This window comes from Lathyrus oleraceus, chromosome 5 (genome assembly GCF_024323335.1).
Source record: "Lathyrus oleraceus cultivar Zhongwan6 chromosome 5, CAAS_Psat_ZW6_1.0, whole genome shotgun sequence".
NCBI lineage: Eukaryota > Viridiplantae > Streptophyta > Magnoliopsida > Fabales > Fabaceae > Lathyrus > Lathyrus oleraceus.
The window spans coordinates 523,758,035-523,830,123 of NC_066583.1; the positions used below are offsets into that span (position 1 = coordinate 523,758,035).

General features: G+C 36.0%; 1 protein-coding gene, 1 non-coding gene and 1 pseudogene across 2 annotated transcripts; 1 reads left to right on the plus strand and 2 right to left on the minus strand.

Annotated features, from left to right (window-relative positions):
• Positions 1-8,909: 8,909 nt before the first annotated feature.
• LOC127089625 (small nucleolar RNA R71) lies at positions 8,910-9,016 on the minus strand. Its single transcript, XR_007791196.1, has one exon. It is a non-coding gene; the product is annotated as a small nucleolar RNA R71 (small nucleolar RNA).
• A 43,521-nt stretch (positions 9,017-52,537) lies between these two features.
• LOC127082987 (eugenol synthase 1-like) lies at positions 52,538-59,507 on the minus strand (annotated as a pseudogene).
• Positions 59,508-60,190: 683 nt separating this feature from the next.
• LOC127082988 (eugenol synthase 1) lies at positions 60,191-64,166 on the plus strand. The gene is made up of 5 exons (XM_051023220.1): positions 60,191-60,379; positions 60,471-60,602; positions 63,330-63,558; positions 63,657-63,860; positions 63,967-64,166. The coding sequence occupies exons 1-5, from the start codon at positions 60,191-60,193 to the stop codon at positions 64,164-64,166; spliced, it is 954 nt and encodes a 317-aa protein (XP_050879177.1).
• Positions 64,167-72,089: the final 7,923 nt, after the last annotated feature.

The following is a 72,089-nucleotide window of genomic DNA, read 5'->3' on the forward strand; positions in this document are numbered from 1 at the left end:
TTGCTTAAAAATACTTTTAAGGCTCTACAAATTCTGAAACTTTTTCTCCAAGGTCCTTTGACCTTGTTTGGCCTATGATAAATCTCATGGCTATTTCTTTGGTGTTTTGATGAGGTTTTAGGAATTTTACAAACCATATATAATTTAATGCATTATTTTTAGTATTTTTAAATTCATACCATTCTAATTGTTTATGTTAATGTCCTTTCACTTTGTCCATTTATACCATATTTTATGATATATTTTGCTTGTGTATATTGTGTTTGTTTATGTGGTCTTTGACCATTAATGTACATAATAAAAACCAAAACCATAAAAAACATCTTGTGTGGACTGTTGGTTTGATATGAGACAATTGGACTTAGAATTTAGGCAACACTCCCTATGCAAAGGATTTGGCCAATGCCAACTTTCATGTAACCAAGTGCTTGTAATCTGAAACTTCATATGATACATCATTGAAGATCCATTTGAGTTCATTTGCAACATGATCATTGTGAAGCTGTTATTTTGGACCTGTGACTTATGGCATTGTGGAATTCATCTGCTACATGGGCAAATTTGAAGAAGATCATAGAGTTGCTAAGCTTGTATGTGGCTATCTTTATTTGATGCCTTTCTCTTCAAGTTAATATTGTGTGCATTGTTTGTTGCTTGATTCTAATGTCCAAGGGAATTTGGGTTTCTATATGACATTCTTGTCTTTTGGATTGCAGCCAATTTGTCAGATCTTTTCAACTCTTAAATTTTAAATTTATGCTTAGGATTAGTCTCTTCATCTCCTCTCCACTTCTTTAATTTCAAAATCTCTCCCTCCTTTTAAAAAAAATTCTTTGTTTGTACTTTTTTTTTCTTCTAAACTTAGACCATTTTTGCAAACTAGAAACTTTGGCCTTATGCCATTGCATTTTAAACTTATTTTCTTAAATAAACATGTAAATAAACTTAACTATACTTGACTTAAAGACTTCAAAATCCAAAAAGAACTAACTCATTCAAACCTTTTTTTAGGCCTTTGTGCCTTTCAAACCTAATTTTTGTTAAAAGCAAAGCAACCACTTTGAAATTTGTATCACGAACTACGAGGTTTTGATCCCTCATTTTTATGTTGGTACGTAGGCACAAGTCCGAAGGTCTTGTCAAACACAAAAATATAATTAATGAATTCTTTTATCATCCCCCATTCTACTTACTTGCAAACATCATTTGTACAAAATACATATGCACACAAGAAAGGACTCCCTAGGAGTACCTAGGACACTTTGGATGCTAACACCTTCCCTCTGTGTAACCAACCCCCTTACCTGTAATCTCTGGCATTTTTTTAGTTTTTATTTGAAAACTTCTTATTTTTGGGTTTTGTTCGTACTTTTCCCTTTTCCCTTGGAAACAATAAAAGCACGGTGACGACTCTTGTTATTTGATGTCTTGCTTATCCATAGCTTGATGATCATGAATTTATCGCTATACTTCTCCCTTAGGAATATGAGAATGATTTTTATTTAACAATAAGACATACTACTTTGAATGGAGGACTACAATAGGAACATCAACAACAACCCAATTGTTGCAAGTCTGTCCATGTGTTACAAAGTTGGCGTTGTGTTCGTCTTCATCGTCATCTTCAATGATTGCAGCTAAGTGTTGTTCGTCTTTATGAATGAATCCTCCACTATGAAAAACTTGTTACATTGTCTTAACATCGCCTTGGACGACCCTTTCTGAAATCCTAGACCATCTATGTTCTTGTTCTCGACTACCTCTACAACACGATCCCACTTGTCGGTGCCACCAGCCTGAACAACTTCTCTTGCATCTTTCAGAGAAGACAAGAATGCCCCAGTCTTCTGAACCTCATTAGCAACAAGTAAAGCTTGGAACAGAGTTCCCACAACTTCTCCAGCTTCTACATAGGTGAAGGACGACAAATGGCTTACCAACAACGCTTTGTCTCCTCCCACAATCACCATCTTGCAATTCTTAACAAATTTGAGTTTCTGATGTAGAGTAGACGTGACAACACCAGCCTCGTGAACCGACAGCCTTCCAAACAAACAACTATAGGCCGGGTGAATATCCATTATTTGAAAAGTAATTTGAAAATAACTTGGACTTATCTTAACTGGGAGGTCCACTTCTCCAATGACAGTTTTACGAGAACCGTCGAACGCTTTCACAACCACACCGCTGTAGTTTTGGGTAGCACATTTAATGACGAACCAATATCTACTAAAACATTTGATAAAGCATCTTCTTTGCAATTCATGGATATACGGAGTGCCAAATTGTGATTTCTGCCTTCCTTGGGAAGCTCTTCATCACAAAAACTTAAATTGTTGCATGAAGTGATATTGGTGACGATGTGATCAAACTGATCATATGTAATATCATGTCCCACACATGCTTGCTCAAGAACTCTCTACAAAGCCTCTCTATGCGCCTCAGAGTTCATCAATAAGGATAATACAAAGATCTGGAAGGCTTTTGGAGTAGTTGCTCCACAATATTGAACTCATTCTTCTTGATTAACTGCAGAACCTCATCATCGTCATCCTTGACCTTCAACCCGCTGGATTCACCAGACTAACAAGTTGGAACGTTAACAGGATCAACTGAAGGAATATCCGCCTTCTTACCGACCATAACATCCTCAATAACCTTCGGAGATACTGGGCCAAATACATGACCGCTACGGGTCACTTTGATGACATCTGTAATTCTCACTAATGAATTTGTTGCAGGACGAAAAACCTATTTCCCATTCTCAATCATAGTAGCATTATATTTTTAAGGTACAACTTTATCGGATGCATATGAGACTAGGCCCGCTAATCATATTACCAACGTTGATACCGATCTATTATCAGTTTTGCTGTTGCCAAACTGGATTACCACTCACTAAGGAGTCTTAAACACTGGCACACTTACATTCACATCATTACCCATATCTCTGGACTATTGATTCTGGATTACGCCCTTCATCCATCAACTTTTGAATGTCCCTCTTGACACTCACACATCCTCGAGGATTAACACTGCAGAAAACACAACCATCATGGTCATGCTAATAATCACTGATCAGTAAAAAAGTTCTATGTATCTCTACCAAAGACTAACGAATACGACGAACATCAAAACCCCTATAATTAGCCGGATAACCATCTACCATGTTCACAGAAGCATTGCCTTGAGCGGGCAACCGATTAGCTTTGACAGTTGGTGCACGGTCCTCAAAGGACGCCATACCACTCTTGATCAAATTATGAACGTCATACTTCAATGGATAATAAACTTCTATATCATGGCCGGGAGCCCCCTGATGAAAATCATAGTGCAGATCGGGCTTGTACCACCATGGCAGAGGTTCAGGTGTATGTGGAGCATTCTTCAGCTGAATCAAATTCTTCATAACCAGAGAAGGATATAATTATACATAAGTCATTGGAATAGGATCAAAATTGACTTTCTTCCTCTCAAAAAATTGATGTTGATTGTTTTTGTAATTGTGATTGTTGTGGGTACGTTACTATTGCTGATGATGTTGAACTGATACTTATTGAAAAGCATAATTGTTGGCAAATACTGGAATGACAGAGGATACTTGATGATGCTGGAGAGATTTGGAATTCTTCCTCACATGAGGTCTCATTTTCCTCCCCACAGATACTGAATTAGTCTCAGTCTCCTTCTTGTTTGAGAAACTACCTCCATACTTCTTCCTCGTAGACGTCTCTTCTTTAGACAAACGACCCTCTCGGGCACCTTTTTCTAAACGCATCCCCATGTTCACCATTTCAGTGAAGTCATTGGGAGCACTGACAATTATACATTAAAATGAACTCAGATTTTTGAGGAAGATCTTAGTCATCTCCTTTTCCTCTAATGGTGGGCTAATCTGAGCAGCAAACTCCCTCCACCTCTGTGCGTACTCCTTAAACGTCTCCTTATCCTTATGAGACATTGACTATAACTGATCATGATTGGGAGCCATATAGACATTGTACTTGTATTTCTTGACGAAGGCCTCTGACAAGTCGTTGAAAGTACGGATACTAGCACTGTCTAAACCCATATACCATCCTAGCGCGGAGCCGGTTTGACTGTCTTGAAAGTAATCGATGAGCAGTTGATCATTATCTGTCTGAGTATACATCTTGCGGGATTACTTCACAAGATGGCTCAAAGGAAAAGTATTTCCCTTATACTTCTAAAAGTTGGGGACCTTGAATTTGACAGGGATTTTGACGTTGGGCACCAAGCACAACTCAACAACACTCTTACCAAACAAATATTTACCCCTCAGGGTCTTCAATTCCTTTATCAACTCTAGAAATTGATCCTTCATTTTGTCCATTTTCTCATATACATCAGGGCCCTCAGACGGCTCAGAATGATAAACGGTTTCCTCAACACGAGGAAAAATATTAACAATAAAAGGAGGCGTTGACATGACCATGCGAGATGCCGACATATGAGCAACAGTTGGAGCATAACCTTCATCGTAAAGTTCTGAGGCATACCCCATGGGAACCCGGAAGGCATAACTGGTGCAGACTGGCTAGAAGGTATACACTGACGTTGAAACAATCTCAGAGATGACAGTCATTTGCTGAGGAGTTGGCGTTGGTTGATTCTGAGCAGCGACGACAAACTCTATTAAAGCGGTGAGTCTAATAATTTCTTCCTTGATCTCTCGGTTCTCTTGTTCCAAATGATCCATTCTTCGTTGATGATTAGTGCATGTATCATACTGATGAGCCAACTTGTCTGACACAAAGAGGAAGAACAATAAGACATCTAGTCGAAGGCTGGAATGCAAGAAACCTGTTATGCAAATGATGCATGAAATGCAATGTTTTTTATTTTATTTTAATTTTCAAGGAACATTTAAAGCCCTATTTGCAAATATTTCAATAATAATAATAACAATTTTGATTTGACCCTAAAAATCTCTTTTTCATTCATAAAATTTGGAAGGATTACACTGAGTACAATTTAAGAAACCCAAATACAAATACAAGAGAAAAGGAAAATATCATCCTAAGGATCCCTAGCAACTGCATCAGATGAGGTAGCCAAGAGCATGTATTTCCTTCGAATGCGTATGATCTCTGACTCATAAGCGGTCTTCATCCGAGCTTTCTTGAGGACGAGTTGATCGACGATCTTCTTTTAAGCACTAGAAGGCTGAGGAATACTAGAGGAAAATAAATCCTCTGGCTCTCTCTCTCTCTCTCTCTCTCTCTCTCTCTCTCTCTTCACTGCATGCTCTTTAAGAGTCTCGATGAGTGCATCCTTGTCCTTCAACTCAAGTTGCAACTCCACCTGCTTGCAATTCAAAGCATGAAACCATTCTTCCCAAAGTTCCCTCTCTTGCTTCATCTTGGCGAGTGCTTCTTCTAACTCCTCTACATCTTGGTTAGGGAGAGTTGATTGATCAACCACAACCATAGACATATGCCTTTCACATGCGTACGACATCTTAAGCTCTAAAGCTCTCTTCTTCACCCAACTAGTGAAGCTTCCAAAGCTACACAATTGCACGGACCAAGCTCGCTCTTCCCTTCCTATGAATATTATTCCAAGCATGCACCATTCTACTCTTCACATTTTGGGGATCTTTACCCTCTTGATATAACAAACCCTCTAACTTAACATTATTAAGTTTATCTTTCAAGGGGAACCCAAGCTGATGACGAGCCAAAGCAGGGTTGTAGTTGATTCCTCCTTGTGTACCAATGAGAGGCACATTAGAGAATTCACCATAACTGTCAATAATCTCCAAGCCATCTAATGTAGAATCATGCCAAATAATATCATCATTAGTGAGATACATAAGCCTCTGATACCACCGTAGACATTGCTTGTTCTCCAAGAAGACTGGTGTCTGAGACAAGTGCGAAATAAACCACTTGTACAAAAGAGGGATGCAACACATAACGGTTCCACCACCCTTAGAATTCCTCAAATGTAGTGAGAAATATGTGTCACCCAACAAAGTCGGAACAAGATTCCTAATCAAGAATATTCTAATGGCGTTAACATCAACAAAATTGTCAATGTTAGGGAACATGCTAAACCATAGATGAGCAAGACAAAGATGGCTTCAAAAGCGTCCATGCTACCAACTTGAGCAAAAATAGTAGCTCTACCAACGAGAAACTCAGAAGTTAGCCCTTGAACCCCTCATTTCTTCATCATATTAGCACTGATCTCAGACTTCTTCAAATGAAGAGCATCAATTATGAATTGAGACCTCAGAATCTCCTATAACCCACTGAAGGGAACCTTGTTAGATACATGTATACCCAAGAGATAGGTATGCTCTTCCAACATAGGCATGAGCTAATAATTGGGAAAAATGAAGCACCCATAAAGAGGATTATAAAACTGGACCAAGACACTCAAGAGTCCTTCCACAACCTCGGTAGCAACACAAATAAAAGTTTCCCATGACATTACTTTAAATCCAAGGGATCAACTACAAAGGATGCTAGCTTCCTTAGCTCTTTCAACTCGGTACATATGAAATTGTACTTCTTACTATTCCTTCGTCCATAATCCATGGTCTAAAAAATATTTGCAAATATGTCCTTAGTTCCTTGAAATTTATTGTTGAGATGAATGATATGATGTGTATTGATAGCACTCAAATTTACCGTATTTTCGACTCCGATTTCACATGCATTCTAGTCGTTTTATTATCATTTTGTTGTGTTATTGGTATGTTTTCCTTTGTTTTCAGGTTTTTACTTTAATCGGAGCCTCGATCGAGAAAAGGAGTGAAAAAGAGCCAAAAACCCTAAAATTCAGCATATTGTGCTTATGGCCTACCCAATGGCGGGCGCCACAGACCAAGCCATGACGTGTCCAAGCTCAACTTTCCTCAACTCCCACGTTCTCCACTACATCCACTAAGGCGCCTCACTTTGGCCTTGTGGCGGGCGCCATGGCCTTGTGGCGGGCGCCACAAGAGGAAAACAGTTTCCCTCCATTTTCAAGTTGAAGGGCATCCGAGTCATTTCCATCTTTTTACTTGCTTATAAATAGAAACTTAAACTCACTTTTACAATCATCCAAACATAGAGCAGAGGAAAACTCAGAGCAACTTTGTTTCACTTAGGCATATATTCAGTTTTATAAAGTGGTAATCGCTTCGCATTGGAGTGTTACCACAATTGTGTAATCAAGTCTGTGATAGAGTCTATAATCGAGTTTGGAGCACTTTGGAAGGAAGTTAATCCTGCCGCCATTTTCACTTCCGCATTGCAATTTATTCAACCCTCCGATTGGAGCAGGTTTTTATTACTTGTCTTTATCTTATTTATTTTCTCGCACTCGCTTTACTTTATTTATTTCTTGAACTCGCTTTACTTTATTTATTTCTTGCACTCGCTTTACTTTATTTATTTCTCGCACTCGCTTTACTTTATTTATTTCTCGCACTCGCTTTACTTTATTTATTTCTCGCACTCGCTTTTACTTTTATTTGTTTTCTCGTACTCGCCTTTACTTTATTTATTTCTCGCACTCGCACTACTTTTATTTACTTTAATGCACGTTTACTTTACCATGTCTAGCTAAATTTATAAGGTTAGAATGTAAGGATCGTAATTGAACCAGTAATCTGTACAATTGTTCGTAGAAACACTTAAGGGCTATTTTAACCTTCAACTTAAGTTTTCCCGCACTTCAATTCCGTTGGGTAAGATCAAAAGCCGTCCAACGTCTTTTTAAGGTTAATTGTTTTTAACTATTTCAAAAACAGCGAAAGCGCTTTGTCTAGTTCATTAGGAGTTTTTAACATAAAGAAGAAAAGAGATTTTAAAACTATTTTCGGACGCGTTTATAAGTTTAGAGTCTGGTTCGTGAGAACCTCTTTTGGTTAAGAAATCCAGGTTGTAATACTCTTCAACTTGGTCAAGATACTATATTTTTTAAAAATAGGTTTACTACTCTAACGCAATGCGCACCTTTTTATAAGTGACAATAAGAGGGTTTGATTAGGGAGTACAACTCGGTTCTGAATACGGGAAAGCGACAGTTCCTGTTAAATTAGTTCTTTTCAAAGTAGGAAATACTGCCCATAAGTAGCTCTATTAGCAAGTACTTGGATTATCCTTTGATTACGTGAATCACATTCGACCCCGTCTTTATCAATTATATCTTTATTTCAACACTTTACTTTTCATTGCACACTACAAAAACACTTATTTCGATTGCCTTTGATAAACACCATAACGACAGATAACGATAGATTGACACTTGGTCTCTGTGGATTCGATAATCTTTTATATTACTCTGACGCGTTCGTATACTTGCGAAAAGCACGCATCAAGTTTTTGGCGCCGTTGCCGGGGACCAATTTCGTCAAATTTCATTTTCCTGTTGTTATATCGTTTAGACTTAGGCTATTTCCCGCCGGTCAATGCGAAGAACTCGTAGCACCGGAAGTTTAAGCTTAGTATACCCTCTGGCGGAACCTGAACGTTACACTCGCGCACGTTTATTCTTTCATAGAATTAAGAGAGCTATGGCCGAAGATCAAAACCAAAGACCTCTTAAGGACTTCTCTCAACCATCAAACGAAGAACCTAGTTCTAGTATAGTAAACCCAACCATCCCGGCTAATAATTTTGAGCTTAAACCATCTCTGTTACAACTAGTGCAACAGAGACAATTCGCGGGTCTCGCTACTGAGAACCCAAACCAACATTTAAAAATATTTCTTCAATTAGCAGACACTTTTAAAACCAATGGAGCTTCTCCTGAGGCAATACGTTTAAGATTATTTCCTTTTTCCCTCAGAGATAAATCCCTATCATGGTTAGATTCCCTTCCACCCAATTCCATTACGACTTGGGATAACCTTAGAAGAGTTTTTCTTGTTGGACCCGAGTAAAACCGCCGTTCTTCGAAACCATATAACTAGATTTACCCAAAACCAAGGAGAATCGCTGTTCGAAGCTTGGGAGAGATATAAAGAGCTGTTACGAGCATGCCCATATCATGGCTTAGAAAATTGGTTAATCATCCAAACCTTCTATAATGGACTTCATTACAACACAAAGATGACCATCGACGCTGCCGCAGGCGGTGCTTTGATGAACAAACCTTATCCTGAAGCTAGTGCCCTCATCGAAGATATGGCTCAAAACCATCAATCATGGGGAGTCGAACGAGCGACAGTTGAGAAGAAGGAAGCCCAAGGAGGAGTGCATGAACTAAGCTCTATAGACATGATGCAAGCTAAAATGGACGCATTAGCTATTAAGGTCGAGCATATGTGTATAAACCCGAATACTGTAGCCGCAATTTCGTCGGATTGTGAGATATGTGGAACCAAAGGACACTAATCCGCAGAATGCAGTCTATTATACGAAACCCACTTTGAGCAAGTGAACTACACCCAAGGGAACCCATATTCGAATACCTATAACCCTGGATGGAGGAATCACCCGAACTTCTCCTATAAAAATAATAACCCTATTCAAAATAATGCACCTCCGAGACCTAGTTATCAAGCCCCAAGATCAAATCAACCTATGCAACCTGTACCACCAAAGCCGAGCCTTGAGAAAATTATGGAAAATTTTATCACCGCTCAAACCCAACAAAACAAGGAGTTCATGAACCAAAACATTCATGTTAACGAATTGATTACTCAGTTAGGAACCAAGGTTGACCAAATAGTTACTCATACCAAGATGCTTGAAACCCAGATCTCTCAGGTAGCTTTAAACCAAGCCCCTCAGACTACACCTGAAGGACAATTCCCTGGACAACCTCAACAAAATCCGAGAGGACAAGCCAATGCCATTACCCTACAAAGTGGGAACACTTATGATGAGCCACCAAACCCTAGATTGAGTGAACCCGAAACTTCAAAGGAATGTACCAAACCCCCGGACGAAGTAAAGGAACCAGAGGAATCTGAAAACCAGGAAGGTCGAGAGAAAGGAGAAGAACCTAAAGATAAAACTTACGTACCACCCCCGCCATTTAAACCACCTATACCATATCCGCAAAGACTCAAACAAACCCAGATCAATAAACAATATAAAAAATTTATTAAAGTTATAGAAAAAGTTCATGTAGAAATCCCTTTCACAGAAGCCATCACCCAAATACCTTCTTATGCAAAGTTTCTCAAAGACATCCTTACCAACAAACATAGACTTGACGATCCGAAGCCTTTGGAATGTAATGCTATTTCCGAGGACAAATTAGCAAAGAAAGATAAAGATCCTGGAAAATTTTCCATTCCCTGCCTTTTGGGTAATCATGTCATCGAAAAAGATTTTCTAGACTTAGGAGCTAGTGTGAGCCTAATGCCTTTAGCAGTTTGTGAGAGGTTAAACTTAGGAGAATTACAGCCGACTAAGATGTCACTTCAGTTAGCCGATAGATCTGTTAAATATCCGATAGGCATTTTAGAAGATGTTCCTGTTAGGATAGGTCAGTTATTTATCCCTACTGATTTTGTTGTCATGGACATCAAAGAGGACAATGATATACCAATCCTTCTAGGTAGACCATTCTTATCGACTGCAGGAGCCATAATAGATGTCAAGAAAGGAAAGTTGACGTTTGAGGTAGGTGACGATAAAATAAAATTTATACTTTCGAAATTTCTTATGGCACCTGTGATGGGAGACTCGTGTTATGCCTTAGATATCATTGATGAATGTGTTAGAGAATTAGAACAAAAAGAAATTATAAAAACAATTAAGTTACCATCAACTCTCATAAGGGAAGATGATGACTTTAAGAAACCCTACATCGATGATAACCTTTACGAATGTTTATCCCTTACCCCAGATCCTATGCCATGCCATAAGAAACCAACCTTAGAACTTAAGGAACTGCCTAAGAACCTGAGATATGAGTTCCTCGATGAAAAGATGAACCGTCCAGTTATAGTCAGTGCTACCTTGAGCCAAAAGGAAACGAACCAACTTTTAGACGTTTTACAAAGATATCCCTCAGCCTTAGGATATAATATCTCTGACCTGAAAGGTATAAGTCCATCCGTATGCATGCATTGGATTTCGCTCGAAGAAGATTCAAAACCCTCTAGGGAACATCAGAGAAGAATAAACCCTATAATGAGTGATGTTGTTAAAAAGGAAGTTCTTAAGTTACTTGAGGCAGGTATCATCTACCAGATCTCGGATAGTAAGTGGGTGAGCCCTGTGCATGTAGTACCTAAAAAGGGAGGCATCACAGTCGTGCAAAACGATAAAGGCGAACATGTAGCAAAACGTTTAAAAGGAGGATGGTGGATGTGTATAGATTATAGAAAATTAAATAAAGCAACTAGGAAGGATCATTTCCCTTTACCATTTATTGACCAGATGTTGGAGCGTCTAGCCAGACACTCTTACTTCTGCTATCTGGATGGATACTTTGGATTCTTCCAAATACCTATCCACCCCGAAGATCAAGAAAAAACTACCTTTACATGCCCTTATGGAACTTTTGCCTACAGACGAATGTCGTTCGGCCTCTGTAATGCCCCAGCTACTTTCCAACGCTGCATGATGTCAATCTTTGCAGATTACCTAGATGGTATCATGGAAGTGTTTATGGATGATTTCTCGGTTTGCGGATTTGATTTCCACAATTGTCTTGCTAACCTTGAGAAAATCCTGGAGAGATGCGTGGAGGTAAACCTCGTGCTAAACTGGGGAAAATGTCATTTCATGGTGACCGAAGGAATAGTTTTAGGACATATAGTTTCTGAAAAAGGTATAGAGGTATATAGAGCTAAAATAGAAGTTATAGAAAACCTAAAACCCCAAAAAACCATCAGAGAAGTCCGAAGCTTTCTTAGACACGCTAGATTCTACCGGCGTTTTATTAAGGACTTCTCCAAAATAACTAAACCTTTAACCGGACTTTTAATGAAAGATGCTGAATTCATTTTCGATGAAAAATGTAATGACGCATTTAATCTTTTAAAACAAGCGTTAGTATCTGCACCCATTATGAAACCACCTGATTGGTCGGAACCTTTCGAGATAATGTGCGATGCTAGTGATTATGCAGTTGGAGCCGTTCTAGGACAAAGGAAAGATAAAAAATTACATGCCATTTATTATGCCAGTAGAACCCTAGATGCTGCCCAACTTAATTATGCAACAACTGAAAAAGAATTACTCGTTGTAGTTTTCGCTATAGACAAATTTAGATCTTATCTAGTAGGAGCAAAAATTATAGTTTACACCGATCATGCTGCCATTCGTTACCTATTAAGTAAAAAAGATGCCAAGCCCAGATTACTCCGATGGATTCTATTACTACAAGAGTTTGATTTAGACATAAGAGACAAAAAAGGCACTGAAAATGTAGTAGCCGATCACCTTTCTAGGTTAGAACATCTAAAACTAGAACTAGTACCCATAAATGATGATTTTTCCTATGATAGACTGATCGCTAGAGTAGAAACCATTGAAGATAATAACCTAGATCCTTATGAGCACCCCCAAAATTCCTTAGCAATAAGTAATGTACCCTGGTATGCAGACTTCGTTAATTACCTAGCTGCTGATATAGTACCCCCTGATCTTGATTACCACCGCAAGAAGAAATTCTTCCACGATGTGAGAAACTTCTATTGGGACGAACCGCTCCTTTTCAAAAGGGGTAAAGATGGCATTTTTCGTCGTTGCGATCCAGAAGAAGAGGTAAATAATATTATCGAGCATTGTCATTCTGCACCTTATGGTGGACATGCAAGCACATCTAAGACATACGCCAAGATTCTTCAAGCTGGCCTATTCTAGCCTACCATGTGGCGTGATGTCTATGCTTGCATTGTCAAGTGTGATAGATGCCAACGCACTAGAAACATTTCAAGGCGTGATGAAATGCCTCTAAGAAACATTCAGGAAGTAGAACTCTTTGACGTATGGGGTATAGATTTCATGGGACCTTTTCCACCATCCTTAGGAAACAAGTATATCTTAGTAGTTGTAGACTATGTGTCTAAGTGGATTGAAGCTATAGCTGCACCCACAAACGACACTAGGGTAGTAATCAAACTATTTAAAAACTATATATTCCCTAGATTTGGAACACCACGTTTAGTCATAAGCGATGGAGGATCACACTTTATATCGAGAATATTTGACAAACTTTTAAGAAAATATGGAGTTAGGCATAGAGTAGCAACACCGTACCACCCACAAACTAGTGGCCAAGTAGAAGTATCTAATAGGGAGATAAAACAAATCCTAGAGAAAACTGTTTCTATTTCTAGGAGAGACTGGTCTCAGAAGCTTCAAGAAGCATTATGGGCCTATAGAACCGCTTTCAAAACCCCTATAGGAACTACTCCTTATCAACTAGTTTATAGAAAATCATGTCACTTACCATTCGAATTAGAGCATAAGGCATATTGGGCCATTAAAACTTTGAATTTAGATTACCAAGCCGCTGGAGAAAAGCGTACCCTAGACATTCATAAATTAGAAGAACTTAGGCAATCTGCCTACGAGAATGCAAAAATATATAAAGAGAGGACAAAAGCCTATCACGACAAAAGAATAGTAAAGAAATACTTCAATATAGGCGATCCTGTTCTCCTTTTCAACACTAGGTTACGACTCTTCCCTGGAAAGCTACGCTCAAGATGGACTGGTCCTTTCGAAGTATCCAAGATTCTGAGATCCGGAGCCGTAGAAATCAAGAACGATACCTGTAGTACATTCATTGTAAATGGACAAAGACTGAAGCTCTACGAAGGAGGAGATATTCCAGCATACTACTCAAGCCACACCCTGATTGATCCACCAATCCCTACTACTACAGGTGTATAAATTCTAATCGTCAAGCTAATGACGTTAAACAAGCGTTGTGTGGGAGGCAACCCATGGTTTTTCTTTCATTTTACTTTTGCGCATTTATTTTTTTTTATTTTTTTATTTTATTTTATTTTATCATATTTTGCATTAAGACTAAGATTTGAATGGTTTGTATTTTCAGGATCACTTTCTTAACCTTTACAGGATGCAGGATTTTGATGACATGCATGTGGCCTATAAAGATAATGCTCAGAGGGAGTGCTACATCGCTTTGTATCAGCGCCCTATGGCACCCACACGTTATCCTAATCAGCACTGTATGGAGGCACTGGGTATCGAGCCGAGTATCCGATTCCTTAGCCACCAGTTTCACTGGGACGAGTTTGTTGATGACTTGAGTAACATATATAGGAACCTGACTTTGGAGTTCCTGAGTTCATTCGACTATGACCCATATTCTGGACCAGATGGGTATGCTGCTTTCAGGCTTTTCAAAGTTGAGTACTCCTTCAGCCAGAAAGAGTTCGGAGACTTATTGGGTTTCCAGACTACTCCTGATGCTATCCCGGAGACACCTATGGGATATTTCCTGGGTAAGGAGGTTGAGAAGTTTTGGAGTGATATATCAGGTGGCGGAAGCCAGGATCCATCTATGCAGCTGTCTCATGTCATACATAACCCCGCCTTCAGATACTTTCAGATGATATTAGCACATTCCTTCCTGGGAAAGCCGGATGCAGAGACACTACTGAGTGAAGAGGAAATCTTCCTATTATTTTGTGCATCCCAGTCTCGCCCAGTGGCATGTGGGAACTTTTTATTATACAGTCTCAGCGGTATCTCCAGATCTACCGAAGGAGTCATCCATGTTGGCGGAATCATCACGCAAATTGTTGTCGCTTTAGGTCTGTCTCGCAAGCTGTTACATCTTCGGACCTACTGTGGGTACACGACCATGGACATCGACTTCTGTTTGACCAGAGGATTGATGAGGAGAGCCTCTTTCCACCCATGTCAGTTCCGATTGCTAGTCGACGGTGAGGCTATTCACTATTTCACACTGCCAGACCCTATGATGACCAGTGTGCATGATCCAGCGAATTGGAGTTATGCTCTAGAGGGCCAGGGAGAGACCGTTGAGGAACCGAGATCGCCACCCATTGCTGAATACACACCTACACCACCATCTCCCAGAATCACTATTTTCTCTAATAATCTTTCATTGCAGACACCCGACATCCGCACTCAGATTGCTGAGTGTCGTAGAGAGATCGCAGCGCTTAGACAGGAGGTGGTTGACCTTACTTTACAGATGGGAGTGTCTGATCTCACCCATGCTACTGAAGCCGACTGTCTATATCAGGAGATCGTAGAACTCAAGCAAGAAGTAGCCATGCTCCGTCGTTCCTCTCAGGAAGATGACATCCCCACTATATGATCTCACCATTTAATCTTATTTTATCTAATTTTTTTTATATTTCTCATATTTACATAACTCATCTTATATTATCGCATTTGGAATATTATATAAACTACATCTATATATTAGTATTTCTATATTTATCTACATATGTTTTATGTTTATTTTATTTGCATTTTAATTTTTCAGTTATATATTTATTTATATTTAATTTATGTTTTTGTTTTTGTTCCAGTTTCACTTTTTATTTTTGTTTTTTTTACTTTTATAAAATTATGCAAGTCAAAGATACTAGGAGAATCACAAGACAAATGTTATCCAGACCCCTCAAAGCCAAAAGACAAGAGAAGCCCAAACCAAAGGACCAAAATCTGGCCCAACCAAATTTTGCCTTGTGGCGCCCACTATAGGACCTGTGGCGCCCGCCACAGCGTCTGTAAATGGTCGGGGCAGAACCCCTTTCTTCACCATTTTTTCAACTCACAACCTCCCAAACCCATTTTTTCACCTTGGAAAAACATCCTTGAACCCACAAAAAGCTCATACTTTTCTAACCACCACACCACACAAATCATTATTCCACTTTCCATTTTCGATTTCATTCGTCGGATTTTGTAAAAATCCAACCTTTTCACAAACCACTTCATCTTCTTCATCACTTTTCAAGAGCATTCAAATGGAGTTTAACGGATTCATTCTTCAAGGAGGGAAACCGGGGGATCGACAAAGAAAAATTATTGAACGGTTGCAAAATCGGGAAATCCTCCCGACAAGGTATGTTGACGAAGACTGTCTCTACACTTTAGGTATCTATCATAACATATTTCATTTATTAGATCATTTAGGTTTGCATAATTTCTTTTCCAATAAAGAACCTACCTATGAGCGGTTGACAATTGAATTTTTTAGTTCCTTAATTTATATTGTCAACCCTAACACTGCTAGCACAGTTGGTACTGTCAAATTTAGAATGTTTATAAGTTTAGAGTCTGGTTCGTGAGAACCTCTTTTGGTTAAGAAATCCAGGTTGTAATACTCTTCAACTTGGTCAAGATACTATATTTCTTAAAAATAGGTTTACTACTCTAACGCAATGCGCGCCTTTTTATAAGTGACAATAAGAGGGTTTGATTAGGGAGTACAACTCGGTTCTGAATACGCGAAAGCGACAGTTCCTGTTAAATTAGTTCTTTTTAAAGTAGGAAACACTGCCCATAAGTAGCTCTATTAGCAAGTACTTGGATTATCCATTGATTACGTGAATTACATTCGACCCTGTCTTTATCAATTATATCTTTATTTCAACACTTTACTTTTTATTGCACACTACAAAAACACTTATTTTGATTGCCTTTGACAAATACCATAACGACAGATAACGATAGATTGACACTTGGTCTCTGTGGATTCGATAATCTTTTATATTACTCTGACGCGTTCGTATACTTGCGAAAAGCACGCATCATGTATGTATGCATGAATACAAAAATCACACACAAGAGATCACACACAAGGCAAACACAAACAAAGGCCACAAGATGGGTCAAGACAAACCATTATCAAGACCAATCATCCATTTTGCTGGATTATGGTTTTCACGTTATCAACACTCAAGACCCATTGATATTGATGAGACTTATTGGATCAACCGAGAATCAAAGGGTTTGTTGTGAGTCACGAGCATGAAGTTAGGTTAAGAACCACCACAAAGGAGTGTACTAAGGATAAAAACTTGTAGATCATGTTCTAAAAAGTTCCCATAGTCGTGATCCCATATGTCGGATATTATAGGTTAGGATGACTGACTCATCAACCCATAGTAATCTCAAGAGTTATCTAGTCTACACTCGAACAATCTCCACACTACATTATCTAGTCTACACTCGAACAATCTCCAGACTATGTCATAAATAGGCCAAGTTGGGTTAAATGTTCTACGGTCCTTAACTTCTCGGACTCCCAGGTCAGAAAAAGTAATGCCTATCCACGACTTACTCGTGTGACGTCAGTAATTCCAAAGGGGTCTCCACTGAGTAAATGGATCTCAAGACAACTCATTATGGACTACTCCACACAAGTCGAACATGACTATACCATCTTCCTATCTTAAATTGCACTAAAGTTCAGGTTAGAACTTATCTCACCACTCAGAGATCACTAAGCACAACAGATAGAGAGTATCACGCAAACAATATATATAAACATCAAACATCAACAAATAATACACACACAAAAGTAGGCTAAACCCACTGAGGACTACTCCCCAACAGAGTCGCCACTTTCTTTCTGTAGCGGTAAATTCATGACCACTGAGCTATTGGTTAGGTCAACGCCAAACAAACAAGAGTCGCCACCACGGTTTTATTGTTTCCAAAGGAAAAGGGAAAAAGTACGAACAAAACCCAAAGATAAGAAAGTTTCAAATCAAAACTAATAAAATGTCAAAGATTATAGGTAAGGGGGTTGGTAACACAGAGGGAAGGTATTAGCACCCAAAGTGTCCTAGGTATTCTTAGGGAGCCCTTTTTTGTGTGCAAGTGTTTTAGTTAAAAGTGATGTTTGCTAAAAAATAGAATGGGGGGATGAGAAAAGAATTCATTTATTATATTTTTGTGTTTGACAAGACCTTCGGTCTTATGCCTACGTACCAACATAAAAATGAGGGATCAAAACCTCGTAGTTCATGGTAAAAATTTCAAATATTGGTGGATTAATTTTAACAAAAGCTTAACGATATTTTGTTATCAATGGAAGAATACTCAACCAAACATCCACCAATAATGAGTGTTTCACAACATTTAAGAGGGAGGGATCCAACTTGGATCCAATCAACAAGTATGCCACTAACCTCTAATAAATGGAAAGACTTACAATCAATATATTATGGAATGGGAATTGCGTCAAGAATTGATCTCCAAAGCTGCTACCCGAAGGTGAATTTCTTCAATTTTCAACTCTTCAATTCTATCTTATTTCTTAAGATATTGGCTTAATTTGTGGATGACGGAAGTCCTACCAATGTAGGCAATGATTCTGAGTTGTTTTGAGGTTGAATCGAAGCAACTCAGTTTTGGTACCTCGAATTTCAACTCTGCTTTTCTGATTATAGAGTGAGGGTTGGAAGAACTGTAGGTCATATTTGGATTCCTTGCATTTTTCTATTCAATTTAGTATATGATCCATCCATTTTGGAACATTTTTTATTTGACCAGTCCGGTGAGCTTGCCGGAGATGATGGCCATCGGATCTGCCACTTCAATTTTTCCCCAGCGAATTCATTTTCATGTTTCCCCAGGTAGTCTATCCTTGATATGTTCATCCTAACCGGTGATAGATATTCTTCCTCTCTTTGGTTTTCTACCCAGTAAAAAGGTAGTTGTAATCCCTATTTTATTCCCCAGAGAGTTTATCCTTGATATGTTCACTTTAACTAGTGACAGATTTTCTCTCCCTCATCGGTATTCTACCCAATAACCGAGAGTTATAATTCCTACTTTCCCTTGCTGAGTTTACCCTTGATATGTTCATCCTAACCGGTGACGAATTTTCTCTCTTTGGTATTCTATCCAGTAACTGAAACATATAATTCCTATTCTTCCCCAGCAGTTTATCCTTGATATGGTTACCCTAACCGGTAACGAATATTCTTCCTCTTTCCCTAGGCGGTATATCCTTGATATGTTCATCCTAACCGATGATGGATATTCTTCCTTTGAGTTTATCCTTGGTATGCTCACTTTAAATAGGTGATGAATACTCTCTCTTTGGTCTTCTGCCCAGTAACCAGTAGTTGTAAATCCTATTTGAGTTCTCTCCCCAGTAGGTTATTCTTACCCAGTAACAGGTAAGAAATATACCTCTTTTTCTCAGTGAGTCATCCTTGATATGTTTACCCTAACCGGTAACGGATGTCCCTCTATCAGAGTATATTATCTATGTACTTAGTAATCCGTAATAGATAATATATCTCTTGTACTCCTGTGTTGAAGTCCATTCTTCCCCACTTGAGTTTGAGTGCATATTTCCTGAGTATTTCATCTTTGTCCTGATCTACCCGTTTCCCTTGCAGATTTTCCTGATCCCCCAACCGCGTATTTTCATTAATTTATTTTCATGGAAATCCCCTCGTGTCTCTAGCAGTTTCCAAGTCGTAGCCTGGCCTACGCATAACTTTTTATCCCCCCACCCCCAGAGTCTCCGTCTCCCCTGTGAGTTTTCCTTATGGAATGCATGGTGCTCCCGTGGACCTTCAGTCTCTTCCGGATTCTTTTCCTTTGTGGCAACATATTTTAACATTCATATCATATCATATGCATCATGAGATCTCTTAGGGACCAAAATTTGTTTCCTTATTTTGTTATTTAAGTCCATTCTACTGAGTTGATACGAAGATTTTAACCTTCACATCCTCAGTTAGAATGTCCTTAAATAGGGGAAGCTGTAAGACCCCAATTTTGACCCTAAGATCCCTCATGTTATCTCATCATTTGCATTGGCTTTGGGATCACACCTTAGCATCCTTCCTACCACTCATTCATTGGGTTTGCATTAAGAGAGATCACCAAACATATTTTATTGTATCATACTTTGCTTTTCATTATTTACTAACCAAAAAAACAAAAAATATGTCTATGTATAACTTTGTTTCTTTTGTAGGTAGTGTGTGCATCCACCAAGGCCTCATCAAGCTCACAATTAGGGTTTGATACTCTAGGTGAAAGGAGATCAATCAAGGAATAGTTCACATTGGTTCTATACATCATATATGGATCCCCATGATCTTCATTTATCATTTTGATCAAGAAATCATCAAGAGTTTGAAGCTTGTTTGCCTTGGAAGCCCTAGTTCATATGGGTATCTTGTGTGACTTCCTCAGTAAGTTTATTCAATATTTGATCAAATATTTCAAGGGATACTTCATATTACATCATCTTGTACATATATGATCTCCATTAGTTCCAAATATCAATAGAACTTTAAGTTTGCAAGTTGGTTCACGGTGGTTGACTAGAGAAAGTCAACTGGTCAAAACTGGAGTTCACTAGACCCTATCTCCTACAATTTTTATCATATGAAAATGCTTCTAAGAGAAAAGTTACTCTTTATGACATTCCAAATAACTTCCAGGTTGACATAAAGAGCTAGTTTTGCTTGTAAAGTCATTTTTTTATGGGGAAAGATTATAGGTCATTTTGTTTGTGCCCTAGTTAGGAGGTCAACTACCAAGGACCATACCTTGCTCCATTTTTATGATATGAAGGCCATACAAGTTTCATGATTAATTTAAATATGTCCTCTCCAACTTTTATTCTTTGAGAAACGTCAAATTGAACTTGCAAGGGCATGTGCCAAGAGGAAACATTATAGGTCATTTTGGGCCATTACCATTGAACAAGAAATTTTCCTCAACATCTAAAATGCATATCTCCCTCATGACAAATACATATGATGTCAAATTTGTGACTAAATTTAAGAGGTTTGAAATAGCTACAACTTTTATGAAGGAACTCTTTCCATTTGAAGCTCATAGCAAAAGTTATTCAAGGTGGAAGAAGTGGTCATTTGACTAGGTACTTAGAAAATTTTCAAATATGTCTGATCTCCTAAACTTCCACCTCAAAATTCATCATGATCCACGTTCCAAATGAAAAAATGTTCAATATGAAAGTTTTTCCTCTTGATCTGTCCTTTCCAAAAAGTCCAAGATCATCTTATTTGGCCATGATTTAGGGACTTGTGCATGGTTCCTTTCATAGGTTTGTTTTGGCAAGATTTGAATTCAATTGTCCATTTCCTTTTGCATTCTCACATGTTAACATTTCAGGATCCATTATACACGAATTGGAATGTAATTGCATCATGAATTGGGCCCAAATCATTTCCCATGCATCCACGCACCAACTTGCCAAATTTGGCAAATTTTCAAAGGGTGAAAAAAGGAATCCCATTGCATATTTAAACAAGCTCATTGCCTCAGAAATGACAAACACGCCTTGCCTAAGCTTTGCCAAGAGAACTCAGAACCTCACACCATATAATTCCTTGAAGATTTCTTTGAAATCGAGTTTGAATTTCACCTTCTATTTTGAAGTTTAAACTCCAAGGATTCGTAGCCTTTTCCATCTCAATTGATCACTGCAAGCAAGAGGAGGAAGAATCAAGCAAATTCAGATCGAGATCAAGCCAATTTGAAGCTACCCGAAGGTGATTTTTCAGAAAATATAAGCCTTCGATTCTCTCTCAATTCTACACTATTCTCTTTGATTTTTGTTTTGTTGAAGTCCTACCAATGTAGGTAACAAGATTGAGTTACTTTGAGGTCAAATCGAAGCAACTCAGATCATGAATCTCAAATTTCAAATCCATGTATGTTTCTATATACTTGGAATTGGAAGAAATGAAGGTCAAATTCGTGCTCCTGAGCATTTTTCCTTCAAAAAATATGTACTCACTTTTCATTTTTCATTGGGTTGAGGGTGGACCATTCCAATGAGGTCCACCGGAGAAGAAAACCGGAGCTAGGGCTCCGGTGGTGTGTTGTCACCTTCCTAACCTTCTGATTTGTTTCAAACGTTTTAATCTCAGCCATGTGATCTGATTACCTTTGATGTTACACCTTGACTAGGACCTTTGGTAGAACGAGCACGCTTGGCCATCAGATCTGCCACCTCAATTAATGAGGGAGATCTGATGGCCCTCGTTTTTTCCAATTTCTTTTTATTTTTTGATTTTACATTTAATCCACTTATTTTATTTAATTCATAGAAATTTTATTTTAATCCAAAAAATATGGGACTTTCACCAAAAATCTTTAAATATTTTTCTCTTCCATATTCTGAATTAAAATTATTTTTTGAATTAATTTTGGTATTTTTCATGAATTAAATGTTTTTGTGCATATTTTTAATTGTTTAAAAATACTTCTGACTTTTCAAAAATAGTGACATTTTTTGTCTAAGGTCCTTTGACCTTGTTTGACCTAGGATAAATCCCTTGGCCATTTATTTGATGTTTTGAAAGGATTTTAGGTTTTGACCAAATTAAAATGTATTTTAATTCATTTTTAAATTGTTTTTTGATTGATTAAATGCTTGAAAATATTGTAGAGCCATTTTTATGGTCTTGTGATGTTTGACCTGAAGGTGAGAAAAACAAGAAAGGGGGGGTTTGAATTGTTTGAAAAATAAGCGCTTTTCCAAAATGAAAATCACACAATGATTTTATACTGGTTCGCTTATAACACAAAGCTACTCCAGTCCACCCGGCCAAGGTGATTTCGCCTTCAACAAGGACTTAATCCACTAATCTTGAAAGATTACAAACAACACCTAAGAGAGAAGAAAATCTCTTAGTCTTCTCAAGTCTACTGACTACACAGAGTCACTTGAGGAAATCAAACAAATAAAAGATACAAGATATGTAATCTAGAGTGCTTCTAGGAAAGCAAGTATTACAAACTTAAGAACAGATTTTTCACTTAATAAGCAAAAGCTTAGTGAAATTCTTTGAGAGCAAAGATGATTTTCTTGAGCGTGAAATAATTCAGTATAGTTTTGGCTAGTTGATTTCTTGTTACTGAATGTTGATTGCATCTCTATTTATATATGAGTTGGAGTAGAGTTGAATCTGGTGGATATTAAACTGAGTTTACTCCATCACTTAAATAGCTTCTGCAATTTAACTTTTCATCTTTGAAGTGACTACTTACCACAAGTAGTATCTTCTCTCTTGGAAGTGGAGATTAACGTCTCTTTCTCTGCTTAGGAAATCTATTTGAAAAACTTTACTTGTCTTCAACGTTACTCTTTCATGATTAGCAAATCCATAATCAAAGTATTTATGTTTCTGGAGAATCTTGGAATCTTGCTTCTGATGTTGATCTCTTGAGAGTTCAGATGGCGCTGATAACTTTCAGATATACAGATAACGTTTCTCCAGAATCAGAGCTTCTAGACTTTACTTCATGTTCAGATGCTTCTGATACTTTGCAGTTTTGTCCAGAGTCAGAGTTTCTTGAACGAAATTCCACTTCAGATGCTTCTGATACTTGAGAATTTGTATCTGATCTTGTTGTGCATCTGATGACATCATCAGATTTATTTCTTCTTTCTTTAGAACCCTGCACACTTAGAAACTTTTCGTTAGGGTGCCATTTTTGGTTTCATCCTTTGTTATCATCAAAATCAAGGAATCTGTTGTAGAACAATTTTTGTTCTTACAATCTCCCCCTTTTTGATGATGACAAAACTACTTAAAATAGCAGATGAAACATGAATGAAATAAGATCAGATAGACAGAAGCTCCCCCTGAGTTAGTGCTAGGGAGTTCAGAAGTTCTTACCAGAGCTTTCCAAGTAATGAGATTTCTGAAAACTTTCTGCAATTTCTTAAATTTAATGTTAGAGCTATTTAATCAGAGCTATTTAATCAGGGCTGTTTTTATCAGAGCTATTTCTACAATTGTTGCAGAGTGCTTAAGGTTTTTAGACAATTTTCATCAGAGCTATTTAATGATTTCTCCCCCTTTTTGTCAGAATCAAAAAGACATAGAAAATAAATGATTGAAGAGAAAAACAAAACATTGTATTAAAATATAACAGAAACGAAAACCAAGAGAACACAAGACATCAGAGTCAGCAAAACAAGAAAGCAAAAACAAGAAAGCAAGCAAAACATAAAATCCTAAGTGCCTAAGGGTTCTGAGGCAATTTCTGCAAGATCATGGCAAGCATCTTCTGGATATTCTCATTGACCGTATCTTGCTTGTCCATTCTGTCTCGGAGGATATTCTGATCTTCCTTAAGGTCCTTCAGAGTCTGAAGAATCATGGGAACAGCAGTTGAAGACTCCCCCTGAGTCAGAGCCTGCTGGGCTTCAGCTTCTGCAGCAGCTTGAGCTTCTGCATCTGCCAGAGCCTTAGCTTCAGCTTCTTGTTGTCTTAGGATTTCTGCTTCTTTTGCCAGTCTTTCTTCCTCTAGTCTCTTTGCTTCTTCTTCAGCTTCCTTAGCCAACCTTTCTTCCTCAAGCCTTCTGGCTTCAGCCTCTCTAGCTAATCTCTCCTGGAGTCTTTCCTCAGCATCTCTGATGTAGCCATTTCTGACTTGTTCAGAGACACTCTTCAGCCTATAAGACTCAGAGGTCATCCAACTAATGACTCTGTTCCAGTGTGTCCTAACAGATTTAGGATCATCACTGACTTGAGAGTTGTTAGCCAGAGACTTGATCTTCTGGATTGAAGCTTCTGCTACCTGCCTGATGGCTTCCTCAAGGGTAGGTATGGTAAGTTCAGGTTCAGGTTCAGGTTCAGGTGAATGAGGTGGAGAGTTTGGAGGGCTAAGATTTAGAGTTTGAGGTTCAGATTCTGCTTCTGGTTGAAGTTCAGAATCTGCTTCTGGTTGAAGACTGGGGGATGAAGCATAAAGTGGATTTAGGTCTAATGGGTCAGAGTCTGGTCCAGGTACAGCGGGAATAATTGGTGGAGTGATATTAGAAGTGAAGGGATCAGATGGTTGAGTTTCAGAGGGGAGAGTTGTTGTTTGTTGTGGTGGAAGTGAAGTTTGGAGTGGTGAGGTTACTTCAGATTGTGTTAGAGTTTGTTGTTGAGAGGCAAGTCTGTTGGCATAGAGAGTGGCTATGGTTGGGGACTCAGGATCAGAAAAATCAGGGTCAGAGGAGAGAGAAACATAAGGAGGTGTTTCAGGTTCTGAGGATGATGAAGAGGAAGTGGTTTGTGTAGGTTCAGATGGAGGGATGGAAGTACGGGCAATTTTTAGTATTGGTAAAGGTTGGGAGGTTCTGATGGTTGTAGGTGGGATTTCAGAGGTAGTAAATATGGGAGATGTTGTGAGAGGAAGAGAAGAAGCCATCATAGGTACAGAAGTAACAAGAGGAACAGACATACCAGAAGAAGAAGTTTGCAAAGGAGCAGGAGATTTGATTCCAGAAGATTCTCCAAGTCTGGCTTTCTTTGCTTTCCTTGCCTCAGCAGCTATCAGTTTCTCAGAGACACCTCTCTTGTATCTGACCAGATCTTCTACTGAATCCAGACAGTCGTCGAGACTGAAATCAGAAATATCAACGCCTTCATCCAGACGATCCTGAAGGTAGATAGCAATGGCACTCTTGGGTTCATTCTTGAAGAACCTGGCAAGGCCATGAGGCATCTTCCTCTGATCTTTTAGAGACTCCCAGGATGTATCCAGAGTTGGCTTGACTCTGATCTCTTTGATGATTCCCATGCTCTTGAGGTTTTTGGCATTTAAAGCTCTCCCTACATCAATTGCCAGATCATCCATACATCTGGTCTTTTCCAGATCATCTACCAATCCATGCTCAATGAAGATGTCAGAGAGCAATCTCCCCAGAGGGATGTAAGACCTTGGCTTCATGTTGTTTCTGGTTTCTCTGACAGAATCCCTCAGATATCTGAAGAGAAGAACAGGGAGGTTGATCTGGATACCCTTCTGAATACAATATAAAATGCATTTCTGGTCTGCATTTATGTAATCTGAAGAATTTGAAGCTGGACGGTGGTGGATTGTTCCCAGGATGATTTTCAGCCACACTCGGAGGTTCTGGTGTAGCTCTTTGTTCTTAGAGGGGTTACCTTCAACATTTGGTTTGAAAATCGTTGGGTTGATAACTTCAGTGATGCGTTTAGACCTAGGAGGAATGTTGTAAATCCTTTTACCTCCAGTTTTCTCCATGTTCAGCAAGGAAGCAATTGATGCTTCAGTGATAACGATTTTTACCCCTAGAACAAACGAGACAATGAATTGGTCATCTGCATCAGCATGTCTCCAGAACTCCTTGACCAGAAGAGGGTAGATTGGACCATAAAGCCTGTTGAAGTAGGTTTCCCATCCTTGTTGACGAAGTTCCCTAGTAAGATCAACGCCATTTCTTCTAAGGTTGTCAAAATCAACCAAGGATTCACACAAAACATCCAAACCTTCAAAGGGAGTTGAAAGGTTTATGTGGCTTTCTCGTTCAAGAATGTGGGGTTCTTGATAAACAGGGGTTATGGTGACGCCTGTAACAGTTGGTGTTTGAGTGTTTGAGGTTTGGGGATTAGAACTGGATTCCATCTGTTGGGAGAAGTTAAAAACTTCTTGCTGTTGAGCATCCATGAAGAAGATTGATGAAGAAGGTGAAGAACTTGCAGAGAACTTGCAGAGAAGGGTTTAGGGTTTTAGAGTGAGTGAGAGTGATAAGTGTGTGAAATGTGAGAAAAGTGTTTATATACCCTAAGTAAAACACATGCAAAACGACACCTCAGAATGCGTTAAACACAATACTCAAAAAGGCACGCTTGGGGGGAAAAATGATTACAGCTAATAAATGAATGTCTAATCCCAACAGTACGCACACTGCTCTAGGAGATTTCAAACGTTCTGACCTTTGATTTCTATTGACAGCTGTCTAGAAGTTCTAGGGTTAGACGTTTGAAGTTCCACGTGTTGATGTATCTGATCTTCAGGAATACCAATAGATTGGTTTCTGAAGATTTCTAACTCAGATATCTTCTTAACTTGTAGAAGTATCAGAGTCAGAGGCAGAAGTGTATTTGTTTTTATCAGAGTCTCATTTTACATGTTCAGAGCCAAATTTTACTCAGGACAATTTTTAATGTTCAGATTTTCTAATATAAAAAGAAATCTATCTTCAGCTAGAGGCTTAGTAAAGATATCTGCCCATTGATGTTCTGTATCAATGAACTTCAATGTTACTATCCCTTTCTGAACATAGTCTCTGATAAAATGATGTTTTATTTCTATGTGTTTGGCTCTGGAATGTAGAATGGGATTCTTGCTTAAACAAATAGCAGCAGTATTATCACAAAAGATAGGAATGTTACTCTCAAATATCTGAAGATCTTCTAGCTGATGCTTCATCCAGAGCATCTGAGTTGTGCACAGTGATGCTGAGATATATTCTGCTTCTGCAGTTGATAGAGCGATAGTTGACTGTCTTTTGCTAGCCCAGGAGATTAGATTGTTTCCCAGAAGCTGGCAATTTCCAGAAGTACTTTTTCGTTCTATTCTATCTCCTGCATAATCTGCATCACAATAACCAGAAAGCCTATACTCTGATGTTTTCTCATACATCAGGCCCAGGTTAGGAGTTCCTTTCAGATACTTAAGAATTCTCTTAACAGCTGTTAAATGAGATTCTCTAGGATCTGATTGGAATCTGGCACAAAGACAGACACTAAAGAGAATATCAGGACGAGTAGCAGTCAGATAGAGAAGAGAGCCTATCATACCTCGATAGAGCTTCTGACAAACCTTATTGCTTACCTCTTCCTTTTCCAGAATGCAAGTTGGATGCATGGGAGTCTTTGCAGAGTTGCATTCAGTCATGTCAAACTTCTTCAAAACGTCTTTAATGTACTTGCTTTGATGAATGTACGTGACTTCTGGAGTTTGATTGATTTGAATTCCCAGAAAGAACTTTAGTTCTTGCATCAAACTCATTTCAAACTCAGCCTGCATCAACTTAGAAAATTCTTTGCAAACAGAGATATTAGCAGAATCAAAAATAATATCATCAACATAAATCTGACATATCATGAGATCATTATTAAGGTTTTTACAGAAGAGTGTAGAGTCAACTTTCCCTCTGATAAAATTTTGTTCCAGAAGAAAATTGCTTAAGCGTTCATACCAAGCTCTGGGAGCTTGTTTAAGTCCATATAAGGATTTCTTAAGTTTAAAAACATGTTCTGGAAAATTTGAGTTTTCAAAACCTGGAGGTTGGTTGACATACACTTCTTCTGATATATAACCATTAAGAAATGCACTCTTGACATCCATTTGATATAGTTTAATAGAATGATTAATAGCAAAAGATACAAGAAGACGAATAGATTCTAACCTCGCGACTGGAGCAAAAGTTTCATTATAATCAATACCTTCTTGTTGACTATAACCTTGAGCTACCAGTCGAGCTTTGTTTCTGACAACTTCTCCTTTCTCGTTCAGCTTGTTTCTGAAAACCCATCTGGTTCCAATGACGTGAGTGCCTCTGGGTTTAGGAACGAGATCCCAGACATCATTCTTGGAGAATTGATCCAACTCTTCTTGCATAGCTGTCACCCAATCGTTATCTTGAAGAGCTTCATCACAGGACGTAGGCTCAATCAGAGACACTAGTCCCAGAGGAATATCTTCAGAAGTTCTGAAGGTAGATCTGGTTCTAACAGGTTCATCTTTGTTTCCCAAAATCAAATCTTCAGATACGTTAATACGACTTTTAACTTTCCTTGGAATTTCTGGAGATTTAATTTCTTCAGAGTCTGGAGTGACGGTTGCTTCTGGAGTTTTCTCAGATTCTACCAGAGTGATCTCTAAATCTGCAAACTTTTCAACTAGCTTTGACTTTTCAGGGTCAAGCTTATCATCAAATCTAACATGAATTGATTCCTCCACAATTTTGGTTTCTGTGTTGTATACTCTGTAGCCTTTAGAGCGTTCTGAGTATCCTAACATGATACCTTTCTGTGCTTTGGAATCAAACTTGTTCAGATGTTCTTTAGTATTTAATATAAAACAAATGCATCCAAAAGGATGAAAATATGAGATGTTGGGTTTTCTTCCCTTACACAGTTCATAGGGAGTCTTTTCCAGAATAGGTCTGATAGAGATTCTATTCTGAATATAACACGCTGTATTTACAGCTTCTGCCCAAAAATGCTTTGCTACATTTGTTTCATTGATCATGGTTCTGGCCATTTCTTGGAGTGTCCTATTCTTCCTCTCTACAACTCCATTTTGTTGTGGAGTTCTAGGGCAGGAGAAATCATGGGATATTCCATTAGAATCAAATAATTCTTCAAAATCTTTATTTTCAAATTCTCCACCATGATCACTTCTGACTCTAACAATTTTAGAGTCAAATTCTTTTTGCACTTTAGAACAGAAACTGGTGAATACAGAGTGAGACTCACTCTTGTGCTTTAGGAATTTTACCCATGTCCAGCGGCTGTAATCATCAACGATTACTAGTCCATACTTCTTTCCATTGACTGATGCTGTTTTCACAGGACCAAATAAGTCAATGTGAAGAAGCTCCAGAGGCTTAGAGGTAGAAACAACATTTTTCTTTTTAAAAGATGTTTTTGAAAACTTTCCTTTCTGACAAGCTTCACACAGAGCATCTGAAGAAAACTTCAGTTTAGGCAGGCCTCTGACTAACTCAAGTTTAGTTAGCTGAGAAAGTTTTCTCATGCTAATGTGGCCTAAGCGTCTATGCCATACCCATTGCTCTTCGTGAACTGACATTAAACATTTAACATTTTGATCTTTTAAATCAGAAAGATTTATTTTATAAATGTTGTTTTTCCTCTTGCCTGTGAAAAGGACAGAGCCATCGTTCTGACTAATGGCTTTACACGTTTTTTGATTAAAGATTACATCATAACCGTTATCACTTAATTGACTTATGGATAACAAGTTATGCATTAATCCTTCTACATAAAGAACATCAGATATAGAGGGAAGAGTACCATTACCAATAGTTCCGGAGCCTCTGATCCTTCCTTTCTGATCTCCTCCGAAGCCTACAAATCCAGCGTCTTTAAGTTCCAGGCTTTGGAACATAGACTTTCTTCCCGTCATATGTCGCGAGCATCCAGAGTCCAGGTACCATGACTGGTGTCTGAACTTTGCTGCATAGGATATCTGCAACATAGATAATCTTATCTTTCGGTACCCAGAATCTCTTGGGTCCTTTTAGATTAGTCTTCCCAGAGTTTCTTATAACTTTGGGTCTTCTAGCATTCTTAAATTTTTGTTCTTGTGTGTGTGTGTAATGATATGAAAACGGAGATTTAAGCTGGTTATTAGTAGAGGTTTTATTTTCCTCAGAATCATACCCAATTCCCCTTTTATTATTCTGACTTACTCCATAAATCATGGATGCCATAATACTCCTATCTATTCCATTCTTCAGAAATTTTTGAAAGGCTTCTTCATATTTATAAATAATTTCATTTGAAGTTTGTGGTGCTTGAGACAACGCTTCTTCTAATTCTAAGCTTTTTGTTTTAGCTCCATCTCTTTCTAACGTTAAAGATCTGATAGTATCTTCTTGTGCTAGAATTGTTGTCTCAAGTTTACTACATTCTTCAGATTTTGCTTTAAGAAGGCCTTTAATGCTTTTAACTTTTTGTTTTAATTTCTGAAGAGAGGTAAGAGTTTCTGATAAACATGATTCTAAGTCAGATCTAGAAAGTTCAGAAAATACCTCTTCAGATTCTTCATCTGAGCTGCTGGATGTGGTAGCCATAAGTGCTACGTTGGCTTGTTCATCAGAGTCAGATTCTGATGATCCTGATTCACTATCGTCCCAGGTGGCCATTAATCCTTTCTTTGTTCTGAAGGTATTCTTCTTGAAGCTTTCTTTTCTAGGGTTGTCTTTCTTCAGCTTGGGGCATTCATTTCTGTAATGACCTGTTTCTTTACATTCAAAACAGGTAATATCTTTATTAGGTTTACCTTTTGAAGTTGACTCTGATCGATCCCCTCTGGGTCTTGATCTTCTGAAGTTGTTGTTGTTCCTTCTTTTCCAGAGTTGCTTAACTCTTCTGGTTAGTAAGGACAGTTCTTCTTCATCATCAGAGTCTTCAGGTTCAGAGTCGTCAGTATCTGCAGTTTCTGCCTGGAGAGCTTTGGTTCTGTCTGACTTCCGTCTTTCAGGTCTGGACTTCAGCGCCACTGACTTGTTCCTTTTCTGAGGCTCATCCTCCTCTAGTTCTATCTCATGGCTTCTGAGAGAACTAACAAGTTCTTCAAGGCTGATATTGTTCAGATCCTTTGATAACTTCAGAGCAGTAACCATTGGTCTCCATTTCTTTGGCAGACTTCTGACTATCTTCTTAACATGATCTGCAGTCGTGTATCCTTTGTCTAGCACTTTAAGACCTGCAATAAGAGTTTGAAATCTGGAAAACATAGCTTCTATAGCTTCATCATCTTCCATCTTGAAGGCTTCATACTTCTGGATAAGCGCCAGAGCCTTCGTCTCCTTGACTTGGGAGTTTCCTTCATGGGTCATCTTCAGAGAGTCAAGAATATCTTTGGCAGTCTCTTTGTTGGTGATCTTTTCATATTCATTGTAAGATATAGCATTTAGAAGTATTGTTCTGGCCTTGTGGTGATTTTTGAAAACACGTTTCTGATCTTCTGACATTTTGCTTCTGGGAACTTCAGCTCCATTTAAGATTGGAGGTTTGTATCCATCTGTGACAATGTCCCAGAGGTCAGCATCATAACCCAGAAAGAAACTTTCGATTCTATCTTTCCAGTAATCAAACTTTTCTCCATCAAAAACAGGAGGCTTGGCATTGTAAGAATCTTTCTCATTTGAGTGGGCCATTGTTTTTCTCGTACTGGATCTCTCTACACGGTTAAGTGTTTGATTAGAAAATCAATAACAGAGCCGTAGCTCTGATACCAATTGAAGGTGAGAAAAACAAGAAAGGGGGGGTTTGAATTGTTTGAAAAATAAGCGCTTTTCCAAAATGAAAATCACACAATGATTTTATACTGGTTCGCTTATAACACAAAGCTACTCCAGTCCACCCGGCCAAGGTGATTTCGCCTTCAACAAGGACTTAATCCACTAATCTTGAAAGATTACAAACAACACCTAAGAGAGAAGAAAATCTCTTAGTCTTCTCAAGTCTACTGACTACACAGAGTCACTTGAGGAAATCAAACAAATAAAAGATACAAGATATGTAATCTAGAGTGCTTCTAGGAAAGCAAGTATTACAAACTTAAGAACAAATTTTTCACTTAATAAGCAAAAGCTTAGTGAAATTCTTTGAGAGCAAAGATGATTTTCTTGAGCGTGAAATAATTCAGTATAGTTTTGGCTAGTTGATTTCTTGTTACTGAATGTTGATTGCATCTCTATTTATATATGAGTTGGAGTAGAGTTGAATCTGGTGGATATTAAACTGAGTTTACTCCATCACTTAAATAGCTTCTGCAGTTTAACTTTTCATCTTTGAAGTGACTACTTACCACAAGTAGTATCTTCTCTCTTGGAAGTGGAGATTAACGTCTCTTTCTCTGCTTAGGAAATCTATTTGAAAAACTTTACTTGTCTTCAACGTTACTCTTTCATGATTAGCAAATCCATAATCAGAGTATTTGTGTTTCTGGAGAATCTTGGAATCTTGCTTCTGATGTTGATCTCTTGAGAGTTCAGATGGCGCTGATAACTTTCAGATATACAGATAACGTTTCTCCAGAATCAGAGCTTCTAGACTTTACTTCATGTTCAGATGCTTCTGATACTTTGCAGTTTTGTCCAGAGTCAGAGTTTCTTGAACGAAATTCCACTTCAGATGCTTCTGATACTTGAGAATTTGTATCTGATCTTGTTGTGCATCTGATGACATCATCAGATTTATTTCTTCTTTCTTTAGAACCCTGCACACTTAGAAACTTTTCGTTAGGGTGCCATTTTTGGTTTCATCCTTTGTTATCATCAAAATCAAGGAATCTGTTGTAGAACAATTTTTGTTCTTACATGACCTTCTATTTGGGCCTTGGTCAAGGTTGATTTGACTTTTGTTGGATCAAAACCATTGGATTTAGGGTATTGATGAAAGGTACATTTCATCTTCCAAGATGAATGGATGGTTTTGATTTGATGAAATTCCTTCCATGATCCATTTGTGTTTCTATCTTCTCCCTCCCTCTTCATCTTCATCCCTATTCTTTCCCATTCCCTCACTTGACCAATGAAATCTCTAATGTCTAACGACTAATTGATTCATCAATGAACTTGTGTCAGATGAGATATGTCCCTCCCTTTTGACTTTTCTTTTAGTGTGTGGTATGTTTTAGGAGTTTGGTTCTTCATACCAAATCTCTAACATGCATTAACACCTAAATTTTTATTTCCCGACCTCAGATAGTTGTGACTTCTACATAAGTCCAATTACGATTGCTTAACATAGAGCTAAATTTGACCCTTAAGGGATAACATTCTAGTAAGTGAGATTGTAAGTCTCCCATTCTTCATAGCATTGTATGGAGACTTGACATTTTTTCCTTTCATGGGAGCTAGTTACATACTTGTTAAATTATCCAAGTTGGAGCCCTTCTCATGGAAGATGTCGTAGTTTAAGGACTCATACTTGTGAATGAATGGTTGAGTGTTCTCCAAATAATGACTTAATCAATTAAAAATAACCTCTAATGCCACTAACTTTTGACTAACATTTGACTAACTCTTGTTAATATTGCTTTACTTTCAAGTCATTTACCATTATCCAATTTAAATTTCAGTCATTTATGATCCATTTCCATTTACATTCCATATAATTTGTTTATGTTTCAAGTCCTTTTCACTTTGCTCATTTGAGCCATATCTTATGATTGTATATATTGTTTATTTGCTTTTGGTTTTTGTTTATGGTCTTAGGACCTTAAAACATTTAATAACAAGAAGAACCCTAAAAAACATTTGGTGGAATGTTGAACTTTTGGACTTAGGATTAGGCAACATTCCATATGCTAAAAGGACTTGGCCAATGCCAACATCTTGATACTGATCTATTTTGAATTGTGCCTTCATCTGATACAAGCCTTGGGAATTTCATGGGTTCATCTTCTACTCTGTCTTTGTGCTTAATTGTTATTTTGATCTTGTGTCTGATGCTTTATTCCAAGTTGATCAAGGAATATTTCATCTGATACATGTGAAGACAATGAAGACTGCTAGCTATTGGAGTTGCTTTCTTGGATGTGGCTATCTTTATTTGATGCCTTAATCTTCATGTTGTCTGGATATTACTCATTGCTTGATTAAAGTCCAAACGAAAATGGGTTTCTATATGACATTCTTGTTTGTTGGATTGCATCCCATTGGTCAGATCTTTTCAACTCTTAACTTTTAAATTTGTGCTTAGGATAGCCTCTTCACCTCCTCCCACTTCTTTAATTTCAAAATCTCCCCCCCCCCCCTTTTCAAAACATTTCTTTGCTTGTGATTTCAAACTTGGACTTTGTTTTAATAAATAGAAACTTTGGCCTTATGCCATTGAATTTTTGAACTTCTTTTCTTAAATCAAACTTGTAAATAAACTTAAACATATTGACTTAAATTTCAAAAGACAAAAAGAACTAACAACTTCACTCAAATTTTTGGCCCTTGGTGCCTCCTCTTATTAACTTTAGTTAAAAGCAATTCACCATCTTATTTGAAATTTTTACCACGAACTACGAGGTTTTGATCCCTCATTTTTATGTTGGTACGTAGACACAAGTCCGAAGGTCTTGTCAAACACAAAAATATAATAAATGAATTCTTTTTCTCATCCCCACACTCTATCTTATCAAACATCTTTTATACTAAAACACATGCACACATAAAAAAGGGCTCCCTAGGAGTACCTAGGACACTTTGGGTGCTAACACCTTCCCTATGTGTAACCAACCCCCTTACCTTTAATCTCTAGTATTTTATTAGTTTTGATTTGAAAACTTCTTATCTTTGGGTTTTGTTCGTACTTTTCCCTTTTTCCTTTGGAAACAATAAAAGCGTGGTGGAGAATTTGGTTTTATTGATGTTAAGCTTATCCGTAGCTTGATGGTCATGAATTTACCGCTACAAAACCATTCTTCCCAAACATCTTTCCTTAGAATAAACTAGTGACTGAGGCAAGTGCAAAATAAACCACTTCTATAGAAGAGGGATGCAACGCACAATGGTTCCACTACCCTTAGAATTCCTTAGATGTAGGGAGAAGTACATCTCAACCAACAGAGTTGGAACAGGATTCCCAATCAAGAATATTCTAATGGCATTAAAATCGACAAAGTTTCCAATGTTAAGGAACAATGCTAGACCATAGATAAGCAATACGAAAATAGCCTAGAAGGTGTCCATACTACCAGCTTGTGCAAAAGTGGTAACTCTCCCAATCAGAAACTCAAAAGTCATACCTCGGATACCTCCTTTCTTTGTTATATTTGCATCAATCTCAGACTTCTTCAAATGAAGAGCATCAGCTATGAATTGAGATTTAGGAATGTCCTCTAATCCACTAAAAGGCACCTTGTCAAATATGGGTATACCCAAGAGATAAGCATACTCCTTCAACTAGGCATAAGATAATAATCAAGAAAGTTGAAGCACCAATAGAGAGGATCATAGAACTGAACCAACACGCTCAAAAGTCCTTCAACAATCTAGATAGAAAGCATAGACAGAAGCTTCCCATGACATTCTTTGAAATCCAAGGGATCAACTACAAAGGATGCTAGTTTCCTTAACTCTTTCAAATCTGGACATCTAAAACCGTATTTATTTGTGTTCCTGCGCACATAATCCATGGTCTGAAATTTTTTACAAACACGACCTTAGTTCCTTGAAATTTATTTTTGTGATGAATGGTATGATATGTATGTATGCATGAATGCAATAATCACACACAAGGAAAACACAAAAAAAGGTCAAGGTACGAATCAAGTAATCGTCGAGATCAATCATCCATTGTGGTGGATTAGGGTTTTTTGCCCCATCAACACCCAAGATCCATTGATATTGATGGTAACTGGTCGGATCAACCAAGAATCAATGGGTTTGTTGCGAGTCACGAGCATGGAGTCGGGTTAAGAACCATCCCAAAGGAGTGTACTAAGGATAAAAACCTGTAGAACATGTTCTAAAAAGTTCCCAGAGTCGTGGTCCCATCTATCAGATACTATAGGTTTGGATGACTGACTCATCAACCCATAATATTCTCAAGAGAAACTCGTCTGAATGTAGTATCGCGTGACAACTGTTATCAAGTCTACACTTGAATAGCCTTTGCACTACGTCCTTAATAGGCCAAGTCAAGTTAAACGTTCTACACTTCTTAGATTCTTGGACTCCCAGGTCGAAGAAAGTAGGGCTATCCACGACTTACTCGTGTGACACCAGTAACTCCAAAGGGGTTTCCACTGAGTGGATGAATTCTCAAGACAACTCACTAAGGACTACTCCACACGAGTCGAACATGACTATACCATCCTCCTATCTTAGATTGCACTCAAGTTTGGGTATAGAACTTATCTCACCACATAGAGATCACCAAGCACAACAGACAGAAAATATCATACATACAATATATACAAAGATACAAACATCAATAATCAACAAATATAGTACACATAAAAATTAGGCTAAACCCACAAAGGACTACTCCCTAGCAGAGTCACCATTTTTTTTCTGTAGCGGTAAATTCATGATCACTGAGCTATTGGTTAATTCAACATCAATAAAACCAGAGTAACCACCACGCTTTTATTATTTTCAAAGGAAAAGAGAGAAAGTACGAACATAGCCCAAAGATAAGAAGTTTTCAAATCAAAACTAATAAAATGTCAAAGATTATAGGTAAGGGGGTTGGTTACACAGAGGGAAGGTATTAGCACTCAAAGTGTCCTAGGTACTCCTAGGGAGCCCTTTTTATGTGTACTTGTTTTGGTTGAAAAGATGTTTGTTTTAAAAATAGAATGAGGGGATGAGAAAATAATTCATTATTTACATTTTCTTGTTTGATAAGACTTTTGGTCTTATGCCTACGTACCAACATAAATGAGGGATCAAAACCTCGTAGTTCATGGTAAAAATTTCAAAGATAGGTGGATTAATTTTAACAAAAACTTAAAGATCTTTTGTTATCAATTGGAGAATACTCAACCCAATATACACCGATAATGAGGGCTTTACAACATTTAAGAGGGAGGGTGTAGCGGTAAGTTCATAACCATTGAGCTATTGGTTAACTCAACGTCAATAAAACCAGAGTCGCCATCGTGCTTTTATTATTTCCAAAGGAAAAGGGAAAAAGTATGAACAAAACCCAAAGATAAGAAATTTTCAAATCAAAACTAATAAAATGTCAGAGATTACACGTAAGGGGGTTGGTTACACAAAGGGAAGGTATTAGCACCCAAAGTGTCCTAGGTACTCCTAGGGAGCCATTTTTGTGTGCAGGTGTTTTGGATGAAAAAGATGTTTGCTTAAAAATAGAATGAGGGATGAGAAAAGAATTCATTATTTACATTTTGTGTTTGACAAGACTTTTGGTCTTATGCCTACATACCAACATGAAACCAAGGATCAAAACCTCGTAGTTTGTGGTAAAAAATTTAAAGATGGGTGGATTGATTTTAACAAAAGCTTAAAGGTCTTTTGTTATCAATGGGAGAATACTCATCCAAACATCCACCGATAATGAGGGCTTTACAACATTTAAGAGGGAGGGCTCCAACTTGGATTCAATGGAAAGTCTTACACTCAATATATCATGGAATGAGAGAATTACATCTCAATCAAAGATAACTCAAATCTAAATGCTTTCTCTTGAAAAGGTTAAAAGGAAAAAGGCACAAAGTGACCAAAAGGATCAGATGAGGTTGCTAGTTTTTTGTCTTTTTGAAAATAGAGTCAATATAATTAAGTCCATTTAAAGTTTGACTTAAGGAAATAGTTTGAAAGTCATCGGCATAAGGCCTAGGTTTTTACTCATTAAAACAAGTCTAAGTTGGCAGACACAAGCAAATACGTTTTTGAAAATGAGAGGGAGATTTTTTAAATTAAAGAAGGAGGAGAAGATGAAGGGACTATCATAGACAAGATTTAAAAGTTTAGAGTTCAAAAGATCTAACCAATGGGAAGCATCCACATGACAAAAGTGTCAGGTAGAAACCCATTTTCTTTGGATTCTCAAGCAAACAACAAAGCCATAATCATCCAAGCAATTAATAAGAAGACCAAATCGTATCAAATAAAGATAACCAAACATCCAAGCAAGCACTCCAAAGCAACCAGTCTTCAATGTCCTTTAGATGTATCAAACGAAAAATCCCTTTGAAGCATATTCATAGAGAGAACATCAAATGATAACAATAAGATCAAAATAACAATTTAGACAAAGAGAAAGAGTGTATCAGATAAACCAAAGGGAGTTTTGATCGGAAAAATAGCAAGTGTACTATTTTTACCGATGTAGTAATAAGGAGTTTTATTTCCAAGTATCGATCTCAGGGATTGCGTAGGAAATACTTATTTTACTTTGATTCTATCAGAACAAAAAGATAATGGTTTGGTTGTTTTGGAATTTTAACAATAAACACAACAGACAGTAAAATATAATTGATTAATATAAAATATGCTAGGGGAAGTGGTTGATTTAACCAGTTATGAATTCAGTCAAGATTTCCTTAATACATATGAAACATTCAATTACCTAACCTCAGAATGTTCTTCCTTAAGTCCTTAAGGAAGAAACTATTAAACTACCAATTCTTACTCAAATGTCCATTCAATTAATCATTGGTTTTAATCATAAACAATATCAAGGTTTGCGGTGGTTTATGAAAGTTACTAGTCCTAGATGATGCAATCATAAACCCAATTGTGTGAAAACCCTAACAATCACAATCCTGTTATTGATAGTCATAGATCAATTTGTATTTGTCCAATACAAAAGCATAAGAACATCACACAATTGATTTGAAATAAGTAACATAGTAATAAAGAAATCATTTGCTCAAATTCATAACATACGATCAAATCAGGACCACCCCCCTAACATAGGGGGGTTTAGCCTCTCATAGTGTTCAAAGAAAGCATAGTATTGAGATTAAACATTACAAAGAACTAGGAGATTTTGATCTTCAATGGTCGAAGCCCTTGAATCTCGCCGTCTTCGAATCCTCCGCAGTAGCAATCTTCTCAATGCAGTGTTTTTCTTCGTACGTCAAAAAGTGTCCTCTCCTTTCTTTCCCCAGCCTTCTAATAGTTTCAGATGGATTTTCTTCAAGCAAAAAAGTCAAAACTACCCTTAATGAGCAGAATAGGTTCACATGGCAAAAAAATGAAGTTTCTAAGTCGCGCCCAACAACACGGGCCGTGGGTGTACACACGGGTGCCCGTGTGTGCTCTCCAACATGAGCATTTTCAAATCAAGCTACAGAGGTAACAACACGGGCCGTGTTCCTCCACACGGGTGCCCGTGTTAATGCACTGTTTTAAACAACACGGTCGTGTGTCACCACACGGGTGCCCGTGTTGCTCTCTGTTTTTCCTCTCCAATTTTGATTTGCCTGACCAAAAACACGGGCAGTGTTGTAGCACACGGGGGCCCGTGTTGACCTGTTGTCTCTTCATATTTTCGCCTTTCTGAGTATCCACCACTCCTCTATTAGTGCTTTTAAACCTGTGCAGTGGCCTGTAACAATAACACTACCAAACGAAGCGTAAAAGAGACCTTTTTGACATAAACTTATAATAAAATGCAATGCGATACCAAACCAACAAAACATGATAAATGACTCTGAAACAACTATAAATAAACATAAATCTTACCAAAGTGATGAAAATATGTCGGATCAACGATGGGAATTCAATGGAAATGGTGACCGATCACAACCCCAAACTTGTCTCATTGCTTGTCCTCAAGTGATGTATTGAGTTCAAACAAAGGTCACCCACGAATTCATTTTCCACAATGCAACCTAGTCCTTCACAATTTGTGTTATTCCTTTCCAATAGAGTTTCAAGTATCTCCGACTCAGGCAGTCTGCCACATTTCCACATCAAAAGCCTCGTTACCTGCAAGCTTTTTCACACACTCACAACATCTCTCATGGTTAGGGTGTGTACACTCACAGCATAGTATGCAATACCAAACTCTTAAATTTGAATACATTCTAATTTCACGACAACAGCAGATTTCACACACTTTACGAGGTCTTTTAGGTTGTAACGGGGCTTGGGTACGGTGAAATAAACACAGAAATGGATAACAAATGGTTTTGAACTCGGCGTTCATGTTGTGTGATTTTTCTTTCTCTTTTTTTTGTGTGCATCACTTATACTTTGGGGGTTAATTTCACTCTTTTGACTCTTTTCCACTCAATTCTTTGTGAGCATTTTATAGGGGTTAGAGTCTTAAGTCTCGGCAAGTGCATTATTCTCTTTTGTTTTTTTTTTCTTTTTGGACATACACAAATCTCTTCTTTTTGTATGATCTCTTATTATGCACTTGCCCTATCTTTCAAGATTACCACCCCAAACTTAGCTTTATGCACATCTTGTAACTCACAACAATCATGCCGAGTGATGGAAGAAATGAATGATTAATGGTTAACATGGGGTTTATTATGAATAAAATGGCTAAGGCTCAACGGGGTTCACGAAGGGAAAACATACAAATGGGGATGGCTAGAAAGGCCCTGGCTAAACAAACAACTTGCCTCAGTGTGTGTTGTCATGCTCTCATGCTGATGTTTAGTGTTTGGCTTTTGTATTCTCACCATGTTGGTTAGCCTTACAAGCTCTGAAGCCTCCTCGTGTCATGTGGTCTCTTTTCTGATTCGGTTCTACCATGCCGCTCTCTTGGTCCAGTATCGCCAAATTGTGTCCGACTTTACTTTTCTCATGGTTGCATCAACTTCCGGGGTGCCTTATCAAAATAAGTATGAGGGGTGTCTTTCATCCACTACCATTGATCCCGGATTCGTCCAACCATTTCTCATCACTCTGTACACACAGGTAAAAAAAAATACGACAACAGAAGCAAAAACGAAATCCAAAAACGATGAAGGAAAATATGAACAAAATGAAAACGAAATAAAACATGAAAGGAACCCCCCCCCCACACACCTGAACTAAACATTGACCTCAATGTTTAAATCCAGATACAAAGGGGACTCACAGTGACTCCTGTTGTTTTATTGCACTTGTGTGGTTTCCTTCCATTTTGAGGTGTTTGTGACTTTGCCCTTATAATTCTCCTCCTCCCCTACAACAAAATTTTAGCACACACAAAGAAAAAGAAAAAAGAAATAAATTAGAAATCAAACGCGTGGGTTGCCTCCCACGAAGCGCTTCGTTTAACGTCGCATGGCTCGACGATTCATTTCCCTTATCATGGGGGGGTATTTCAGGTTCAAAACCTTGTTGCACCTCTTGTCTACAACTCGGATGTTGTCTCTTTTATCAATGTGGATTCCTTTGTGCCACGATTCCTTTTTAACCTTCCTTTAGGTGTCAGGAGTCTTTCCGTTTCGGGTGGCTACTGGCAGCGGTGAGACTTTGATAGTATTCAATGTCCTGATTAAGCCTACTTGATACTGAGATTCTGTATCTTCCTCTATCTCCTGGTCTTCAATAGCATTCAATGTTATTTCCTTATTGTGAACTTTCAAGGTTAACGTGCACTCATCCATGTCGAGCTTGCATCGACTCGTCTTCATGAAAGGTTGACCCAGAATGATGGGTGCCTCATTATCTTCAGGTATGTCTAGGATTACAAAATCGGCTGGGAAAGTCAAGTTCGCTATTGTTACCAGCACATCTTCGGCTATACCATATGCATCTTTTCTTGAGTGATCCGCAAACTTCAGATTGGTCTTTATATCACTAATATTTTTAATATCCAGCCTGTGATAGATCGATAATGGCATCAGATTCACACTAGCTCCAGAATCTATCAGTACCTTTTTGAAGGTTCTTTCTTTGATTGTGCAAGGTATTGTGACGGTTCCTGGGTCCTTTTGTTTGTTAGGAATGTTCTGCTCCAGGGAGTTTGCATTATATTGTTCCTTACCGGATACCTGTTCTTCAGTGGTTGGTTTCTTTTCAGCCATTACCTCTTCCACGAATTTCTTGTACATGGGCATCCTTTCAAGTGCTTCAAACAAGGCCATATGACCCTCAATCCTTTTAAACATTGTCATGAATTTCTCCAAGTCTGACTCACTAGGTTCCTTCTTTGTCATTCTCTGAGGGTAGGGCAACTTAATCACCGGTTTAGTTCCTTTTGTAGTTTCTTCTTTAGTCGGCTCGCTCGGTGATGTACTTTTTTTCTTTTTAGCAGCCTTTTTCTCTGTCGTCGTGACAGTATTAACATTGTCATGACCTCTCGGATTTTGAACTGTTTCACTTGGTAGGGAACCTGGTGTTCGAGAACTTGCCATTTGCTGTGCTATCTGCCCCAACTGAACTTCGAGATTCTTTAGGGAGGCAGTGATGTTTTTCTGATTATTTCTAGTCTCTTCTTCAAATTGCATATTTTGAGCTGCCATCTTTTCAGTTGCAATCTCTCAATCTGCCTTCTTTGGGACTTGTTGTTGCTGTTGCTGATATTGGTTTTGATATTGGCCTTGTACTTGCTGTTGCCCATTCCCCTTCTGATCTTTCCACGCAAAGTTGGGATGAATCTTCCACCCCGGATTGTATGTGTTGGAGTAGGGATTGTTTTGCTTTAAAAACTTGATATCTTCTATCTGTTGTGGTGTTGCAAAGCAATGAACAGTATTGTGTGGTCCATTACAAATGCCACACACATCGTTTGGTGCCTGTTGTTCTTGAGCCACTTTCTGAGCACCTATGTTTAGTGCCTTCAACCTTTTCTCCACCTCTGCAGCAATTGCTTCTTCAATTTTTACCTGTTTGTTTGTTTCAAGCTTAAAATCAATTACTGTAGATTTGCTTGACACCCTATCATACAACTCCAGATGCTCATTTGAGGCAATTGCTTCAATTATCTTCTTCATACCGGTGGTTGTTGCAAAGTTAGCTGAGCCACCAGCTGCTGAGTCAAGGATTTGTCTCGTTTGAATTCGAAGACCATTAACAAACATTTGCATCTGCTCAGTTTCATCCATGTTGTGAGTAGGACAAGCCACTAGAATTCTCTTGAATCTTTTATAGGCATATCCTAGTGACTCACCCTCCTTCTGCTTGAAGTTTAGGATTTCGTATCTTTTTCTCATTGACACTGATGCAGGAAAATATTCATGCAAGAATGTTGTTTCCATCTCCTCCCATGTAGTGATACTACCAGCAGGTAAGGAATAGAACCACTCTTCGGCTTCATCTGCTAAAGTGAATGGGAACATACGAAGTCTAATTGCTTATTCGTTATGTCCAGGCATTTTCAGTGTTGTGCTCATAGTTAAAAACCTTTGCAAATGCTTGTTGGCATCTTCATTCACTCTTCCAGAAAAGGACCGTCTTTCGAGTTGATTAATGGTGCTGGGATGCAGTTGAAATTGTTCCATATTAACCGGTTGGTTGACAATTGTCATACGACCACCCGGAGTGTTGGTTCCACCATAGTCACCGAGAAGTCTCTCTGGTGGTGGTGGTGGGTTAGCAGCCATGATTTCAGGAACTGTTTCCGCGTCTGAATCTGAATTCTCTGAGTGCACTGAAACAACGTCCTCCTCTGCTTTCTCTGCTAATTCCAGTTTTTCTCTCTTAGCTTGTCTTAGCCTAGCGCGAAGAGTTCTTTCTGGATCTGCGTCAAAAGAAAAATCCGCTGAGGCCTTACCTCGCATAAACAAGTTAGACAAAGATTAGAATTGAATAACAAAATAGTCACAGATAAAATTTTGGTTGACGAGCAACAAAATTTCGATAGAATAAAAATTAAAATAGGTATTTTGGCAATCCCCGGCAACGGCGCCAAAAACTTGATCGGAAAAATAGCAAGTGTACTATTTTTACCGATGTAGTAATAAGGAGTTTTATTTCCAAGTATCGATCTCAGGGATTGCGTAGGAAATACTTATTTTACTTTGATTCTATCAGAACAAAAAGATAATGGTTTGGTTGTTTTGGAACTTTAACAATAAACACAACAGACACTAAAATATAATTGATTAATATAAAATATGCTAGGGGAAGTGGTTGATTTAACCAGTTATGAATTCAGTCAAGATTTCCTTAATACATATGAAACATTCAATTACCTAACCTCAGAATGTTCTTCCTTAAGTCCTTAAGGAAGAAACTATTAAACTACCAATTCTTACTCAAATGTCCATTCAATTAATCATTGGTTTTAATCATAAACAATATCAAGGTTTGCGGTGGTTCTGAAAGTTACTAGTCCTAGATGATGCAATCATAAACCCAATTGTGTGAAAACCCTAACAATCACAATCCTGTTATTGATAGTCATAGATCAATTTGTATTTGTCCGATACAAAAGCATAAGAACATCACACAATTGAATTGAAATAAGTAACATAGTAATAAAGAAATCATTTGCTCAAATTCATAACATACGATCAAATCAGGACCACCCCCCTAACATAGGGGGGTTTAGCCTCTCATAGTGTTCAAAGAAAGAATAGTATTGAGATTAAACATTACAAAGAACTAGGAGATTTTGATCTTCAATGGTCGAAGCCCTTGAATCTCACCGTCTTCGAATCCTCCGCAGTAGCAATCTTCTCAATGCAGTGTTTTTCTTCGTACGTCAAAAAGTGTCCTCTCCTTTCTTTCCCCAGCCTTCTAATAGTTTCAGATGGATTTTCTTCAAGCAAAAAGTCAAAACTACCCTTAATGAGCAGAATAGGTTCACATGGCAAAAAAATGAAGTTTCTAAGTCACGCCCAACATCACGGGCCGTGGGTGTACACACGGGTGCCCGTGTGTGCTCTCCAACATGAGCATTTTCAAATCAAGCTACAGAGGTAACAACACGGGCCGTGTTCCTCCACACGGGTGCCCGTGTTAATGCACTATTTTAAACAACACGGTCGTGTGTCACCACACGGGTGCCCGTGTTGCTCTCTGTTTTTCCTTTCCAATTTTGATTTGCCTGACCAACAACACGGGCAGTGTTGTAGCACACGGGGGCCCGTGTTGACCTGCTGTCTCTTCATATTTTCGCCTTTCTGAGTATCCACCACTCCTCTATTAGTGCTTTTAAACCTGTGCAATGGCCTGTAACAATAACACTACCAAACGAAGCGTAAAAGAGACCTTTTTGACATAAACTTGTAATAAAATGCAATGCGATACCAAACCAACAAAACATGATAAATGACTCTGAAACAACTATAAATAAACATAAATCTTACCAAAGTGATGAAAATATGTCGGATCAATGGTGGGAATTCAATGGAAAAGGGGACCGATCAAGTTTCTCAAGCTTGTCTCAGATGAATGGCGTTGGCCAAGTATCTCAGTCTCAAATTAATGGCATTGGCCAAGTTTCCTTCCATTGTTCAGGATGTTTCCTACTCTAAGTCCATAAGGTCCAAATCAAGTCACAAACAAAGATCCAACAGTCCACCAATGTATTTTTAGGGTTTTTGTTTTTATTAAGTGTTTTAAGGTCCTAAGACCACAAACAAAACAAAATCACAAGCACAAATAAATCACAAGCACCAATACAATGGCTCAAGTGAGCAAAGTGAAAATGACTGAAACATAAACGATTTGCATGAATGTAAATGACAATGAATGATAAAGTGCAAGAATTTAAATTTCATTAAAGTAAATGATACTTAAAATAAAGTCAATCGTCCACTCACAAGCATGGAAATATGAACCTATGCATCATTTATGAAAAGGGCTCCAAATTGGACAAATCAATAAGTATGCCACTAGCATTAGTGCAAAAGGCTTTGAAAGAAGGAAGGATTCAATTTGGAGAAAGGCCAAAGATGCAGGTGGACTCCGACCCTTTGAAAGTTAAATAAGCTTTATATTCGGAGCCTCTCGAATGCATGATGGTTGAGACTATTGATGGTCTCATAGAGTCTTCTGATGTGGTGTCCTTAGCTGAGTCTTTTGAAGTGCTGATGGTTGAAACTACTGATGGTTTTGACAACAAGGCCAAAAATGTTGTGGAGTCGGCCTATCCCCAACCAGGTGAAAGCTTATCAGACTTCCAAGAGATGTGAAGGGTCAGTGGGTCGAGAGAGCTGTTATGCCCTAAGTGCAGCACGGTGTTAGACATGAAGACCGCTGGAATATTGGAGTTTAGAAACAAGGCTTTGAAAGAGGATAAATCTGTCGTCCCATGATTCGTGTTCGATAAAAGTGGAGCACAACAACAGAACGAAGAATATAGGAGGTAGTTTCAACATCCCCGACCAAAGACTTTCATTCCGCCGACGGATGTTCCACATGAAAAGTGGGTAGAGCCAGTAAGCCAGAAAGGGGGCAAGAAACCAAAATGGAGAGTGTTGGAAAAGGAAACAACGTATCCGGAAAAGAAGGTCAAGACAAGGGGCTATGTGGTATCTCCCAACTACAAAGGGAAGGACCCAATGACTAGAACACAATTGAGGTGTTACCAGTGGAACAAAAAAGCTGGGAAGAATGTCACGACTCCACATTTTAAACCTGTTGAAACCTCTGGAAAAAAGAGGCAAATCCCAAAGGCATTGGGAGCAGGACAAGGAAAAATGGTGGCTAATCAAACAATGGCCATGACTATCGACCCAACGGGGAAGAAAATAGTAGTAACTTCCTAAAGTGTGAAGTGTTCGTCTGCAGTTAAAAAACGTCAGGGGACGTGGGTAAATTAAAGGAGGAAAAGCCTGAGTATTCCCCTCAGCCAGAGGAAGGAGAGCCTGAATACCCCCCCCTAGTCCGATGAGGAATTCGACAAAGACATGTATGATGAAACCAATGATGGCATCTATGATGATGACTTCGTTGTAAATTGTGGCATTGTATCAGTATTGTCGGCTGAATATGACATGGTATCTGAAGTCTATGAAATAGAGGAAGACTTTATGCCAGATGAAACGGTTGGAGGGAGACCATTGTGCTACTACGTCATGAATAGCGGTGTAGTTGAGGAATAGAAGGCCACGTTCGAAAGACCTATCCTAGGGGTGATGTATCACCTAAAACCTTTATTCATAAGGGCGAAGTGGATGGAATAGCAGTAAATAATGTATTTGTTGATGGGGGCGCGAAAATAAATATAATGCCTTATACTCTATTTAAGAAAATAGGGAAATGCGATGATGATCTCCGAAAACACAACATGGTTCTATCAAACTAAGAAGGTAAAACCAGCAATATAATGCGTGTTGTCTAGGTCGATCTAGCTGTGGGCACAACAACACGCTCAACAATATTCATGGTAATAGATTATCAAACCTAAACATCATTCATGAGAAGGGCTCCAACTTGGATAAAATTAACAAGTATGCCACTAGCTCTCATAAATGGAACAGAGGTAAAATCTTCATGCAATACCATGAGGAGTGGGAGACTTACAATCTTACTTACAAAAATGATGTTGCTTTCGGGGAAAATTTAGCTCTATGTTAAACAATCGTAATTGGACTTATGTAGAAATCACAATTATATAAGGTCGGGCAATAATAATATTGGTGTTAATGCATGCTAAAGACAAGGTACAAAGAGCCAAACTCCTAAAGCATACGACACACAAAAATAAAAGGGGATGGACCTATCTCAATTAAGCTCATGTTGATTAATCTGACACAAGGTCATTAATGAATCAACTAGCAATTGATTGATTGAGAAGTTATTGGCCATGAAGGGAATGGGGAATAATAAAGATGAAGATGAGGAGATAAAGTGAAAGAGAATCCCAAATTTACCAGGGGATGAACTTCACTTGATCAATACTATCCATTCATCTTGAGGGATGAAGTTCAAACTTCATAAACCCCCTAAATCCATTAGTATTGATCAAATTGAAGTCCAATTCAACCAAGATCAAAGCTAAACAGCAATTGAGTCAACACAAAGTCAATCAAATAGCTCAACAAATTATTAAAACAATTAAACAATTAAAATTAAAATTTTAAAAGAATAAAAATACATTTTAAAAGGGAGAAACCTCAAATCCCTTCAAATCACCAAATAAATGGCCAAGACATTTATCATAGGTTAAACAAGGTCAAAGGACCTTAAAATAATTTTTTTGGAATTTTTGAAAAGTCAGAAGTATTTAAAATCAATTAAAAACAAATTAAAAATCATTAAATTCACTAAAAATATCAAGTCCAATCCAAAAAATAATTTTAATTCAGAAATAGGAAGAGGAAATTATTTGTGAAATTTTGGTGAAAGTCCCATATTTTTTGGATTAAAATTGGATTTATAGTGAATTAAATGAGAAAATGGTATTTAAAATATTAAATCAGAAAATAAATTAAATCAAAAAAATGAGGCCCATCAGATCTCTCTCATTAATTGAGGTGGCAGATCTGATGGCCAACATGCGCTATCCCCCGAACACCTTAGTCAACGCGCATGTAGCATTGGTAATCAGAATGAAGGGCTGAGATTAGAACTTGGACCAAGGATTAGATGGCCTAGACTATGCCAGCGCACCACCGGAGCCCTAGCTCCGGTCATCTTCTCCGGTCACCTTCACCAGACTGGTCAGGACCTAAGTATCACCAAAATTTATGGATGGAAGTTCCAATACTAGGTGATGATTTACCATAAATTTGGCACTTTCTTTTAAGTGGACAGACAATATTTTTATTACCTTTTCCACTCCAAATTAACTGCTATAAATTCTCATAGATACAAATCCCTAATTTCCCTCTTAGACATTCAAATTGATTAACATCCAAAGTCTTTATAAATATATCATCTAATTGCATTTCAGTAGTAACATGCTCCAGGGCTATGATTTTCTCTTCCACTAGTTCTCTAATAAAATGATGACGAATATCAATATATTTTGTCCTGCTGTGCTGAATAGGATTCTTAGAAATATTTATAGCCCTTAGGCTGTCACAGTACAATGTCATGACATCCTGCGTGACATTGTATTCAGTCAACATTTGTTTCATCCAAGCCAGTTGAGAATAACTACTTCCAGCTGCTATGTATTCAACTTTAGTAGTGGACAGAGACACACAATTTTGTTTCTTACTAAACCATGATATTAAGTTGTTCCCCAAGAAGAAACATCCTCCTGATGTGCTTTTCCTATCATCAGCACTTCTAGCCCAGTCAGCATCACAGTATCCAATCAGCATAGATCCAGATCCATGAGTGCACAACATCCCATAGTCACTGGTGCCATTGACATATTTCAGTATCCTTTTCACTTGGTTTATGTGACTGACTTTTGGTTCAGCTTAATATCTAGCACAAACACCTACAACAAAAGCAATGCCAGGTCTGCTTGATGTGAGATATAGCAGACTTCCTATCATGCTTCTGTAGAGACTTTGATCTACACTAACACCATTTTCATCTTTGGAGACTTTCAGATGTGTAGGAGCCTGTGTCCTTTTATGACTTGCATTCTCCATGCCAAACTTATTAATAATATTTTTGGCATATTTGCTTTGAGATAGAAAGATAGAATCTTCCATCTGCTTGACTTGTAGCCCAAGAAAATAGGTCAGCTCTCCAACAAGGCTCATTTCAAACTCAGACTGCATTTGTTTAACAAAATGTTCGACCATCTGATCTGACATCCCACCAAACACAATATCATCCACATATATTTGAGCCACCATGAGTTTTCCTCCTTCATTCTTAACAAATAGGGTCTTGTCAATGCCTCCCTTCCTGTATCCATTGTTAATGAGAAACACTGTGAGTCTATCATACCAAGCCCTATGAGCCTATTTCAAACCATAGAGGGCTTTCCTCAACTTACACACATGCTTTGGAAGATTTGGATTTATAAACCCTTTAGGTTGTTCCACATACACTTCCTCATTTAAGTAACCATTCAAGAAGGCACTTTTTACATTAATTTGGAACAGTTTAAACTTCAGAATACATGCCACTCCAAGCAATAGTCTAATGGACTCAAGGCGAGCTACAGGGGCAAATGTTTCATCAAAATCAACTCCTTCAACTTGAGTGTATCCTTGTGCTACTAATCTTGCTTTATTTTTAGTAACCACCCCTTGTTCATCATATTTATTCTTGTAAATCCACTTTGTTCCAATAACATTTATTCCTTCAGGTCTTGGAACCAATTCTCATACTTCATTTCTCTTGAATTGGCTTAACTCTTCCTGCATGGCATTGATCCATAATTCTTCAATCAAGGCTTCCTTGACATTCCTAGGCTCAATCTTGGACACAAAACAGCCATGTGAGATTACTTCCCTTGATCTAGTTGTGACCCCTTTATTTGGGTCTCCTATAATGAGATCTTTAGGATGATCCTTCTGAATTCTGATAGAGGGTCCCTTATTAATTTTGTCAGTTTCAGGTTCAGCTTGAGTGAGTTCACTCTCATTACTTTTGTCTGAGACATCAGATGGGGCATCATTTTGAGATGTCTCAACATCGTCTGTGACATCAGTATGTTGATCATCAACCACAACATTGATAGATTCCATCATTACTTTTGTTCTGGAATTAAATACTCTAAATGCTCTGCTGTTTGTTGAGTAGCCAAGAAATATTCCTTCATCACTCTTAGGATCCATCTTCCTTCTTTTTTCACGATCAGTCAAGATATAGCATTTGCTACCAAACACATGGAAGTATTTGACAGTAGGTCTTCTTCCTTTCCAGACTTCATATAAAGTAGTAGGGGTCCCTTTCTTCAAGGTTACTCTGTTATAAACATAGCAGGTTGTGTTCATAGCTTCAGCCCAGAAGTGGTAGGGCAATTTCTTAGCATGAATCATAGCACTGGCAGATTCTTGGAGAGTTCTATTTTTTCTTTCTACCACACCATTTTGCTGAGGGGTAATGGGAGATGAGAACTCATGACTAATTCCTTCAGATGCACAGAATCCAGCAAATTTGCTATTCTCAAATTCTTTCCCATGATCACTTCTGATTCTGATAACCTGACTTTCTTTTTCTCTTTGAAGTCTTAGACAAAGATCTTTTAAAACTTCAAATACATCATATTTTTCCCTTATAAAGTTGACCCAGGTGTATCTGGAGAAGCCATCCACCACCACATAAGCATACTTTTTCCCACCAAGACTTTCCACCTGCATAGGTCCCATCAAGTCCATGTGGAGAAGTTCCAGCACTCTGGAAGTGGTGTCATGTCTGAGCTTCTAATGTGACATCTTTATCTGTTTTCCAATCTAACACTCCCCACAAACTCTTCCTTCATCAATCTTTAAGTTTGGAATTCCTCTGACAGCTTCAACAGATATAATCCTCTTCATTCCTTTAAGATGTAGATGGTCCAATTTTTAAAATTAAAACTAAAATTAATATTTTACTTTTAAACTCTTTTGATTAATGTTTCAAATTTTTTCACATATTGAGAGAAACCATATGTTGCAAGTTTTAGAAACAAAAAATCCAAATTTATTACTCCTAAAGTAAGTGGTATTAATTGTGATGACATTCATTTATATGTATAACATCTTGTGTTTTTTGTGTGTCTTATTACTCACTATATAAAATTTATTTGTAGACGATTAAACAACCATCATCTTACGAGTGTGGATATTATGTGAGAAACACATGTTAAACATTGTCTATGTCGGTGTTGTTGATTTATGAAAGCATGTAATATATATTTATAATTAGATATACATGATTTTTTTACCGAATAATAATTTATGTTTATTTTAAGTGTTTCAACCTTTCGTTCAACTTATAAGTGTTTAAAGATCGAATATCATTCACACAAGAAGATATATATAATATTCGTTCATGTTGGGAAACTCGCTTAGGTCTATTGGGTGTTTTCTTGTTGACTTATATAGTTTTTGAGTCACTTTGGATATGTTGTATTAGCTTAAAGGATGTAAATTTGTATAGTTGTCATTATGGCATATAATATTTGTCATTTTATTTTGGCCTTGTAGCTATTAAATATATGATAAAAAATGTGTCATTTATGTTCTTTTTATAAAAATGCAGATTAAAATAAAAAAACGTTTAAAGTTAAAATAAAAAATAAAAATACAAAGGAGTTCACTTTGGTTAACAATATCAATCGATGTGAATGATTTCATACTAGAGAGAAAAAAATGAAGGATTTCACCTCGGTTCAAAATTCCAACCAATGTGAAATGTGAGGGATTTCTCATTGGTTAACCTCCCAACCGAGGGAAAAAATGGTGCGCTTTTTAATTTTTCGCCTCGGCTAGTGGCCAAGAGAAAAAGCGACACACTTTCCATAATACCCTACGTTACTTCAAAACCTCATCCGGGATAAAATCCCTCTTTCAATCGAAGTGGTGCACTTTCTAATTTTTTGCCTCGGCTAGTGACCAAGAGAAAAAGGGACACACTTTTCATAATACCATATGTTACCTCAAAATCTCATCCAAAATAAAACCCTTATTTCAACCGAGTTAAGTCTTTTATGCAGTATTGATAGATAAAAAAATGTTATATCTAAAAAAGCACTTAAATAGTACTAAATATTTAAACCAAATATTTCTAATAAAACACAATTTGAACTTACAAATTTAAGGTAAGAAAAACTAGCCTTTAAGGAATATTAGTGTGAAAGTATGAAATTTAAGTAATTTTAACATTACATAACTAATTTAAATGACATAACTAACATAAAAATCATTATTATAAAATAACTTCATTCAAAAGCTGTAGATGCAGGAGGCGGAGGATCAACAAGAAATTTATCAAGAAGTTGATCAATGGATATGTAATTGTAATCATGATATAGTTGTGAAGCTTCAAGATCATCTTCCCCAAACTCAAAGTTCATAAGATCCCCTTTAACAAATACACAATGAAGAATGGAAACTGATATGTCTTCTGGAGGAGGTAAAGCTATATCATAAAAGATATATTTTGTTATTAATCAATTTTTTATTTCTATATTATAATAAATATCAAATTTAATATTTATTTAATTTCTTAGATATATTAAAATGGGAGAAATTATATTTTGACATCAAAACGGAAGATAATGAGACAATATTTACACAACATTAGTCAGTATTTCATATAAAGTAAAAAAAATGAAACAAAGTCTTACTTTGTGATAGCTTGGCAATATCTTTTTCAGAAACAAAAACTTTGTTAAAATTTTGACCACTTTTATGCTCCCATAATGATATCAACTCATTTTGTGTTATGATATTCTTTGAAGGCCGATATAGAATAATGCGATTGTGTGTTCTGAGATCCTTTGTCACTTTAATATCATCTTCATAATTTAGTATAGCTAACAAATAAAAACAAATTGGCAAATATCAATATATAGTAATTATTAATTTATTCATTTGAATACAACAAGAAAATACAAGATTAATGATTTAAATGAGTGGGTTTGATATATTGTTTAGATGGAAAAAAAAGTAAAAAAAAAATATTAAAAAAATCATTTTACCTTGAAAGATAATAAGTTGAGCTAATCTATATTGAAAGTAGAGAAGTCTCCAACAACTAAAATTCTAAAAAGCATAATTTTTTTATCTTTAAAAAAATTATATTTAATTTTCAATGATGAGTTATAAACATAATATAAAGTGACAGGTTTCTACAAAATTGATTTGAAAATATAATATTATTTTCATCTATAAACATATATTTGTGTTATATATTTTTATATACAAGATTTTTATTTTTAGGATCAAAAATATATAAATTTTAAAAGAAGTGATAAGGTGTTTGTATAATTTCGAGAAGTAACATAGAGTTTTCGGGCCGACCATTGACCTAAATTCAGAAAAGTTCAATTATAATGAGGCATAATCGAAAAATGTGCATACCAAGACATCGAGGACTCATGGTACACCGAAATCATGAGACCGATACTTGATCTTTGCCCTCAAATGATCGCCCATTATCAGATATAATTGGACGATTCTTCGTGCAAGGCATATCATAAACACCGAGAGGAAATGTAGCGTCTTTTCAAGTAAATACTAAAATGCGGTTGCTAGGGACTGATCCAATGAGTAGTTACATTTTTACCTCGAGTGAATGACAAATTGAGGGGGGAAATGATGCACTTTCCATGACACCCTTCATTACCTCGGCCTCTAAGGTCAAAGTCGTGTTTCAACTGAGGTATAAACCTTGTTTTTAGTAGTGCGTCCACACTATATAAAGTCAACACGCTTCATTTTAGGTATTCTCTCATTCATACATTAGCTACTTTCTCACTTATTCATTGACTTTAGCGTTAGAGTGTTATCCTTGTAAGTCCACCCCCGCCCCGTCGTAATGGCTTCTACGTGAAACAATTCTAAAAGAAACCCTCAGCAACCAGAGTCTCCTCTGGTACAAAAAGGAACAAGACTCGTGAGACTACCGTCAGTTTAATCGACCTCAACGTATGAGAATATGAAACTCTACGAGATGATAAGATTGACTCTCTGTCGAGGGTAAAAGCAAAACCTATGAGGCCGGTTCCTAACGACAACTCTTAAGTTGTACAGCTAGATGATAATTCAGTAAGATCAGCCCATATAGGAGTTGATTTCCCATCCTTGGTAAAGAGATGGCTCATTAAGTGCATTAAAGCTAATGTCAACCTCTTCACAGTTTTTCCCGACTAGTTGCCTGATATAAACCCTAGCCTAGATTATCACCAATTGAATATTAACCCTAATGGTCGTTATGTGGCCCCAAAAAAAGACAAAATTCCCTGAAAAGAGTGAATTAACATTTAGTATAGTCTGGGGTCTACATGATGCTAATTTTTTTCCAGAAGTAAAATACAATGAATGGTTATCCAATTGTGTATTAGTCAAGAGATCATCAGGGAAATTGAGAATATGCATTGACTACACCGACCTTAACCGAGCCTTCCTGAAGATTCATATTCACTCCTAAACATTTACGAGCTAGTTGATAACTTAACCGGTTATATACTATTGGCATTCATGGACATGTATTTCGACTATAACCAAATACCCATGTTGGAGGAAGACAAGGACAAGGCAATCTTCATGACTAAGCGAGCTAACTATTGATGCAATGTTATACCACATGGCCTGAAGATTTCAAGGGTAACATACCATAGGATGATGAAAAAATATTCAGAGAAAAGATAGGTGAAAAGCTAGAAGTTCACATGGATGATATGATCATTAAGTCTAGTAAATAATGACTACACGATGAACACTTGGAAAGCGTGTTTCGACAAGTTTGACAATACAATATGAGACTCAATATAGAAACATGCACCTTTAGAGTTAGAGTTGAAAAATTCCTAGGTTTCTACTTAACAAAGAGATGAATAAAGCGAACATAGATAAATACAAAGAAATCATTAATATGGGATCGACAACAAAGAATTAAGTAACGAAATTAATTGACATGTTCACGACATTAAACTAATTCATCTCAAGATCTGCTCAACAACCATTACTTCTTTACAAGTCGATGAAAAAATAAGTAGGCTTTTAATGTACTATGGAATGTGATAGCAAACCTTGCCTCGCTCTGCTATAGAGGAAGTATGTGTTATGTTGAATATTTTTAAGAATAAATTTAAAGTATGCACTCTACCGCGATACTCGCACAAATATTAGAACACCTTCACGAAAGCCCGGGATACCGGTTGCAATAAAAGGAGAGTGATTATCAAGTGATTCAATACATCCACTTCAAAATCGTTGAAGGGAATCCTAAACACCAGTCTAGAAAGCAGACACTCATGGAAGGGCGCTAAGCATCCATCAAAATAGCTATACAACCTCTTATCGGGTTAAATGTGAGAGACACGCCAATTAGAGTATAGGCATATGTTCCGATGGGTGCCCTCTAAACGTTGAACACTCCCCAAAACGAAATTTGTCCCAGTCAATTGCACATACACCCAAAAGTACTAAGTGGCATCAACAGGAAAATCAAGGCCTTGTTGGCCCTTTCAAACCATTTCTTCCCCACTGTCAACAAAAATATAATGTTCGTCATAAGTTTTAGAATGCCCCCCAAAACAGAGATGCTCTCCAACTTCCTTACCTTTGGGTTTCTTACCATTCAAATACCTAAAATATCTCATGTAAGAACAAGCCATCAGATCATCTCGATATGGTTCAACAAAATCAAGATTTTCCACGGGCAACACCGAAGATGAGATACCAGTACTGACTTCTCTACTAAGGGGATGATCTAAGTTCACCCCTAACTGTTCTTACATGGTTATCTACTAGGGATTCATAAGTCCACTACCACTTTCTATAGAACCTTCCAGAACTCCGAACTATCATTAAGAACTATGAGATTAACCAGAGAACAAACATTTGCCAAAGAAGCAATATCCAATATTTTCGAGTCTATCATCCTTGTGTGAGATGAGGCGCCACATATATCATCACCACTATATATATATATATATATATATATATATATATATATATATATATATATATATATATATATATATATATATATATATATATATATATATATATATATATATATATAATGTTTGCAAGTTCATCTCATAAATTTGCCAATGTTAAAAAGAAAGAGCAGGAAGCGACAACAGTAAACAAAAGGGAGCAAAATGGTACCTAGAAAAAACTTTAGATGTGAAGGTAAAGCTATAATGAAAAAATATATCAAAACGTGAGCGACCAAATGAGTTGTGAAATATGAAAAGGAAAAAAAACAAACAAAGCAAGATGTCACCAGAGCTCAGACATGGATGACCGAAGATGGAAAGACAGAGGAATGACAATTTATGCAAAGAGTGAAACGTAACCTAGAAAGAGAATTTGCCTTTATATAATGGAGCGGGGTAGAAAAATTGATGATCCCAAAACAAAATAAGGTAAGAAGACAAAAATCAACATCCAAGTTCACCTCGAGATCATAACAACAATCGAGCATCCTAAAGTGTATTGTCATACACTACTGTAGGGATCTAGGGCCATGTGTAAGAATGATCCTACAAAATGTTTTGGTGACAACACTTGAATTTAATGTGCATATTACCAAGGTCCTCCTCTCTCATTCTCCAAACTTCTCCACTTCTGGAAGGTAAGAATATGTCATGAGGAACAAGGTCGGGAAAGACAACAACCTGGTACTCTAAAAGCCTTTCCATTACTTTACAATGACAGACTTTTGGGGCAACTGTTATGGGGTGAAAATAAGCCCAAAGGTGGAAAAGTATAATCATGACAAGGCTCAGCCCAAGAACGTGCATACCAAGACACTGAAGACTCAAGGATCCACAACCATGGGACCTCGATGATCACCCAATGCTAAATATAATTGGACGATCCCTCGCACGAAGCGCAAGATGACATGTGGATGGTTTTAACTACCCACACTATATAAAGCCTAACACATGCCATTTCAACTATTTTCTCATTTACACCCTTAAAGTATGTTTTCACTCATTCATTGAATTAGACATTAGATTGTTAACCTTTTAGCTTCACTCAGTTTCATCGTATTGAAAGCTTACACCATTGCATTAAAATTGTGGAAAAATATAATATACCTTTGGTTTTACCATTTCCGTTGACAATAATATCTTCCTTCTTTTCATATGGACGAAGTAAAAAATTCACAAAGTATGCACCAAAACAATTTGCAGAGATATAAGTATAAGGAATTTTTGTTTCTTCAATTTCTCTTCTAATTTTTATTTTCTTATCAAGAAAAACTTGAAATGGAGGAAGAGGGTGTACTTTGTCTTCTACACCAAAGTCCGATGGAAGAAATCTCTGCAATAAGTATATAGACTTAGAAAATAAAAACATAGGTCAATATTTCAAAATATCTATATACAAATATTTACTTTTGACATTTCATATCATCCCATTAAAACCCTCCACAACTAAAAGAAGAAGAAAAAAGCAAGAGGATCCTCTTATATAAAACCATCTGAATATTAATCTATGACTATTAAAGCTATAGGTTACCCTAAATAAACAAGCACCAATTAAGAGCATACCAAAACCAAATCAACTCACCTTGATATTACCAGCAACTTTGATAGCCTCAATAATTTTGAGTTTCTCCATAACTTAAGGGTATGCCAAAGTACATATCACAATATCTGCCTGTTTTACAACTTCCACAATTTGATCAACCTCAAGTTCTCCCTACATTTATTATTCCTTGAGACTCATTAAAATACTACTAATTCTTTAACTTCGTCACACAAACATGAAGAGAAAAAAAACTTACCTCCACAAGTGTTACTCCCAAGGAATTAAATTCTCTGCAAAGTTGTATCTTAGAGGAAGGAGTTTTTGCATGAATAGGTTGAGTATACACAAAAGTTGGATAACCTAAAGAAATACTTGCTTTTACCATATACTTTCCAATGTTATAAATCTTCGTGTTCTCCTCTAAGCATTCTCGATTTGGTGACCTGAGGATGTTATAAATCAGTAAATCAGATATTAGATATGAAATCATAGGAATCTAGATCTAGAACTTCTATGTGCAGGCGATGGAGTTGGAAAGCAGACTTTAATTTGTGAAAATCATGGGCATTAGAAGTCATTTCCAATAGACTGCGCCACTGTTCTGTTCAGGAAACAAAAATGGATGCAGTTGGAAAACTTATGATCTTGAATAATGGCCTTGATCTCCTTCACGGAAAAGCGGGGTAAACCTGCATGGTTAACACTCCAATGCCTAAGTCAGTTCAAGATTCAAGATGAGTATAGTGAAAAATGGAGATCAGAGAATGAACCTAACTCTTCGCATGTGAACTAATTTTATATTTTGGGTCAATTGGAGTGGATTTAAAATTGATTAGACCTTAATCATTTGTGCCTTTGGCCGGCCCAGAATAGAACCCATGATGCTCACATATAAACTTAACTTCTATATGCATCATTAGACACCATTTGTTTTGAAATTGAAAGGTACAACCACAACAAAACCTTTTCATTGTGAAATCTAATAATATATCGATCCTACTAAGAATATTGATGTGTGGAATAAAGAACAAAGGTAGTCAAACTATATGGCCTCAAGAAAAAAATTAACATGTCAAATTATGTATGCAAATCAACAACAAGCAAGAGTTAGATCAAATTCGAAACACAAAGAATTTGTTTATCCATTTCGATCAAATGGATCTACTCTAGGAGAGAGAGCAAATATCTAATTCACTATATTTGCAAGTGTTGTTACAAGAGATTATAAATGAGTTAGTTTCAAGAAAATAGAATTATAAGTTTTCCAAAAACAAACCTTATTTTATACCGAAGTGTTTCCCAATCCCTTCGACTCTTTTTATACATAAATCACACAAATCAAAAATATTTAGAAGTATTTTTCAATCCCCTTATATACCTCCGAAAGTCTTCTAAATTTCAAAAACTCCAAAGAATTTCTATTATTGACTCTATATGTTTCCTATAGATATCTCCAAAGGTCCGAAAAAGTCCAAGAATATAATTCTAGAAATTTCAACTCTTATATTTTTAAGTAGGATTACCATATGTTCGGTCTTATTTTCTTGTAAGTGGTGGAGAACAATATTTATAATATCCTCGAGTTCTATTGGGTCAGATATCAAAATAGATCCAAAAAACAATCCAATACCGAATTGATCTAAATGTCCAATCATCAATTGGTCGAACTATGACCTCTGACTTCTGCGCCACCATAGACCGTTGCGGCCAATTGCCTTGTACCCAACATGACCCCACACTTAAGGTCATCCATTGATCTGCTGCCGCCGGCAATCTGCTGCCGCCGCCTCCAACCTTCCAACTGCTTTTGGCTAGGTCTAAGAAAATATGGTTTCATTGTCTTCATCACTTAAAGCATACTTCTACATGTGATAAGGCTAAAATATCAACTATGGGGCTTTAGCTTGTCTTTTTAATTGGTTCATATGTTTTATGAGGCCATTTTCATAGAGTTAAAGTTTTTGTTGTGATGGGTACCTAACTTCTATTGTGTTTGGGCATGACAATGTACTTGTCGAAAATTCCTTGTATTTGTTCATATTTCATAGTTTTTTTGTTTTTGGTGTTTTATAAATATAATGTTAATGTATAACTTGTTGGTGTAATTTACTTGAAGATTAATAAAATGGTTTTTTCTATTTTAAGAATGGCTTGTTAATAAAAAAAAATTGTAGATATTGTTATTTTTTTTGGATATTTCACATCGGTTACACCGTGTAATATGTTCAAGGTTATTTTATTTTCTATCATTAGTGTATATCCAATTAGACATCTGTCCTATTTAAATTAGTTAAGTAATAAATGTGAAACTACATATTTATACTCAATTCAATAAGTTAGTTAAGCATTTTCAAGAGTAAAGAGTGCCTAAACAAAAAATGGAGGGTAAGAAGAATAAGATTCTTGTATTTGGTGGAACTGGTTACATAGGAAAGTATATGGTGAAAGCAAGCATTTCTTTAGGTTATCCAACTTTTGTGTATACTCGACCTATTAATACAAAAACTCCTTCCTCTAAGATACAACTTTGCGACGAATTTAATTCCTTGGGAGTAACACTTGTGGAGGTAATTCTTAATTTTTATGTATTGATATGAAATAATTCATTTTGATTAAGTTATTGATAAATATATGTGAATAATAATTATTTATTTGCAGGGAGAACTTGAGCATGATCGGATATTGAAAGTGATTAAGCAAGTAGACATTGTGATATGTACCTTTCCATATCCTCTAGTAATGGAGCAACTCAAAATTATAGATGCTATCAAAGTTGCTGGCAATATCAAGGTGATAAATACTTCCAAAGTCGATGATTGTTTGTTATGCATGTAATTTATAATGTGAAGGTCGGGCCTTCAGACTTTATTCTTTGTAGAGGATCCTTTGGTAGGCTACTCCCGTAAACAAAATCGTCTTTGAGGGCGTGCAAAAAGGTCTATAGCACAAAGTCTCATATTTTTTTAATGATTAAACTATAGAGAAAAAAGCCTTCACACACATATTTGATGTTAAATAAGACTCCTTAAAAAAAGTTCAACTCAAATGAAGTTAACTCCGGCTTCTTGCACATGACCTCTAAAAAATTTGAGAGACTCTGCCGGTAAATAATAAATTTTTAGATTTGTTTATAATTGAATCTAATGGGTCGATGAAAGAGATTGGTTGGGTGGAACATAAAAACTTTGGATTTCATGTGGATAAGACATTTTTTCTCTGTGAATTATCTGTTGTTGATTAACTTCTCTCTATTCTTCAAGACTTTACTCTCTCTTAGGATAAAGATAAGCGGAGTTGGAACACTAGAAGAAATGATATATTTTCAATTGTCTCTACTTACCATGTTCAGTTGGATCAAATCCTCCTCTCATCTAGTTGAGAAGTTGTTTCTCCCCCTTCTAGGTTAGTGAGACTCCTTCTAAAATGATGGTTTTTTCTTAAATTTTTTTACAAGATAGACTCCTAGAGAGAATTTATCTAAAAGGTGAGTGATTGTTGATTCTAATGGAATCTCTTGTCCCCTGTGTGGAGGTTGAATCGATTCAATTTCACATCTTTTTGTCACTTCTGAGAAAAGTTTTACCCCATACCCCAATGAGTATTCCCCTATCACTACAATTCATTCAATTTGACTAAAATACCTTTAAATAAATAACTTATGTTTGAAAAAAAGTTTTAAAAAATTACATTCCAAATAACTTTTGATAACATATCCAATGAGTCTAAAACAAAATAAGTTTATGCAACACAAGAAAACAGAGATCTAAAGTGATCAATCGTTGCCTAAAGTCAACTTCATCAATTTTAGCAACACGTTTAAAATAGTAAATGTGAACGAAAGACTTTAATTAAGTCATCCGAGTGAACATAACAAGCTTATGCAACACAAAAAACTGTGGCCTAAAGTGAACAACCATGGCTTAAAACCTTCAACAATTCAGCCCACGTTTTTTTAACAAACCACTTTTAACCACGGTTTCAAACCGTTTCCTAAAGTCTATAATTTTGAAAAAAAATAAACCACCCGAACACTTTAATTAAGTTGTCTGGTGAGTAGTTTGAAAACTACCTAAACGCTTTAATGAAGTTATCCGGTGAATACTTTGAAAACTACCGAACAATTTAATTAAGTTATTCATTACATTAAAAATTAAAAATTTGGCTACCAGAACTCTTTTACCAAATGTTTCGGTATATTATAAATTAAAAATTTATCTAACAAGACTCTTTTGCCAAGTGTTCTGATAAATTAAAAATTATAAAATTGACTACCGGAACTATTCCGCTAAGTGTTCCTGTAAATTAATATAGGGATATAAAAAAAATTAATTTCAAAAAATTTAATAATAAATAAAAAGGATATAATTGAAATATTTTGTTAAATGTTGGGGTATATAGATAATGATAGGGATATAAGGTAAAATTTTGACTTGTGAGTTAGCTTTGTCAGTGTACTATTAGATCTTTGAAAGGTTGGGTTGCCATAAAGTTCTCTATAGTGATCATAGAATTATTCGAGTTTTTTCTCTCTTTAGGTAATAAGACTAAGTCTAAGGGTGGTTTTGTTATGATTTAGCATGCTATTGTTTGTATATTTAGAGACATTGTAATAATGAGTTATTTAACGGTGTTTCAACATATGCGAAAGAAATAGAGGGAATTTTTTTTTGCCTAAAAATAATTTATAAATTATTATATGTGAACGTTCTCTGAATAATTTTTAAACCATATCCTCTATCTTAAGCAATAACATATCAAGTGTTTGTCTTCATTATGAGGTTGATTTTGGTATATGTTTTTTAGTGCTCTCATTGGATTGAGATCGATTGATGGTGATGTGATGGTTTGAGATCTAGTCTAAATCCTAAGGGATGTGGTTTTTAGCTATTTGGATTTTTGTGCAATTTTGTTTGAACATTTTTTTATGCTTCTTTGATTTTTAATATTTATTCTCTGATAATCTTTTTATTGGTATGTTTGACACATCTTATGCTATTTGATAACTTTTTTTATACTATCGTAAATTTTCTCCTCATTATTATAACATTACTTTTTTTATCTAAAAATATGTTTAATTAAAGCAAGTAAGTTAATTATATAGAGCTGGGTTTATTTGTTCAATTTTTTATTTTATAAAAAATATTTTTTAGTGGTTATTATTGGATATAAAAATTAGTTTTTAAGTTAATTAATTAATTTATTATTGATTTAAAAAAATTTTAAAAAATCTAAAATTACTTGTATATCTTTTCTCAAAAACTATTTTTTTCCAATTATAATCTTTATTTATATTTATTTCTTTTACTACGGTAAACAAATGTGAAATCACTTATAAATTAATTCTTTTTAAATATCTAAAATTAATTATGAAATCATGAAATATCAATTTTTTAAATAATAATTGTAACAAAATTGTCTGGTTTCAAAATAAACATATTGAAGTGTTACCAACACTCTAATTATTGTTACTTTTTAATATGAATTATTTTTTCATTTATAAGTGTGTATTTCTTGCAGAGGTTCCTTCCATCAGACTTTGGTGTTGAAGAAGATAAAGTTCATCCTCTTCCTCCATTTCAAGTTTTTCTTGATAAGAAAATAAAAATTAGAAGAGAAATTGAAGCGGCTAGAATCCCTTATACTTTTGTCTCTGCAAATTGTTTTGGTGCATATTTTGTGAATTTCTTGCTCCGTCCATACGAAAGCAATAAAGATATTGTTGTCTATGGCAATGGTGAAACCAAAGGTACATATTTTAGTATGAATATTTGTTCTATTTTCTTAATTGTATTTAATAACTTAATTAACAATTAATATATATTTGAAATATTTTTTATTTGTTAGCTATATTAAATTATGAAGAAGATGTCGCTATATATACTATTAAAGTAGCCAATGATCCAAGAGCACACAATCGAATAGTGGTGTATAGACCTTCGAAGAATATCATAACACAAAATGAGTTGATATTATTATGGAAGAACAAAACTGATCAGAACTTTAACAAAGTTTTTGTTCCTGAGGAAGATATTATCAAGCTTTCACAAAGTAAGACTTCGAAGAATATCATAACACAAAATGAGTTGATATCACTATTTTCATATTTCTATGATTGTGTAATTAACAATTGATTAATTTGTCCTTTATGATGCAGATTTGCCCCCTCCAGAAGATATACCAGTTTCCATTCTTCATAGTATATTTGTTAAAGGGGATCTTATGAACTTTGAGCTTGGTGAAGATGACCTTGAAGCTTCAAAACTATATCCGGATTATAACTACACATCTATTGATAAACTTCTCGATAAGTTTCTTGTGGATCCTCCACCTCCTGCATCTGCTTCTTTTCAATGAAATCATTTTATATTATTGTACTTGATATTGGTTTGATTAATACATTTTGTTGATATATTATATCGAAAGTACTATTAAATAATTTGAAAACACATATATTATCTATCGAGTCTATTGAGTAAATTGATTAATAAGTAACTAATTACTCCATATTGTACCGAATCAATTACTCAATAAACGATTTTTATTCTCATCATATCATAGTTTATAATTCCCTTTAACTCTCTCTTTACTCCAAAACATATCAAAATTTTCTCTTTGATATTTGTTTTCAATATTTTTCTCATTCTCATCAAGATATGCTTAAAATTGTGAATGATAAGATTATGACATTAGCTGAAAATGAAAATAAAGTACAAAAATCGTGAGCTGAGAAAGAAAAATGCAAACAGTTTATTCTTAATCCATATATGCATTGATTTATACATTTATGAGATGATCATTAAAGAGTAATCATCCTAATAGGTTTGGAATATTCTCAATAAACTAATGGTGGTGATGACTAATTAACATAAATAATAATACAAGTTTTTTCCCTACTTGTATAAGATGTTGTAGATAAGTGGTCTAGTTTCTTTTGTTGAGTTTTTCCCTACTTATACATTTGATATAAGTACGTAATAGGTTTATTGTTGATGTTGTTGTAGTTTTGTTGAGATGGAAATTGTTGTTTTTGAGTTGTTGTTAAATGTCGTTGTTGTTGTTTAGACTGGGATTAAATGTTATATGATGTTGTTTTTGTTGAGATAAGTACATAATAAGTTTATTGTTGATGTTGTAGTTTTGTTGAAATTGAGATTGTTGTCGTTGTTGTTTTTATTGTTATTTAGTTGTTCAACTTAGCAAAAGATAAATGTTGTTGTTTAGTTGTTGTTATTGAGATTGAGATATTGTTTATGATTCTTTGTGCAGATCTCATCTTGTTTCGTCGAACATGTCAAGAGGATATTAAAGTGACAGAAAATACATTTATGAGATGATCATTAAAGAGTAATCATCCTAATAGGTTTGGAATATTCTCAATAAACTAATGGTGGTGATGACTAATTAACATAAATAATAATACAAGTTTTTTCCCTACTTGTATAAGATGTTGTAGATAAGTGGTCTAGTTTCTTTTGTTGAGTTTTTTCCCTACTTATACATTTGATATAAGTACGTAATATGTTTATTGTTGATGTTGTTGTAGTTTTGTTGAGATGGAAATTGTTGTTTTTGAGTTGTTGTTAAATGTCGTTGTTGTTGTTTAGACTGGGATTAAATGTTATATGATGTTGTTTTTGTTGAGATAAGTACATAATAAGTTTATTGTTGATGTTGTAGTTTTGTTGAAATTGAGATTGTTGTCGTTGTTGTTTTTATTGTTATTTAGTTGTTCAACTTAGCAAAGTTTTGAAAGATAAATGTTGTTGTTTAGTTGTTGTTATTGAGATTGAGATATTGTTTGTGATTCTTTGTGCAGATCTCGTCTTGTTTCGTCGAACATGTCAAGAGGATATTAAAGTGACAGAAAATACAGTTGAATTTATTATATCTAATATCGATTGTTTGCTTCACTAACCCCTCTTTGAACATATAACCTGTTAAACTGATTTTGAAAATAATAATATGAAAAGTTATTTGAAAAATATCTTATACTGATCAATGTTTTTTGAGCATTCTGTAACTCAATATTCATCTTACGTTCTTTAATGATTAAAATTTCTCTCAATGTTTCTAGTTTTCATTCATCTTTCTTCTATACTTGTTCATTTTTCAAATTATCAAATTGTATGCTTTGAAGAATGAATTAATAGAGAAGAAAGTGTTGAATGAAGAACTTGAAATATTGAACAAAGTTCTAACCATTAAAGAATGAGAGATGAATAATGAGTTATAGGATGCTCGAAAATCATTGATCAGTGTAAATTGTTCTTCAAATATAACATAATATTTTATATAATTATTTTCAAAACCAATTTGAAAGGTTATATGTTCAATTAGCGTTTGGTGAAGTAAGTAATCCATATTATATATAATAAACTCAAATGTATATTTTCCTCAGTTGAAAGACAAAATCGAGGGGATTTTTTGCCATTTAAAAATTCAAAAAAGTTATCACTGAGGATTGAACCCATGACCATTACACCTTTTTCATTGGTGGACCTACAATGGAGATGTAAAATGGCACACTTTTAATGATGTTCTTTATTATCTTGCATATGAAATCCAGGTAACATCTCATATCCAACTTAGGTTAAAAGTGTTTTTCGTAGTAATGATATGGCTGTAAGGACGCGTGCTTGAATCCAGAACTTCTTACTTATTCACTTTTAAGAGGTGAAGTTTTGATCAATAAATTATTGGACCATAAAAAAAATTCACTAAGTTGTCACATTTTGTGTTTGATTCAAATGTGAAGAAAATTAATTTGAGTGAATTGATTTGTGAATAAAAGTGTTTTGAATGTAAAATAATTTATGTTTGAATAAATTTCTGCAAAAATGAGTTGAACAGTAAATTTGTGTAAAAATCAAATTTAAATTTAAAATCTACAATTCATGGCTTCAAATATAACCAATTATGAAAAATATAATCAATTATAATCGAGAGCAACTAAACATATTAAAATCAATTCTACACATTCATGATCAATTATGAATACTTCAAACGTGAAACTAAACATACACGAATTCATCTAATAGTTGTTGTTGCTGATTTATATTTATGAAATAAGAGTTTATCAGTAAATATAATTTTAGTATCGGGTGCAAATTAAAAAAATAGCTTCAATGCATTTAATGCATGTTGTTGTGTATAGCTTAAAATCTTGTTTGTAGTAATTAAATAAAAAAATTAGGTTTTGCCTCATGTGTGAGGTACATGAATCTTAACTAGGCGCGTGAAGTTTGTGTTTTATAAACTTTCACAATTACATTATGCGTGAGGTACGGAGGATCATGCGCGAGTGATGTGAAAGGCATGTAATTTATATGTTAGGGACATGGCCTCAAAGTTTGAACAATGTTTATTTGTTTTTATATCATTTTTGCAAGTAGAAGAGTTTTCTTGAAAAATAACTTAGAGATACAAAAAGATTGATGCTTAGAGATTTTTGATCCAAAGAATTGCAAGATTTTTTAAGGTTATTTAAGAGTTGGGAAACACCTTCAAATACTTTTGGCATGAGTCATTCGTATATCGAGAAGAGTCGTTATGCTACAAATTCATACAAATTAGAAAGTATTCGTATGATCTTGTTGAATAATTTCTTGTAATTCATATGTAATATGTTGTTGAGAATCTTTATTGGTAGTAATTCAGATAGTTGATATCTCTTCCATAGTGGATCATTTTGGATCGAATTTGATAAATAATTATTTATGTTGATTCTTCATTTTCATCATTATTCTTCTTAACTCGTTGTTTTGCATTGTTTAAGTTGGTAGATTAATATAGTTTGAGACTATTTAACATGATTATTTTTGTTTGTTTTTTGTCTCACACACCATTGTTCTTGGCGTGCTTGAATCCTTCCTTTCAAAACAAGTGTCACACAATGTGGTGCAAGGGATCTCACTTTGAAAGCGATCACCATGTATTCTCAATGGAATATTGAGAAGTTTTCAAGAGACAACATTTTTGGGTTGTGGAAAGTAAACACAAAATCAAAATGGATTCAACAAAAGTATGCATAAGCATTGAAAAGTATTTTGATTCCACCAAGTCGAACATAAGCACAGAAGACCGAGATGGTGGACATGGCTGAGAATGCCATTATATTATGGCTTAGAGATAATTAATTGAGAGAAGATACAAGGTAGAAGACCACAAAGAAAATATGGGCCAAACTTGAATCATTGTAGATGACTAAGTCCTTGAGTCATAGGTTATGTATGAAACAACAACTCTACTAATTATGGATGGTGAATAACAAACCCATTGAGGAGAAATTGAAGGAATTTCACAAAATTAATGAGTTATTTCAAAACATTAAGGTAGAACTTGATGATAAATACAAAAACTACTCCTGTTAACTCATTACCTAGATCTTTTGAGCATTTCAAGGATGTCCTTCTTTATGGTAAAGAAAGAATTGTCATCTTTGACAAGGTTCAATTATCTATAACAACCAATGAGTTAATCAATATTAAAGAAATGAAGGTTGGTTATGAGGAACATGTTTTAATGTTTTAAGAGGGGGTGAGAGTACGGATACTCAACTGTAAGAAGTCTAAGTCCAAGTCAAAGTTGTTTGACAAGTCAAAGTACAAGTGATTCATCTATCATAAAATTGGTCACTTCAAGAATAATTGTCTCTAGAAGGGGATCAAGGATGATTCTATCACATTTTGGTAGCCTTAGATAAGGATGATAATGAGAGTGTTGATTCACTAATGGTAACGAGTTTAGACACAAAGAAGAGTTGAGTCATGGAATGAAGATGCTTTAATCACATGTATCCAAAGAATGAATACTTTGATACTTTAGAGATAACATGAAGTGGAGGTGTTATACTTAATAACATATAAATAGTGATCTATGTGCTTGCATGTATGGCATTTACATCAATCTATTTGGTTTTTTTGTTTACAAACACTCTCAAGAGAAGTCTGCATTAGAAGTGTTGTTCAAGGCGTCTTGGTTTGGATAATGGAAAGTCAAGCTATCATCTGATCAAGTGATGGTCAAGCGGTGGTTCCTAAAGATTAAGTGGTGATGCTTGAATATCAAGGTATCTTTTTTTGTGATCAAGTTGTGTTGCTTGGAAGATCGAGTGATGATGTTTAAAGATCTAGGTGTCATCTGTTGAGATGATCCAGTTGTGATGATCAAGTTGTGATCAAAATATAAAAGCTCATTTTATGATGATCAAGTTATGATCAAAATATAAAAGCTCATTTTGTGATGATCAAGTTGTAAATCTTGGATTAAGTTGTCAACGCATATATGTGGGGATAACATCCAATGTTTGATGGATTCAATGAAGATCTCTAATCAAGAAGTGTGCCCGATGATGGTTCTTATCTTGAAGATTTATCTCAAGCCTCATCAAAAGAAGATTAAAGATTCCAGTGAAGTGGTAAAGTCAAAGATAATGTGACAAGGAATCAGAAGCTTCAGAGTTGTGAAAGAAATGAAGTGTAAAAGCTCGTCATATTTATGTCAAGTGATTAGTGTCGTCTGTAAAGGTATAGGACTAACTCTCAATTTTACTAAGGAAAATCACACATGCACTTTCAACCTTTTAGAAATCATGTCTCTTTTTATTAAAATGCCAAAAAAGTTTTTTGTGTCTAGGTAATTGTCTAAGAACTCAAAAAGTTCTTTATGAGTTCATTTTTACATTACATAATTGATCAACCCTTAGGCCTAACTAATTATCTCTTTTTGTAATGCCTTATAATTAACTATTAGGGTTAATAGTCAGTTAGTAACAACTCCTTTAAAAAGCTTCCATTCTTAGTCTTAATAATCGATTATGCCACTTACTTAATCAATTATCGATATTAAAAAGGCACGTCGATCTTTTCCTTTTAAAGTCAGATTTTTCCCTATAAATAGAGGGTTCTTCTTCACTTCTCAACATACCATAAAACGTATTTGAAATATTTCTCTCTCTCTCTCTCTCTCTCTCTCTCTCTCTCTCTCTCTCTCTCTCTCTCTCTCTCTCTCTCTCTCTTAATTCCTCTTGTTTGGTTGTCGAAGTAAACCAACTAAATTTCTATTTGGTTGGAGTTATCTCCGTAATTAAAAGTTTCAGTCGGATCATGAACTTAACCAGTTGTTAAAATCTCTTAGTTGGTTATGGAGGTCTCAATAATTAAAACCTTGTGTTGGTTGGGAAGTTAGCCATTGTAAAACTCGAATCCTTATGTAAGGAACTTAGTTGTCATAACTTGTTAAAAGCTCATATCATAGTGGAGATCTCAATAATTAACTGGTCATTTCATTAGACGGAACCTCTATAATTCTATAGTGCGTTTCTCTCATCCCTTAACTCTTTACTTTCAAATTATTTAACTCCACTAGATTTCCATTTTCTTATTCCTGCCACTTTTACTTTGTTTTTCTTTTCAAAGACTTTTAAACTCTTATTTTGCAAAATATTTTTATTTGAAAAAGGTTTTTCAAACCACACAATCCCCGATCCCCCTATCTTGTATTTGGAGTCACTTGACCAAAAAGTGACATCAAAGTTTAACTCCTATTTAAAGACTTTTGATAAATAGTCTCAGGAGGAAGAAGATGACTACAATCACTTTTGCTTTTAACATGGGACTTTTGATAAATACAGGTCCACATTTTAAAGGTAATATGCTTGATTTATGGAAAACAAGATTTAATTTTTTCATCAAAGCTAATGAATTTAAAATATGGGATATTTTAATTAATGGTTTGTTCGTTCGTACTTTCTCTTTTAATTGTGAGATAGTAAATAAACCTGATTTTGAATAGAATGAAAAGGATATGAGAAAAGTCAACCTTGTTTTAAAGTCAAACATCTTTTGATAAATGCTTCAACTTTCAAGGAATTTTTTATGTTTTTACTTATGAGTCCACCAAGGAATTTTGGGACACTCTTGAAATAATTTATGGAGCCTTTCTAAGTATCAAGCAAAACTGGACAAACATAAAAACCTAGGAAGTTGAAATTCCATATGAATGTGAGTGTCATTCTCACATATGTTATTCAACTATTGGAACTCTTGGGTGCTTTATTAGAAACTGTGTTTTTAACAGCTATCTAAGAAACAATAATTGGAATAAGAAATATGATACAATACTCAATTCCAAAGATAGTAGTGTGTTTTTTTAGTTTCTGAAAGAATCCAGGAAGAAGGAGATAATCAAGAAATCTGACGAGTTAATCCAACTCGCGAAAAATGACTGAATAAACTCGAGTTCACTAGAAGAATCTTCATCAAGAGGATCTATATAAAAAGAGTAAAATCAACCCCAGTTATTTCCTTTGAACGAATAATCTCCATAGACGAAACATCATGCAATAAATGTTTTGAATAAGTTTCATCTTGTAGAATAGTATAATAAAACTCAATAAATAGAATATTCAAAAGTAGATATGATGAAGAAACAACATCCAAAAGATCCTATGAAAAGTCATCTTCTGGAAGAATTTTCAAAAGGTATTTGGCTATGTCAAAAACAGGTACCATGGCTCGCTTAGCCCCGTAAATAGGTAGCAAAAGCTGGAAAACCTAGAATAAGTCACCAAGGCGTGATAAGCAAGCTATGAACCACACTTAGCGAGCTGAGGTGGCCAAAAACCTTTTGGATGAGTTAGCATAACTTAATGGTAAAGAAAATAGGTACGCTAAGAGAGCTTTGAACCATGCTTAGTGAGCTAAGGCAACAAAAGCAAGTTGAAGACGAGATGGCATACTTAACCTAGAATAAAGTAGGCAGGTTAAGGCAGCCTGGGAGGTGCGCTTAGAAAGCCTACCCTTTAAAACCCTATAAATATAGGTGTCATGTAGCTCATTTGAATATCGCATTCGATGGAACTCAAGGTGGTTCCTCATTGAAACTAGGTTCTCACTACAAATCAATAAGAGATAATATGAGAAGAAGATTGAGGGTGGAAGCCATGTTTGAGGAATCATCAATAGATGCTTTTAAACTTCTTTCTTCCAGACCTTGATTTTAAATCTATGATGAGTAAGCGTAATTAATTTTCTATTTTATTAGGGTTATATTTAGTTGTCTTGTTACTTATGTTTTTATCTCAACCATGGCGTTCTATGTAATTCTTCTTAAATTTTAATATTGATGGATTCTTCGTTCTCAATGCTTGATTTGGATTAGCTACCCGAAACTTATTTTCATTGTATGACTTGATATTCGAAAGGTAAGTCATTATTAGATCCAAGTCTATCATCTATTGGATGTTAAAGTCTAGACATATATTTAGGTTTACTATAT

Excerpts from the sequence above, each read along its gene's own strand:
- LOC127082988 (XM_051023220.1), top strand. The coding sequence starts at position 60,191 with ATGGAGGGTAAGAAGAATAAGATTCTTGTATTTGGTGGAACTGGTTAC. Across the intron at positions 63,559-63,656 it reads TGGCAATGGTGAAACCAAAG|CTATATTAAATTATGAAGAA; the intron begins GTACATATTTTA and ends TTTATTTGTTAG. Across the intron at positions 63,861-63,966 it reads TATTATCAAGCTTTCACAAA|ATTTGCCCCCTCCAGAAGAT; the intron begins GTAAGACTTCGA and ends TTTATGATGCAG.